Source organism: Colletotrichum siamense (genome assembly GCF_013390195.1).
Source record: "Colletotrichum siamense strain Cg363 chromosome Unknown KSG_Cg363_contig10, whole genome shotgun sequence".
In the NCBI taxonomy this organism is placed as follows: domain Eukaryota; kingdom Fungi; phylum Ascomycota; class Sordariomycetes; order Glomerellales; family Glomerellaceae; genus Colletotrichum; species Colletotrichum siamense.
In genome coordinates this window covers 1,495,360-1,550,616 of record NW_023501023.1, presented here as the reverse complement: position 1 = coordinate 1,550,616, position 55,257 = coordinate 1,495,360, and the positions used below count along the sequence as shown (strand labels likewise).

General features: G+C 55.5%; 14 protein-coding genes across 14 annotated transcripts; 7 read left to right on the top strand and 7 right to left on the bottom strand.

Moving 5' to 3' along the window:
• Positions 1 to 2,511: 2,511 nt before the first annotated feature.
• CGCS363_v014317 (uncharacterized protein) lies at positions 2,512 to 2,947 on the bottom strand (the record flags this gene model as incomplete). The annotated part of the gene is made up of 3 exons (XM_036646166.1): positions 2,512 to 2,687; positions 2,771 to 2,830; positions 2,893 to 2,947. The coding sequence occupies 3 exons, from the start codon at positions 2,945 to 2,947 to the stop codon at positions 2,512 to 2,514; spliced, it is 291 nt and encodes a 96-aa protein (XP_036488529.1).
• Positions 2,948 to 5,321: 2,374 nt separating this feature from the next.
• On the bottom strand, positions 5,322 to 5,878 carry CGCS363_v014316 (uncharacterized protein; the record flags this gene model as incomplete). Its single annotated transcript, XM_036646165.1, has 2 exons — positions 5,322 to 5,450; positions 5,627 to 5,878. 2 exons carry the CDS (start codon positions 5,876 to 5,878, stop codon positions 5,322 to 5,324), a joined length of 381 nt encoding a protein of 126 aa, XP_036488530.1.
• Positions 5,879 to 11,527: 5,649 nt separating this feature from the next.
• On the top strand, positions 11,528 to 12,721 carry CGCS363_v014315 (Nitronate monooxygenase; the record flags this gene model as incomplete). The annotated part of the gene is made up of 3 exons (XM_036646164.1): positions 11,528 to 11,570; positions 11,714 to 12,525; positions 12,584 to 12,721. The coding sequence occupies 3 exons, from the start codon at positions 11,528 to 11,530 to the stop codon at positions 12,719 to 12,721; spliced, it is 993 nt and encodes a 330-aa protein (XP_036488454.1).
• Positions 12,722 to 13,835: 1,114 nt separating this feature from the next.
• Positions 13,836 to 15,266, top strand: CGCS363_v014314 (3-ketoacyl-CoA thiolase; the record flags this gene model as incomplete). The annotated part of the gene is made up of 4 exons (XM_036646163.1): positions 13,836 to 13,842; positions 13,905 to 13,987; positions 14,051 to 14,412; positions 14,468 to 15,266. 4 exons carry the CDS (start codon positions 13,836 to 13,838, stop codon positions 15,264 to 15,266), a joined length of 1,251 nt encoding a protein of 416 aa, XP_036488485.1.
• Positions 15,267 to 18,088: 2,822 nt separating this feature from the next.
• Positions 18,089 to 19,124, bottom strand: camA (Calmodulin; the record flags this gene model as incomplete). The annotated part of the gene is made up of 6 exons (XM_036646162.1): positions 18,089 to 18,123; positions 18,234 to 18,446; positions 18,513 to 18,638; positions 18,856 to 18,871; positions 18,998 to 19,057; positions 19,122 to 19,124. The coding sequence occupies 6 exons, from the start codon at positions 19,122 to 19,124 to the stop codon at positions 18,089 to 18,091; spliced, it is 453 nt and encodes a 150-aa protein (XP_036488516.1).
• Positions 19,125 to 20,684: 1,560 nt separating this feature from the next.
• fap1-4 (L-pipecolate oxidase) lies at positions 20,685 to 22,091 on the top strand (the record flags this gene model as incomplete). The annotated part of the gene is made up of 1 exon (XM_036646161.1): positions 20,685 to 22,091. One exon carries the CDS (start codon positions 20,685 to 20,687, stop codon positions 22,089 to 22,091), a length of 1,407 nt encoding a protein of 468 aa, XP_036488484.1.
• Positions 22,092 to 22,892: 801 nt separating this feature from the next.
• Positions 22,893 to 23,821, bottom strand: tbpA-0 (TATA-box-binding protein; the record flags this gene model as incomplete). Its single annotated transcript, XM_036646160.1, has 4 exons — positions 22,893 to 22,909; positions 22,959 to 23,373; positions 23,425 to 23,512; positions 23,571 to 23,821. 4 exons carry the CDS (start codon positions 23,819 to 23,821, stop codon positions 22,893 to 22,895), a joined length of 771 nt encoding a protein of 256 aa, XP_036488518.1.
• A 3,436-nt stretch (positions 23,822 to 27,257) lies between these two features.
• CGCS363_v014310 (uncharacterized protein) lies at positions 27,258 to 27,617 on the top strand (the record flags this gene model as incomplete). The annotated part of the gene is made up of 1 exon (XM_036646159.1): positions 27,258 to 27,617. The coding sequence occupies one exon, from the start codon at positions 27,258 to 27,260 to the stop codon at positions 27,615 to 27,617; it is 360 nt and encodes a 119-aa protein (XP_036488524.1).
• A 1,097-nt stretch (positions 27,618 to 28,714) lies between these two features.
• CGCS363_v014309 (putative electron transfer flavoprotein-ubiquinone oxidoreductase) lies at positions 28,715 to 30,836 on the bottom strand (the record flags this gene model as incomplete). The annotated part of the gene is made up of 3 exons (XM_036646158.1): positions 28,715 to 28,814; positions 28,925 to 30,458; positions 30,527 to 30,836. The coding sequence occupies 3 exons, from the start codon at positions 30,834 to 30,836 to the stop codon at positions 28,715 to 28,717; spliced, it is 1,944 nt and encodes a 647-aa protein (XP_036487973.1).
• Positions 30,837 to 31,894: 1,058 nt separating this feature from the next.
• On the bottom strand, positions 31,895 to 34,651 carry CGCS363_v014308 (putative secreted glycosidase; the record flags this gene model as incomplete). Its single annotated transcript, XM_036646157.1, has 5 exons — positions 31,895 to 32,967; positions 33,019 to 34,135; positions 34,195 to 34,205; positions 34,257 to 34,361; positions 34,417 to 34,651. The coding sequence occupies 5 exons, from the start codon at positions 34,649 to 34,651 to the stop codon at positions 31,895 to 31,897; spliced, it is 2,541 nt and encodes an 846-aa protein (XP_036488419.1).
• A 2,410-nt stretch (positions 34,652 to 37,061) lies between these two features.
• Positions 37,062 to 38,662, top strand: CGCS363_v014307 (Meiotically up-regulated gene 157 protein; the record flags this gene model as incomplete). Its single annotated transcript, XM_036646156.1, has 2 exons — positions 37,062 to 38,509; positions 38,575 to 38,662. The coding sequence occupies 2 exons, from the start codon at positions 37,062 to 37,064 to the stop codon at positions 38,660 to 38,662; spliced, it is 1,536 nt and encodes a 511-aa protein (XP_036488970.1).
• Positions 38,663 to 38,993: 331 nt separating this feature from the next.
• CGCS363_v014306 (putative E3 ubiquitin protein ligase) lies at positions 38,994 to 42,669 on the bottom strand (the record flags this gene model as incomplete). Its single annotated transcript, XM_036646155.1, has 4 exons — positions 38,994 to 41,346; positions 41,395 to 41,854; positions 41,909 to 42,111; positions 42,170 to 42,669. The coding sequence occupies 4 exons, from the start codon at positions 42,667 to 42,669 to the stop codon at positions 38,994 to 38,996; spliced, it is 3,516 nt and encodes a 1,171-aa protein (XP_036487960.1).
• Positions 42,670 to 45,279: 2,610 nt separating this feature from the next.
• On the top strand, positions 45,280 to 47,606 carry PAB1 (Polyadenylate-binding protein, cytoplasmic and nuclear; the record flags this gene model as incomplete). Its single annotated transcript, XM_036646154.1, has 2 exons — positions 45,280 to 47,435; positions 47,486 to 47,606. 2 exons carry the CDS (start codon positions 45,280 to 45,282, stop codon positions 47,604 to 47,606), a joined length of 2,277 nt encoding a protein of 758 aa, XP_036488888.1.
• A 2,357-nt stretch (positions 47,607 to 49,963) lies between these two features.
• Positions 49,964 to 52,465, top strand: U2surp (U2 snRNP-associated SURP motif-containing protein; the record flags this gene model as incomplete). The annotated part of the gene is made up of 1 exon (XM_036646153.1): positions 49,964 to 52,465. One exon carries the CDS (start codon positions 49,964 to 49,966, stop codon positions 52,463 to 52,465), a length of 2,502 nt encoding a protein of 833 aa, XP_036488944.1.
• Positions 52,466 to 55,257: the final 2,792 nt, after the last annotated feature.

Here is a 55,257-nt window from a genome sequence, read left to right as displayed (position 1 = left end):
AGAATAAAAGCGACAGCAGCCCATTCAAAACACCCTGCGCCAACCAACATCAATCCCACACCACATGTCTTGAACAACCCTTTCCCCGCTTCTCTTGTCTGATGCTCCCTTGGGTGGTGTAGTGTAGTGTTCTGACAGGCTGGCTCGTCACTTGCATGTGCTGTCTCGTCGACATCCCACATGTTGCATGTGTAAGGAGGCAGGCAAAGCACACAAGGCAGCAAGCCGTCAAAAAGCCAATCCGATCCAAGCAAATCAGTCCTCAAGCCGCAGACCCAAAAAGTGAACCCACGCCCGCGCCGCCGCCGCAAGCCCACCTCGAAGTCCTTGGCCCTCGCCTGCCTCACCGGTGGCCCCCAACTGTCAACCAAAAAGGCAGACCATCCAGATTCCCCCCTCTCCCCGATCTCGCCAATATGACGCCCATCATTAATTCGACCTATCTCAATCGCGAATCCCGCCCGCAATGTCGCACCACGCAAAGACAAGCCGAAGGAACACACAACGCCCCCCCTCATGCACAACAACCTCTTCCCCGTCGTTCCGCGTTCCCCCTCTCCCCTCCTATCAACCAACCCCTCGCAGCATCTTGACCGAATAGGTAGGGGGCTTGCTGCCCATCCGTCGATGAGAGAGCGTGATCAACGACTGCTGCTGCCACGGCTGCAGCAGGATGTGTGCAGACCTTCATGCAGGTGATGGGCAGCAGTAATTCAGCCGTCATCACTTTTTTTTCTTACCTGCCTATCAACTTTGCTTTTTGGCCATGGGGTTTTTGTGATTTTCTGCTCATGTTGTAACGTTTCCCTTGTCTCCAAAGGGGGAAAAAAGAGCTAACAATACTACTGCTTCTGACCAACAAGATTTGTTCCCTTTTTCTTCTTAAACCCGACGAAGATCCCCGGATTGACATTCCCATGCCGGCCCTACGCTAGCCAAGCTAAAAAGCAGCTGATTCAGCTCAACACACTATGCTCTCTCAAACCCACACGGCTCGCTGGGCTGGCTGGACTGGATTTTTGGACTTTGGCACTTTGGGTACTTGCTGACAGCACTGCAACCTGGACGGACGGGCTGGGCTGGGCGGAGGGGCGTGGGATCTACCGCCGTCCCGTTGCTAGCAGACTCCCTAGCTCCGTCCCTCCGTCCTGCCAAGGGGGGGTGGGTGTTCATTCACTCACTCACTCAATCTCTCTCTCTCTCTCTCGCTCAATGCGCCGAACGCCGCTTCCACCTCCTGCATTGGTGATAGTAGCACCAGAAGATGTCATCGTGGGGGGGGGGTCAGCGTTGGTCTGCGCTCAAGCAGAGATGCCTCTCGCCCTGGCTATGCCAATCGACACGCCCCCTTCAGTTGCCCTTTTTAATCCCCTAAAGTTCTCCAGCCGCGTCGGGTAAGCATACCGTCATCCCACAAGCCACCTCACCAGTTCGATTTTGCAGGAGGCGCCCTTACGAGAAAATAAAACGAAAGCTTCCATGGTTTGTTCCGTGATAACGGCGGGAAATCCGAGGTTCTATGCAGATGCAGGTTGCAGTGGGAAGAAGTGGATACCGAGCACTCTCAAGCAGAAGCAGTGCGAGGATGATAAAAAGAAACAAACCAAGAAAAAAGGACTGAATTCCCCCTTGTTGGTTCTCACGAGACATTGCAATTGAGAAAAAAAGGCATGGCTGCCAACTCGATCGACATGAATCTTTTTTAGCTTTCAATTCCCACTATCATCCCCCTTGTTCCCCATGGCATAGTTGCTTTTCTCCAATAACGCCGCTCCCAAGGTAAGGAAAAAATAAAATTTTCCAAATTGCAACACACAAATTACTAGCAAGGGCATCAAGCGCCTCATAGCACCCGAACCCTCGCTCCTGCTCTCCTGTCCCAAAAAAGTCGCCCTAGTGACCGTCGACTGTCTGCCGGTCCTGTTTCGCCAAGGTTCTGTCTCGTGTCGGAGTTTCTTCTCCAAAGTCCCTGTTCCAAAGAAATAAGATAAAGAGGTGGGGGGCGGGCGAGAAAAGAAAAGAAAACGGAAGGAAGATTGAGACTCGATGACGATGCAGAGAGGAGAAACAGGCCCTGCATGCCCGCTAAATCTCCCCCTTCCCTCTTTCTCGTGTTGGCCTTCTCAAGACTGTGATTTTGCGCCGGTCCTCTCTTTCCCGATCAGCGCAACACCTGGTGATGTTTCCGTGTCGGGGGCCCCAATTGAGTGTTGGTAGAAATGTAAGTTGTACGCCGATATCCATGGTGTTCCCTTTCTGCCGTGTGGCAATGGCCGGTGTCTCCCAATCCTAACTCCGGGTGTATTCGTACAAGTGAACAGCAGAATAATGGATCGGGGGAAGCAAGAAAACAATTGTGTCGGAGAAAAAAGACAAGACGTGAGTGTGTCGTGTGTTGTGCGCCGCTCGACGGTGGGATGCTCGCTCGTTATGGTGTCGTTTCGCTGCCCAGAAGGTTTTCGGTATTACTCCCGCACGCCTTTTTCTTCCCCATCCCATGCTGCCGAAAGCTCACCAGCTTCCTCTGCTGTTGGCTGGCGAGCTGGGGTTCGATCCAGTGAGGTAGTTGAGTGCCATTTCGGCGGCGTCTTCTTTCGCATTGTTGAGGTTCTTGCCGTCGTACCAAAATCGTGCGGAGAGGGTGCGTCCGTGGACGGTGACTCGGCTGGACCAGGCGGTACGGCCGCCTGTGACGAGGGGGACGAACCGTTAGTTACACCGACGGACGACAAGTGCGTGTGCGCTTTTTCTCTCGGGGGACAGAGCTTACCACGTCGATCAGAAACGATCTGGAATACCGGTGGGAGAATGTTTGCCTCGCGGCAGGCGTCTACGAGTCCCTGGCTTTAGCTTCATGATGCTTTTCTTTGGTGGGATGTGGTGGTGCCCTACCTTCCAGACGCTCCTGCCATGTTCCCGCTTGACTGTTGTACGAGGAGGCAGACATGGTGGCGGTGGACGAGTAAGAAGCGTTGGAGTACATGTAGTGTAACGTTGAAGGAACAATGGGAAAGCTCTCAGGTCCCTAAGGGTTGTTTGTCGAAGTGGTAGTGGTGGGTGCTTTGATGTGATGTGTGTGTTTGAGTCGGTTGGAATCGTAGTTATCTCGAGGAAATCTAAAGCGGAACTCGGTCGATCTTATACTCGGTTCCAGCTAGGCCGTGATACAGATGGGGATATTCCCATTGGGGTGGAAAGATTATGATGTGGCAGAACAAGATTAGCTAGATGCCGTCTGGAGAGGCAAGGAATTGTTTGCACAACAAATAGTAGACGACGGGGAGGACGGGTAAGGGATCAGTTGGGCTGGTACCCTACGGCATGCTGCATCTTGGGATGGGTAGAGGTGGGAGAAGAAAAGGAAAAAGAAGAGGAAACGGGCATGATCCAAAGAAGTAACGACACAACATCACGTCCCAATGCCGTTTGGGTTTGGTACGGCAGGACCGCGTCGTTTCCTGTGTCGTTTCTTTTTCTCCATGCCCTGGTACTTGTCTCTGATGAGCAGCAGCAGCAGCAGCTACGGCGGCGGCGGCGAGGAAGAGGAGGGGTGTGCCACTTGGGTGTGAGTGCTTCTGCTTCGTCTGATGCCAGACCACAGACCAGACGCGGACGTGGGGAGTGTGGTACCGTACTGGGCCGGCAGAACGTCGTGATAAACTTGGATCCTTAGCGTCATTTTTTTTTTCTCGTTATTTTTTTGTCCCTTTTTTTTTTTTTTGGTCTCGTTTCCTTCGATTTTCCCTCCCCCTTCCTTTCTCACTTTTCTTTTTTCACACCCCTCGGAGACATACCCTGGCTCCTTAACCCCCCCGCGTGGTTTAGCGGTACATGGGTGCCGACATCCATGAGTTGATGAACACGCAGCTGGGAAACATGGGCTTGGGGGGACTTGAGACAAGATGGAATAGCTCCATGTCGTAGGTAAGGTAAATGCCTCTGGAGGGAGATGGGCAATGGCCGCAGCTCTGAGCCAGCAGCTGATTGGGAATTGGCTTTGCCAGGCTCCCTTACCCGGCGCCCGGGGGGGTCCAAGGCCAAACCGAGCTGGCGTGGAGTGCCGACCCGTCGGGGTGGGAGAGGGAAATGATTGGGGAGCTTCAAGCCGCAAAGACAAGGGCCCGTACATGGAAAGACTGGGGAGGGGCGTGGGCGTGGGCGTGGGCGGACCGGACAGGCGAATGGAGGGCGACGAAGACAACGAGAGAAGGCAAAGGGCAAACGGTGGGCAAAGGCAGGGTGCGAGCTGACCAGGGGCAAGACTGGAATCTCGAGCCGAGAAAGGGAGAGAGACAGACAGAGTGAAGGTTACGGATGGCGGATGCATACAGCCTGAGCCTGGATGTACGGGCATGGAGCATCTGTATGTACGAATGGGTATTCGTACCATGTATCCGTAAGGATGTGAAGTGAGTTAGCAGTTATCTGTGTACCGAGATACAGATACCGTGCCCAGGCGTGCTACATGGTACCCCGACTTCGTGGAGATGAATGCTAGCCAGCAATGGAAGAGGCAGAGGCAGAGGCAGATGCAGGCAGGGCGAGCATGGGAGCAGCCGGCGAATGAAAAAGCGAGTGGGCGCACAAGGAAAGGGAGTATGGATAAGAAAAGCAACGAGGCTGGCACTCTGGAAGGGCTGGCTGGGTGCGATGGGCTGCGATGGCACCACGGCCACGCATCCAACGCTTCGACCAAACCCATGCTATTCGAAGCCAGGGCTGGCATGTCATGGCACTTGGCCCGGTACATACGTAAGGTAAGGAAGATCAGGTACGGGGAATCGGGATGCAAGTGGTAAGTTAGGTGAGATGAGGTAGGGCAAGGCAGGGTCTCGACAACCATAACAAGAATAGCATTGACATCAGACAACGCACCAGTTACAATTGGGCAATCGAGCTAGCAGGAGGAGGGCGGCGGACAATTCTGGGCATGAGAGTTTGAGAGAGAGAGGAACAAGGAGCACTGGGCACTCACGCACGCGCCGGGCAGCAGAATCCATCCACAGCACAGCATAGCTTTGAGCTTTAGCTAAGGTATGTAGCAACTGTGTGTACTTGACGAGGTGCGCAGTAAGTAAGTGGTACGCACTACGCAGGAATGGGTTTCTGTCTGGGGGTTTGGGCTAATAACGCCGGGACCCCTCAGCGGCGGCATCAACTCCGCCAGCCGGTGAAGCGAAACGGGCCGGGGTGGTAGTGCTAAGCAGGCGGTGGTTGGGTAGGGTAATGGTGTCGCCTCCATAATCTGGCAGTTGAAGGAAACTCGGTCAAGAAGATTTGGGCCTCATCGAGACCATCCTCACGAAGATGGACTGACGTTGTTAAAGTATGTCACTCTTGGGCAGGGGAGAAGGCGAGAAAAGGCCGTCGAGCCACGTCGATTCGATGCGATGCGGCAGGAAAGGGCGGGGGGCAGAAGGCCACAGGCAAGTGATGCATGTACCACGATACTGAAGTGGTTTAGAGCGTGAGGGGAGAGGGGGCAGCGAAAGGGGGTGGGATCGGGCAGCACTCGCTCCTCATCGTCATTTGGGGTGGGGTGAGGCAGAAGATCAGGGCAGGGCAAGGCCAGGCCGGGCAAGGCATGGTACTGTACCTGATGGTATCAAGGTATGGAAGGGCATACATGCCATACGCGGTGCGGTGCAGATATGGCCAGACCACAGATGATGCCGATGCTGACGCTGACGCTGCTGCTGCTACTGCGGGCTTTGATGATGATGATGATGCTGCTGCTGCTACTGCTGCGAGTGATTGTAATGTTCGCGGATGCTGATTGATGCAGGTGGATAAGGCGGCGAATTGTGAAAATTATTGCAACATCTATCTCGATAGTTCGGTAGTTGTCAAGGCCAACAGGCGAAGTAGTGTAAGGCATGTAGTTGCCAGCGGTAGTTGTGCTTGAATTGTGCTACTACTATTATTGCTTGTTGACTGCTCAGCTTCAAGTCGACCCATCATCCATGTTCCGGATGAACGACAGCTGCTTTGTCGACAGCAAGGACAGGCAAAGTACCTCTCGTGAGGGATCCCGCAAGGCAAGGTACGTGCGGCTGTTTGGCCGGGTCTCATATGAACAGCTAAGCTCACTGGTTCGGGCTTGGAGCAGATCAGGGACTTGGGGGACTTGACTTGGGCTGAGGGCTGCTGTCGTGAGTTGCCGGTTCGTTGTCGCCGCAGTGCATCCGTAGGACGGACGGGATGGCCAGACTGACAGGCGGCGGGCGGGCTTGAGCGAATGCAGCTCTGGTGCAGCTAACGTGCGGAAATGCAGAGCTATGGACAGCCTACAACTGCTGCTCACATAGGTACATACCTAGCTCTGGCTGCACAATTCCCCCACTACCTACGAATCCTGCGTAAGGTCTCCATATCCGTACCTGTGTACGAATACAGTCTCGGCCGCATGTTGGTGGATGTATGGCCCGTCCAGCCTGCAGCAGTGGCCGTCAAAGTTGGCCCGTAGTGTACTGCATGCCTAGGCATGTAGCAAAGTGGCATTGGCGGCCTTGGTGGCCTCTGGTGGTCCGTTTGTGGCATCGGGGATGAAAAGAGCTCCAGCCGGAGGGTCCCTCTGCTCTTAGCTTCCTGTGCTAAGGAACCGTCATGCTTCCCCGAAACGAAGGAAACAGGAAAAGGGGGGTGATGGAACCGGGAAGCCGGGGCTGGTCGGCGTTGGGTTTGTGTCGTTTGGCTGGTGTTGAGCTGCCGCAGGCGCTGCGGGTTCAAGGTTGGGTGGGAAAAGAGCAGTACCATGTACGGATACGCAGGACTGGCAGCTGGAAAGTGGACCTGCAAAAGCTGCCCTTGTCCTGGCACCAGGCGGCGGGACTGCGACTTGTGGTGTTTTCGCGCGGCTTTGCCATCACCGTCGTTCGTCTCCCCCCCACTATCGGCAGGCTAACGTCGTGAAGGTTCAACCTGCAATACGGGAAGTCCGTCCACAACGAAGCGAAGCTTTGGCGGCGGTTGAATTCTTCAGTGTTAGTGTGTTGATCGTTCCCTCTGGGCTGGCTGTGCTCTGCTCCTCTGCTCCTCTGCTCCTCCTTCGTGGAGTCCCGTCATCCTCACCGTCTTTTCGAGTGCGTCTGTTAGAGTTTCCTGTCGGCGGGAAACGTGGGGAGAGGATGTTACTCCGCGGCGAGGGCGGAAGCAAGTGTTCGGGGCCGGGGAGGGAGACTTTTCGTTATCGGTATCAGCGTCGACGCCATATGCAATGCGCAATGCGCAGCGCGCAAAGTACAGTGTCAACGTGACCAACGATGCGGTGAGAGACAGAGACGACGTGTTGGAGCAGAGTTCCAAGCCCTGGGCACCAGAGTCATTGACGTGATGAGGTTATCATCAGCCAGGGGGCTTGGAGCACCTGCTGCTCTGGGCGGCCGTCAACGGTGAACGATGGAGAGAATATGGAGGCATCAAGCATGAAGCATGGGGGGGGGGGAGAAGCCGGGCAATGACAGGCGACTGACTGACTGTACGGATGCTGCAACAGCCCAAGACTGTGTCAACCAATGTGTGCAGCGCGGTGCACCGTGTTCGGGTTGCAACGATAGTGCCTTCCCGTCGTCTCCTGTGCATGTCGGGAGGGTTTGCAGTGCCTGGGAAGGGAAGGGAAGGGAAGGAAAAAGAAAGAAAAGACGGAGCCGGTAGCCATGATCGCCGCCTTGTTCCTTCCCACGCTTCAGGAGGTGTTCAGGTGGCAGCCATGCCATGCCAGGGCGTTGGACAGGGGCCAAGGGTGTTGGGTTCCATCTTGTCTTGAGCTGGCTGTCCTGTCCTGTCCTGTCCTGTCTTTGCCTTGCCTCAGGGCGACGTGACCATCATTCCCTTGCCCCAGAGCTCAAGGCTCAAGGCTCAAGCTCAAGCAACGCAACCTAAGCTTACGCCCAGGTGACAAGGCGAAGTTTCTGACCCTGCCCCGGTCGCTGAACTCAAAATCTCTTGCTCGTTCCTGATCTTCGTCACCGCTCTGTACTCAAATGCGACCTCACGTCCTCTTCTCCTGCGCCTGTCGCAAGGTCTCTGCCGCCCTCGCGCTACACCAACAAAGCCGCTGCCGTCACGCAATCCAACGGCTGCCGACACTGGGACTTTGGGATAGACCGGAGTGGTCAACATGAACATGAACACCTCTCTGGCCGGCGACACCTGGACCAAAGGCCATCTCGCAACTCGGCTGTACCGATCCGCCCCAATGTTTGCTCGCGGATCGGCGTTTAGCCCTGGCCGGGCCCTGACTAGGAGCAGGAACGGGGCGCTGGACCTTGACTTTGCAGAAGAGTGCAGGACCGCCTAAGCAACAGAACAAGGGTCCATCTGGTCGACTGGACTGCCCGGCCTGCTTGACCAACCCGTCGGGACCGTTTCCAACATCCCCCGGACCTACCATATCCTCTGTCTCCTTTCTCTGGTCCCCTCTTCACCTCACGAAACATGCTACCAAAGAGGTAGTGAAAAGATACGTTTCTCCGAAGAGAGACGCTCCGACGTGTCTCTATCGGCCCTATCACACTGGTTATCGCTCCAATGTCGACGCTTGGACGTGCCGTCGGAAGTTTTGCAGACGTGCCATCCGTGTAAGTCCATTGGAGACTGGCGACAGCAATGAGCACCGCTATCTATCCCCTGGCAGTTCAACATCTGCCGCAGCTACGGCAACATACTGAATCTTTGCGCCATCTTTGCCGTTCTTAACTTTCGGCTAAGTCCTTTAGGGCGGTCCTATTTTTGAAATGAAGATATCAGAAGCGAAGTTGACGCGCACACAGAGGACGAGAGCGTTCAGCACATGGACGGGAGGTGGAGAAAAGCGGTCAGCAGCAATCCGGCAACTCCAGATTACACATTGCATCTGCCCACGTTCCATCCCGTCGCCGCACATGTTTGCCTTTTTTTGCAGAAAGAGACAAAGGCCGTTATCCCCGCCTGAGTTACACACAGGTGGCAGAGCCAATGGCAAACGGGATATCGAACCGACCATAATAATCTCAAAATCCGAGCGACCCTTGACTACTTCAAGCCTCTCTGCTGTCCTCGTGACGAACAACGGTTGCAACATTTCTTTTTTCATGATATTTCTTCCGTCCGCCACGGACGGGTTCCCACCAGAGGTACATACAGTCAAATAATGCCTGCTTTTGCATGACAAGAGCCTGACTTTCAACAGCTAAAGACGGGGAACTCGCTACTGCAGGAGGCTGCGTGTCTCGGCGGAGCCTGCATACCCGACCATCCCCGACTTGCCCGCCAGCATCATCGACAATCGCGCAACAGCGCATAATCGAGACTGACGAGTTGGTCTGACAGGTGCCGCAAGTTGTGCGGGAGCAAGTCAAGCAACGCCAGCAACTCGACCGGCCTCGCGCGGCTGCTTGTCAATACTTGGGCGCCATGCCCTACCCTGCGAGGCGGCCAACGCAGCAACGGCAGCTAGGCCGTTTCTGATGTAAGAAGCCGGCGTCAAATGTACATCTCCCGCTCGTGTCTCGCCAGACCCTGCCAGAATTGCAGACGGGCAGCCGTATGAAGACTTCCGGAGCAAGGATGCCACAGATTTGCACAGCACCTCATCCGCACCTTATTTTTTTCTAGTAACCTACGCGTCGCTAGTAGAAGAAAAACACGCCTTGGCTGTGTTTGCCACATCATCTGTCTTGTATCGGCTGGCCGCTTCCACAAGCCCTGCTTTGGATCCATGTGGAGTTGTTCTCTGCCTTCTCTGCATGCCATCGCCCGCAAGATTGCCAACGAGCTGGTGGTCGTATCGATCGCTTCGAAAGGGTCAAGTCCTCCAGGGGCAATGCCCAGGCACGAGTAGAAATGTGAGGCGGTTCAGGCCAACGTTCCAAAGAGAGAATTCAATGGCTCTCGATGTTCAAGGACATGTGTTGTCGCCAGTTTCGTGTATTGATGCGGGCCATCACGTCAACCGCGCCATACAGTTATAGCGCAATGACCTCACGGAATGGAGTTACAACTTTCTGGCTGTCACATGAGCACCCAGTGACACGCCTATGTCTAGGGTCCTCGCAGATCGCCCAAAAGATGTGTGTGTTTTGCGATCCGATTTCGCACGTCGGTCGATGCTGCAAGTCGATCAGGGCTACGCAATGGAAAGACCAAAGATCGACATCAAGGACGACTTCTGCGACGTAGGTGCCAAGGCCACATTAAGATGAGGAGTAATACAACGTCCAGCGGGAAAAAGCAAGAAAGACCCAGCCAGCCCCATGTTGGTTGTATCGATGGCGAACGTCTTCCGGGCGTTGGCATGACCTGCAGCAAGACCCAGCTCCAGAGGCCCAACGGGCATCGCCAGGGTGGAGATTAGACGGTCCCAGAAGGCACTTCTCAATGAGGAAGGATGCATAAGTGTGGAATTATTGCAGCCGGCCGGACTCACTACACTCGAACCCGGTGCAGGGCACGCAGGTCACTTTCAAGCGGATCGCAGCCCGAGAGTCCAGTCCAGTGCTGTTCCATGAGAAATCTCCGCTCCCGCTGCGGTGGGCCTGCCGTGTATGACGAACATGTCGGGCCCCATTCGCCCGCTCCAGGGTTGCACTTGGGCTTCTATTCAGAGGGCCTCCGGCTCGGCCGTGTGGCCCACCGTGGCCCGCCGACGGCCGGATCCGTATCACGGCGCTGGCGTCGGGCAGTGGTCCTGTGCAGAGTAGAATACGAGTCGCAAAAGCCCATGACCGAAAGCCAGTGCCATATGACGTTCCTTGACGTCGGATCCGCGTCGCGCAACCTGAACGCTGTGCCACTCAAGCACCAAAGAGCCGCCAGATCGGGGCCAGATGGGGCGATGGCAGAGAGCGCCTGTCGTCCAACCGACAAGGCCTCGGCCAACTGGCAATCGGGTACCAAGAAGGCCGGGCTGTGGTGTCAAGGATGGGAATCAGAGGTCGGCTGGTGATGGAGGGGAGCACAGCGTCAGCACTGACACGGTTGAGGGTGTCCTGAGTGAGAGAAAACAGGAATAAGCTGCAGTGCATATACTTTGTAGCAGTTATGAAGACTCTCGTGCGACCCTCCCATGGCCATTCTCTGTCAGAACGGTTGCCGCATATCAGACTGTCAAAACGGCGCCCAAGGGTCAAGCCAGCTGTCCACGGAAACAGTCCCGTGGACGGAATTTTGTGGTGGCCATGTGAGACGACCTTTCCCCCCTAATTACCCCAGCTCATTCAGGTGTTGTCTAATCGATAAATGGCCTGGAGACGCGGGGGAAATGGTGGAGGCCGAGTTACCTCGGTACCCCACAAGCGACCGACCGGGGCTGGGCGTCTTCTGGTCCTCGTCCACGGCCGGACCGAGTCAGCTAGACTGCCGTCAGAATCGCTGCGCCTCTACTTTTATTGCGCTGGTTCAACCTGTTTCCTACACCACGTAAACTAGAAAGCGTGTAGCTCTTGTTTCCTCCTTTCCCGCATCCCCCTTAGATCCGTTGTTTGTGTGCGTTTTGTGTTACACAGAAAATAGAGATCAGAGAACGTGTCCGCAAAGTAGTCGCCCAACCATGCCTTTCAACACTGAGCTGACCCGACGGTTGGGTATCAAAGGTACGTCAAGACTCGAGATAGATGATGGTGGAGGACTGGGTGTGGGAATGCACAACACATCAGAGCGAGCGTCACAATGCATTTCAGGCCACCACTTGGATGAGAACCCGACCGCGCTGACACGCTCTCTTTCTCCTCGACAGTACCCATCGTCCAGGGCGGCATGCAGCACGTCGGCACAGCCGACCTCGCCTCGGCCGTCTCCAACGCCGGCGCCCTGGGAATCATCACCGCCCTCATCTTCCCGACCCCCGAAGAGCTGCGCAAGGAGATCCGCCGCTGCAAGACCCTCACGAAGTACCCCTTCGCCGTCAACATCACCCTCCTGCCGGCCCTCGTGCCCCCGGACTACGGCGCCTACGCCCAGGTCGTCATCGACGAGGGCATCCGCATCGTCGAAACGGCCGGCAACTCGCCCGGGCCCGTCATCAAGCAGCTCAAGGCGGCGGGCGTCACGATCCTGCACAAGTGCACGACGATCCGGCACGCGCAGAGCGCCGTGAAGCTGGGCGTCGACTTCCTCAGCATCGACGGCTTCGAGTGCGCGGGCCACGTGGGCGAGTCGGACATCACCAACTTCATCCTGCTGTCGCGCGCGCGGCAGTCGCTCAAGGTGCCGTTCATCGCGAGCGGCGGCTTCGCGGACGGCGAGGGGCTCGCGGCGGCGCTGTGCCTGGGCGCGTGCGGCATCAACATGGGCACGCGCTTCATGTGCACGCTGGAGGCGCCGATCCACCACAAGATCAAGGAGGAGATCGTCAAGGCGCAGGAGACGGACACGGCGCTGCTGCTGAGGCGGTGGAGGAACACGACGCGCCTGTACCGCAACAAGGTCACGGAGGAGGCGATCAAGGTCGAGCAGGAGAGCACCTCGGGCGAGTTCTCCGAGATCGCACCGTTGGTTAGCGGGAAGCGCGGGAAGGAGGTGTTTATCACTGGTGATCCAGACTATGGCGTAAGTGTTTTCACGCGCGGCTTGCATACAGAATAATTGCTAACATGGGAAAACATAGGTCTGGACAGCCGGTCAGGTTATTGGACTGATTCACGATATTCCCTCGGTCAAGGACCTGGTGCCCAGGATAGAGAAAGAGGCCGAGGCGGCGCTCAAGGAGAGGTTGTCGCTCATCCAGCCAGTAGCGAAGTTGTAGAGGTCCTCCACGACGGGCCACGATGATAGATCTGTAGAATGATGTCTGTACTATTGCTCACGATGATTTCTTAATCCCCAACGACGTTATGTCTCGACCTGTACCCGTACACATAACCTGGTCATCCATTTGCGGCAGTGTGCTGACCTTGTGGGCAACATTCTTGCAGCGGCCACTTCCTATTGGCGTAGGCTGTTGACTCGCGGTGCATCTTCACATGGGAAAATGACGGAAAACATGGGGTAACCCCATACACGGGTCTAACAATCTTCAAAGCCAAGCAAACACGTGTCCCACTCGGTCGGAATTGCAGCAGACAAAGCACCGGCCGCAGTTTTGCAAGGTGAAGGCGGGGAGATCGGTCTGATCCAGCCACATAGTCCGCTCACCGTGATTATTATTCCAGCTCGGGGAGTTTATGTCAGTACTCTAATCATGTGTCCCGTGACGAGAAAAAAAAAAAAAGGCAGAATTGGAGATCAGGCGCAGATGCTTGTGACGCAGACCATTGACCTTTGCGACGGTCTCGGCAGCGTTCCTTCAGCGACGTCCAATAGCGTCGTCTTCCCCCGCAACGAAGGTCGCAGTATGGGGGATGCGGAGGCAAAGGCAAGCCCAGTGGAGCTGTTGCAGCAGTAGCAGCAGCAGCAGCACACTGCACTGAGTGAGGTACTCCGTAAGGTACAGCACGAATCGCAGCAGAAAACATGCGAGAAAAGTAGCATGTGAAAGCTTCCAGCGTCCCGTCGGTGCTAGCGCGTGCGGGTTAAGCGGGTCCCCCCCAACCTTGGTCGTTTCGCACCAATGCGGTGTGGCCTTTGGGAATGCCTCGGTCGGAATTGCAGATACCCCAGCTGACATCAGCGCCCACGGCCCCCAGCACCGCTGTTTTCTCGAACTGCCACCACGTCGCGGCTCCTTTGTCACGCCTGCTTTGAACATCCGAGGCTCGTCTGCCAATCTGAGATCCGATCCATACCTAGTCCACGTCGTAGACCTTTTTCTTATCCTTTACATACTTATCCTCTCCCATCTACCGCTGCATACCATCACATCCCCAGCATCTCTTTGTTTACTATATCCACCAATCTTTAAAGCTTCACATCTACACAAAATGGGTGGTGAGTAGCTTGCGTTGGCGTCCCGATGATTTTCTGCGATGCTAACAGTGATGTTTGAATAGCCCTCGAGAGATTGACTCAGCTGGGAGGCCAGTTCTCCAGCGGCAGCAACAAGGAGAAGCTCCTCCAGAAGAACGCTGACGATGTAAGCCCCCAAACCTCGGCACACGCGGAGAATCACCCTCTCTAACACTGCTCTCCTCCCCAGGTCGTCGTTACCGCAGCCCTCCGAACGGCCTTCACAAAGGGTGGCAAGGGTGGCTTCAAGGACACCCAGGCTGCCGACCTCGTCGCCGGCGCCTTCAAGGCCCTCCTTGAGCGCTCCAAGATCGACCCTGCCCTCGTCGAGGATATCGCCGTCGGCACTGTCCTTGCCCCCGGTGGTGGTGCTACCGAGATGCGCGCCGCTGCCCTCGTCGCTGGCTTCCCCGAGACCACTGCCGTCCGCACCCTCAACCGCCAGTGCTCTTCTGGTCTGCAGGCTTGCGTCGACGTCATCAACCAGATCAAGACCGGCATGATCGAGATCGGCATTGGCGCCGGTGTTGAGAGCATGTCCACGCAATACGGGTAGGTTCACATCTCGATTACCACTATTTCCAGAAGCTAACTGATAGTTCTCCAGCCCTGGCGCCGTCTCCGAATTCTCCGAGCAGCTTGAGAACACTCCCCAGGCCGCTAACTGCAAGGTCCCCATGGGTGTTCTCTCCGAGGACATGGCCCGCGACCTTGGCATTGCCCGCACCAAGCAGGATGCCTTCGCCGCCTCCTCCTACGCCAAGGCCGCAAAGGCCCAGGCGGAGGGTCTCTTTGATCAGGAGATTGCCCCTCTCACCGTCAAGTGGGAGGACCCCAAGACCGGCGAGACCAAGGAGATCACCGTCGCAAAGGATGACGGTGTTCGCGCTGGCGTCACCGCTGAGTCCCTGGGCAAGATTAAGCCTGCCTTCGCCAAGGACGGCAGCATCCACGCCGGTAACGCTTCTCAGGTTTCCGACGGTGCCGCTGCTGTTCTCTTCATGAAGCGTTCCACCGCCGAGCGTCTTGGCCAGCCCATCCTCGGCAAGTTCGTGTCGGCTGCCATTGTTGGTCTGCCGCCCTTGTTGATGGGACAGGGTCCTGCCAAGGCCATCCCCAAGGCCAACGCCCTCGCTGGCATCGCCACTGAGGACGTCGATATCTACGAGATCAACGAGGCGTTTGCCTCCCAGTGCTTGTGGAGTGCCGAGCAGCTCGGCATTCCGTTCGAGAAGGTCAACCCCAAGGGCGGTGCCATCGCTTTTGGCCACCCTCTGGGCTGCACTGGCGCGCGACAGGTCTCCACCCTGCTGTACGAGCTTAAGCGCACGGGCAAGAAGATTGGTAACACTTCCATGTGTATCGGTACCGGTATGGGCATGAGCGCCGTCTGGGTTGCCGAGTAAATGGGCACACCACGATGAACTTGTATTTTATAGCATTTGGCCTGGTTGTATATCAACAGAGTGGTTCTTGGGATTAGGCGCATGAATACGATTGGATATGACCTTCACTTTAATACGTCTCACTGTTACTCTGCGTGCGTTTCAATGCCTCGGAATGCTCCCACTTGGAAGCAATAAAGGTGATGGGAGAGGTAAAGCTTCATAATAGTGCTGTGCCGTGGCACGGTTCATACATGTATTGTGCTCTACTTTCATCCATAAAAAATCTTCACTTCGGCATGGGTATCCAACCCAGGCCTTGGTATCCAGGCCATCAGAAAATTTCAAGCCTAGAGCCACAAGAAAAGTTTCTTCTTCACGACCAGAGTCAAGCTCCAGCCCGCAATGAAAAAAAGGAAAAGACACGCCTGTCAGACGTCCATCGACACCCACCCTGCCCGCGCGCCCAAGGGCAAGACCGCAGACAGGGACGAGATCATCACCGCTCTCTATACAGCCCCAGAAACAAGTCCGAGACCGCCATCCTTTCGGATGGGTCGAGAGCAACCAGGAGTTCTTCACTCTAGGGCGTCGAGGATACAACTCATCAACCAGGGTGGGATCTGTGGCTCCTGTAGGGAACCAAGAATAGGTCGAATACTATAGAAATGATTCTCCTGTTGGGCGGTGGTTAGCAAACCGTCTTTTTCCGTGTATGGGCGCTGGGAGGAGAAAAGTTAGGGGGTGGGACATACTGAAGTATTGTCGACATGAAGAAAAGAAGAAGAGAAAAGGTGAAAGGAAGGCGCGGTCGACGAGATTTTATAGACGTTCTGGAGGGGGAGCACGTCCCGCGCCGGCTCGGTGGGGCTGCGGCTCTGAGGTCGATGGTGGGGTCCGACTGAAAAAAATCGAGATGGGAAAGTGCAGTTGCGATTTTTTTACGATGGGCGGGAACGAAGGTGGGGCTGGGCGTTGAGGGAGGAACGGCTGCCGCACCAGCTGGAGGGAAGAAATAATTCTGGGAGGGCTTTGATGCCGGCAAGTTCTTGATCAAGCAGCTTGCTCGTGTGCTGGAGGAGCTCGAGGGACGAACCAGATGTACTGGCGCGGGTTGGCACAAAATGCTCACGCTACTTGTCGACGCATACGACTAGGCCTAGTATCAATCAATGGTTTCGTGGTGTAGTTGGTTATCACGTCAGTCTAACACACTGAAGGTCTCCGGTTCAAGTCCGGGCGAAATCATACCATTTTGCTTTTTTGCATGGGTTAACCACAATTTCTGTTTTTTTTTTACTGCTCCTAAAGATGGAATAAGATTGTTGGGCCGTTCTTTCTTCGACTTGATTGATTTATTCAAGCGAAGTACTTAAATAGGTCTGTTGTTCATCCGTTCTATCTAGGTCACTAAGAGTTACTAGCAAGTGCTGTGCGTACGACGTCCAGTTGAGACGTCTCCGGAGAGAAACAACAATTTCCATCATGCTCAAAGGATCGTTCCCCCCATTGTCCGGTTGTATGCTTCTTTTTCGTGTTTGGACATGCACATGCCTACATGCCCACGGTCATCTTTGATTTCCGTTGCGAGCCTTCATCCGTTGCCAACTCTGTTCCCTGCCCATTCCCCTCGAACGATCGGCATGCTGAACAGATCTGGCTGAAGCCTGATAATCAACTCGTTGAAATCCCGATATGTTGGGAAGTCTGATAGACTGTGGCTCGTTCTGATTTTAAGTAACCCGGAGTAGACAAGTTCTAATGGCATCCCGGACACATGTTTTCCAGCTTGATGACGATAAACCTTGTGTTCAACCGAAACGGGGATAATCGCTGAGCTTGCGATATGCCCATTGGAGTTTTGCGTATGCGAACAAACCTGAGCATGCCTGGTCAGTTCATCCTCTCGGGGGGAGAATAAAATGCAGTGAAAGTCGCCGGTCGTGCCTGACCCGACATTAGACAAGCAAGCGATCCAACGACAGCCCCTATTTGAATATCAACTGGGAAGGAGCAGACGGAACCAAATGTCACAAGAAGATGCCAATCCATAGACGCCTTTCACTCCCGACGCCCCCCCTCCCCCCCCCCCCCCCTCGATCCCGCATCACCTAGCTCATCTCCATGACGGGACATATCCGCATGGCGTAGTTGGTCCGTCACATACGACTGCAGTGGTATCCTTGGGGTCGCTGGATAGTCACATCCAACGATGCTGATCAAAAAAGAGAGAATCGGCCAGAGTTATTCCCTGACCGCTCTGCCAAAAGATATTTCGAGCTGCCAGGACAACCTGTCCCAGCCTGGTCATCGGCGATCAATGGAAAGGGCGCTACCGATATGGTATGCATGGGTTATTCAGCTTGAACATGTCGTCGACATTCATCGTGACAAGAGGTGCTCTTGCCCCGGCCTCTTGTGCGTAAGGAAAATGAGGTTACCTCTGGAGACTGAACTTTTCTTCGGCACGTGTTCGTTAACCCCGTTCATATACCACATGGCCTGTTGATCCACCTATTCCGTTGGAACAAGAGCGATTTGGGACGTGGCGAGGCAGACACGGCTGCCCCGATGTCCGAGTAAGCGCAGAGCCGGGCTTCAACACGATGCAGCAGGAGCCGTCTACTTTCACACTGACGCAAAGAAACCGGGGGCTGGAAACGCCAGGAAACCATTGCTTAGAGATAGACCACCTGAAGGTCCAACGTGAAGCAGATTCATTCTACCTGCCTGTATACCGTATGAGGTGACCTGTAAAAGACACCCTTCATCAAGGAAATGAAACTCAAGATATCATCAACAAGAGCTGGTCCGCCTAGGACTCTTTCCCGTTCTTTTCGTTTTTAGTCCTTCATCATAATAGACGCAAACTCATCATCTGTTTTTGGAAGGTCAGCTTGCTTGCCAAATAACGAGGTATCGTGCGTGCCAACAGGCCCAAACACAACAAAGGGGGCAGGCAATGTCGATGCGGTGGGTGCTCCTTACAGTCAATCGTTCCATCGCCGTTCTTGTCGGCCATCTGGATCATCTCGTCAATCTCGGCGTTGGTCATGTTCTCGCCCAGCGATTTCAGGACATGTCGCAACTCCTCGGCCGAGATGGTGCCGCTGCCGTCGCGGTCGAACACCTTGAACGCGTTCTTGAGCTCCTCCTCAGCGTCGCCGACCTGCACCTTTACCGCCATCAAGTTGAGGAATTCTACACACGTCGAGTTAGTGCTCCGCTTTCGAGACGCTTCATATCCACGCAACCGCAACGACGTACCATTGAAGTCGATCGTGCCGTTGTTGTCTGCGTCGACCTCGTTCACCATGTCCGTCAACTCCGTGTCGCTGGGGTTCAGACCCAGGGACCTCATGACCTCTCCCAGCTCCTGGGCGGTGATGTCACCTGCAGAAACAATGTCAGTTTGGGGTTGGGATGAGAAAGCAAAAAGGGAACTGCAGCAAATCCGAGATGAGATGGAACGGTCTAAGCCACGCCGTTCCCGAGCGGATTTAAGAAAAAAAAAAAGGGTTCGATCGAGTTTAAAAAATAATTCCCGACTGTCGTCCAGAAAAAGGGGGCGCAGCAAGTTCGCGGCTCGAAAAAGGGTGTTGTTACTGACCGGTCCCATCCTTGTCCTGTTGTCGAGTTAGCAAAATGAGTAACTCCGGTGTCGTCGAAGGTTGACGTAGGCCAGCCCAAAAAAATCAGGCTCGGCATGGCGCCAGCCTGATGGAAAGGGGAAGCGGGAGGGAGAAACTCACAAACAGGTCAAAGACCTCCTTGTATTGCGCCCTTTGCTCTTCAGTCAACCCAGCAGCAGCCTGGACATTGTGGTCAGCTTCATAAATCGGAGCATCTCGGGCGGCCGGAGCATAAGTTTCTCACCATTTTTTTTATGTTGGATATGTGGTGGTGACGAGTTGTTTGTGAAGGAAGTTTTGGTGAGTGAGCGTCGGTGGTTTGAGACAGGGAAGACGGCGTGGGCGTGGGCACCGACAGCTGAAAGCGGGGATGTGACGATGACCCCGCACGGTGCTTAGTGCGAACAGCTTCATCAATTCGTACGGCTGGGGGGAAGGCATTTGGACGGAGGGCTGCGTTTTAATTTGTCCCAGGTTGCATCAGCATTTCCTTGTTTAGACGGTCCAACGGTCGGCGGTGATCAAGTCAGCCTCATCACATTTCCCGCGGGCACCGGGGGTGATTGACGAATGGCCGTTGTTCGCAAAGGCAGCGAGGCACACTCCAACTGCCGGCGCAGCTGACATAATCCAGGCCTAGACCTCACTCAAAAGAACGCGACGTGACGTGGGCAGTTATCGCCGAAGCGTTAGAATGAGTCTTTCGGCCAGTATCAAAAACACCAGGAATCACCACCAGATGTGCAAAAAGGGGCCCAACCGGGGTTTGAACCCGGGACCTCGCCCAATCAAGCTATGCTTGAGAGTATTACTACCCGAAGGGCGAATCCTACCACTAGACCATTGGGCCTTGTTGAGTTGAGGTGAAGCACAAGTGCCTGTTGTAGGGTCGGTTTGGCTCCAGGCAGGCGCGAGGTGAGGAAGTTGCCGCGAAGGGAAGGAAGGCACGCGGTGTTAGGAGAACAATAAGTATCAATTGGCCAGTTAGCATTCAATGCCTCCTCACCGCAAACACCTTGCACATGGACACCGCAGGGGTGGGATTTGAGGAACCAACAACAACACCATGCCGTTGGATTTGAGTAACCCGAGCCGAGCACCGCCGGATCCAGCTTCCGATTCCGAACATTCACATCGACCAGCACCCCGACACCAAGATGCTGCCGCCAAGCTTCAAAGGCGCGGAATCCCACGCGCACAGTTTACCACAGAGCGACACGATACACCTTACCCACCGCCCCGTCCTGCACATCGAACCCTACATCCGTACAACCTCTTAAGTGCGAATAGGCCAAGCGGCCGGGCCCTGAACCAAATGGAAAGCCAACGCATTCTACGGCCCCCACCACCGGCATTGGGATCTCCAAAAAGTTCAGTCCCGGCCCCACGCCCGAAAGCCAGGGGACGCCAAGTTCCAACCCGGCCCGCCCGCAGTCGTGCTGCAAAAACTTACGATAGAAGAACGGTGTTCCCCGCGATAACGAGTAAGGCAAGCCGATAAACCACGACACCGCAAATTTCGACTCCGATATTGCGCCGGTCCGGGGTGATCCCCTTCAACGTGCTCCTCCCCCAACCACCGCCTCCCCTTTCCCCGTCTCTCCTCCTCTCCCACCTTGCCCTTTTAAAGTTACGCAGCAAATCTCTCCCTTTTCCAATTCGTCTGGTGTTGCCAGTTTGACATTTTCGCAGAATCTTCCAATCGCGAACCGTGATCTACCTCCCACCTTGTGGTACCGTCCTGAGTCGCACAATCGCATCCTGTACTGAGGTACCTCGCGTCGCACGAACACACAGACACGCGACAATGGCAGACCCCGCCGAACCCCCCTCTTCGATTCTCATCATCGGCTCCGGCGTCTTCGGCCTGACGACAGCCCACGAACTCGCCCTCCGCCCCCGCTACGCCTCCACCAAGATTACCGTTCTCGACCGCTCCCCCGTCCCCGGTCCCAGTGAAGACGCCGCCAGCGTTGACTCTTCTCGCATCATTCGCTCAGACTACGCCGATCCAGCCTACGCTCGCCTCGCCGCCGAAGCCCAGACGGAATGGCGCAAGACCACAAACCCTTCAGACCTTGGAGGTGAAGGCCGGTATCGGCAGTCCGGCTTGTGTCTCGTCGCCGACCCCAAGTCTGCTTCCCCCGCAGCTTCAACGACATCATCACCACCAAAAAAGACGAGTCTGGAATATGTTCGTGAAAGCTATAACAACGTCGTCTCGCTCGCAGGGCCCGATGGCGATAAGATCATCAAGGAGCTTCCCACCCCGGAGGCAATCCGCGACCACCTTGGCACCCCGATCGCCCCTGGAACATGGGGCTACATCAACCCTTTGGCTGGTTGGGCTGACGCTGGCGAGTCCATGAAGTATCTCGCCCGCCGCGTCGAGGCCCTTCGCCGCGTAAACTTCGTCTCTGGCACCGCTGCCCGCTTAAACTACTCTTCCGCCTCGACCGTCACCGGCGCAACACTTACCGATGGCCGTGTCCTTTCCGCCGACCTCGTCATTGTCGCCGCCGGTGCTTGGACGGGCCAGCTTGTCGATCTCTCAGGCCAGGCCATCGCGACCGGCCAAGTGCTCGGATACATTGACATCACCCCCTCCGAGCTCGAGATCCTCTCCAAGATGCCTGTGACTCTCAACTTCAGCACAGGACTCTTCATGATTCCTCCGTCAGGACTGCAGGTCAAGGTTGCCCGCCACGCGTACGGCTACCTTAACCCGACACCGATCCCTCACCCGTCTCCCTCGTCCTCCGGGAAGAAGAGCACCGTCTCCCTGCCCGCGACGCACATCACCGACCCCAACCTTCAGGTCCCGAAAGAGGGAGAGGATGCGCTGCGCACCGCCGTCCGCACCATCGTCCCGATCCCCGCGATCCACGACCGCCCGTTCGTGAAGACGCGGCTGTGTTGGTACACCGATACCCAGACGGGCGACTTCTTGATCTGCCACCACCCCGAGGCGAAGAACCTGTTTGTCGCCACGGGCGGCAGCGGTCACGGCTTCAAGTTCCTGCCTGTGTTGGGCAGGGAGATTGTGAACGTGCTGGAGGGCAGAGGCGACAAGGTGTTCACTGAGAAGTGGAAGTGGAGGGCGATCAACAAGCCCGAAGACGTGACGAATCTGTATGACAATATTTCATGCGACGACGGCAGCCGTGGAGGCGTGCCTGGCATTTTGCTCAAGGGCGAACAGCCCAAGCTGTAGCGCTTTGTGCTATCCGGCCGTGGTCATCAGTAGTAATGAATGTCGATGTAGAACCGTAGACACGTAGAGCAGGTATTGTACATATACAAAAGTTTTTTTTGTTCTTCGACCGAATATGGGGCCAAGGCAAACTGGCACAATTTTTACAGATCACTGATTTGTCACAGCTACGGGGTTGGGTTCATGAAATCAGGTTTAGCATTGCACTCATACTAATGCCTGCTAAGCTCGCATCAAACCCTAAACTTGAGCCAGAGTAAGGATGAGTTAATCAACCTGGCCACCCTGACCAGGTGATGTCGCAAACCTGTTTTCACAGTTCATCACTCGCCAAAGCCCCTCCCGACCAACTGTCCAAGAGGCGACGGACACATCCTTCCCCCTTCCCACCGTCTCGGACCCTCATGCATCTAAGTTGCTTCCATTAAAGAACGGCGAAGTCGACCCGCGCGTTGCCGTCGACCGTGCCACGAGCAATCTATGTAGTGTCGCGGGATGAGAAAAATCTCATTCTTTTCGTCTGAATCAAACCACCCAGACTGAATGCCTCCAGTCCAGGATCCCTCCTGTGCCAACGCCAATGCAATGCAGCGGAAAATCAAGGGATAACACAAACGAGCATCGAGACGTCTTGGACATGGCCAAGATGCCAGCTGACGGACGCTCGCTTTTTTTTATGGTGTGCGTGAAAAAGCAGTCGTGGTATCGTGAAGAAAGGGTGGTGTCTAATCGTACAAGTCGGCAATATTTTTGGGCGATGATACATCAACAGCGTTGATGGTTCATCCTTTGCTTCGGTTTCTAGACTTTGCGGAAATCTGGGACGAGTTAGCAATTGTAAGAGACGAGGGAAGTAGGAATACTGACCCTGAAGCACAGGATAAATCATCTCGAACGCCTGGTAAATCTCCTCACGGACCTTGGCACCAGTGAGGACGATCTTGCCAGAGACGAAGATGAGGAGCACAATTTTCGGCTTAATCATGCGGTAGATGAGACCAGGGAACAACTCGGGTTCGTAAGAACTGAAGTTGTGATGGCGGGAGGCAAGACCTTCGAGACGGATGGGGAACTTGATGTCGCAAGATCCGACAATATTCTGGATCTTGAAGTCGGTGAACTTGGCGTTGAAGCCAAGCTTCTGGATGATACGAGCGTACTTGCGGGAGGCAAGCTTCGAGTCATCCTCAGACTTGGCACCAGTTACGACCATCTTACCAGAGGCGAAGATGAGTGCTGTGGTCTTCGGCTCGCGGATACGCATGATGACGGCGGCGAAACGCTATGTTGGAAGTCAGCATCAGGAAACAACCGGTAGTCAGTCGCAACGTACCTTGGGGTTGTACTCGGCGTTTCTCGCGTGCAGGGCAATCGTCTTCAGGTCCAAGCGGCAATCGAGGTTGACCGTGGCAACGATGTTCCTTTAAGCAGCGACATAAGCGTCATGGAGCAGAAAAATTTCACTCATGATATACATACTGCAGCGTGGGAGTCAAACCACTTCCACCCTGGGTGGCAGCAGGAGTCGCAGCGGGGGTCGCGGGAGTCACCCCGGTACCGTTTGCGCCTTGTTGACCGTTGACGGCGGGGACCTGACCGTTGACGGGAGCCTGAGCGCCGTTCGCCGGGGGAGGAAGCTCGTGTGCGCCGCCGGGGAAGGATAGCGAACCAGGCGCAGTGAAGGCCTTGGCTTGCGCGGCACTCGTGGGATGGGTTTGAATCGCCTCCATGATTGCGGTTGCTTGAGGGATAGGCCGAAGATGGGGCAAGGAGCAGATCTGCGAAAGTCAGTACGTTGATCTAACCATTGTAGCAAGCACGCGCCATTACAGTTGGATGCTGTAATTATTTGCCGCGGCCAAGAAAAGTAACAATGGGGAATGAGATGCGACTGCGATATGAATGGTGATGTTTTGGGTAGATCGCGTAGGTGGCTGGAATATTTATAGGTGTATGGAAGATGGTCTGTGCGCGAGACTTCTGCACCCCGATGACCTCCAAAGTCGGGAAGGTGCGAGCCAAGTAGAGGAAGGCAGTCGTGCAGACAGGTGCGATGGGAAAAACGACGACTGAAGGAGATGGAACACCATACCAGAAGTGGGAGAAAAACAAGTGAATGTCTCCCCTACAGCGACTGCTCAAGACAGATAGATGAGGTAGGTAGGTAGCGCTTGTCTCGACGACTTGGCGGTCAGGCAAATGGCGCGATATGGGATCTCAAGGTTGAGGTAGGTCGACGAGAAGGTCGTTGGTTTCGTAGGCGTCGCTTTGGATTTGTCGCGAAAGACCCAGATACCACCAATCAACTCGACGTCTCGGGATACCTCGTCACGGTTCAAAGCACTTGTGTCTCTATTCGTCGACGATGCAATGCGCACGGATTGTGTCTACAGGGCGCAGCGACTCGTTCTCGACCTGGCTGTCGTCGGAAGGGATCGCGCGAGGAACGTAACGAAGGGATGCCTCGAAAAGAACGTATTCCAGATCTTTTCTTTCTTTCGTGCAGGGTAGGATATGCGGGTACACTTTCAGCTAAGAGAGCGATACCACCTGGGCCCTGGCTGACGTTGACAGCTCCGTCGTTAGTTTTGGAGTGTTTGGTAGTGAGGTAGAGAGAGTATAGAGATCAGCCTCGTTGGGGGTCGAGGTGGTGATGTCTGTGTGTCTGTGTCGATCGACGTCGTCGTCGTCGTTGATGACGGTGGTGAACGTGCGATGAGGCTGTGATGACGATGACGACGATGCAGGATCGTGTGCGGTGTCTGTTGGTTGGATTTTGAGTTTGGGGGTGGTTTGAGTGGGGGTGGAGAAGGAAAATTAGAAAGGCCGAACGTGAGTGGGTGTGACTACGTAAGGCCGTCGGTCGGAGCTTCCGCGCAAGAATTTCGAAACAAGCGGGTTGGAGGGAGGCCTGCCTCTTTATAATTTTGGCCATCGCCCGCCTGAGCAGTCGCCCCAACGACACCCCCCTGCCACACAGCCAAGGGGCCCCAGGCAGCCAGTGCGCCGTGGCGGTTGGTCCTGCTTGACATTGCCTGTGCTTAGCGGCCGCGCTAAGGCGTTGCATCCAATCAAAACCGCGGATTCCTCACATTTTATCTCCTTCCCACCCCCATGTCCCCCCTGTTGTGACCACCCAGCCCCTGAAGTACCGCGGCACCGCGTCCAAGGTCGCAGTACTTTCACAGGTCTTTTCTTTCTTTTTGCGACAATGCATTCTGGCCAGTGCTTACCTCTGACGGCTGGCTGGCGAGGTGGTGACGATGCTCTGCCCTAATTGTGATGCCGCTGTCGGACGCTGCTCGCCGCCCTCTGCCCTCTGCCAGGCCTGCCAGCCCAGCCAGCTCAGGGCCACGGTGTCGTGTTCCAGTGAGGCCCTCCCTGATATGGGGCCATGTCATCATCCACAGTCGCTGTCCAGTCCAAGACCTAGCCTTTTTTCTGCCCTGGAGCCTGCTTTGCGCTCGCAGCATTTTTCTTGCTGCTTCTCTTTTTTTTTTCTTCCACTTTTTTCGCGACTCAACTCGGATCGGTTTGACTGGCCCATCCCTGGGAGGCCCATCGGTCATCCCTCTCGCTCGCCATTTCGTCAGGGTTGGCCGTCCACACACACTCCTTGATTCCCGCTGAGAAAAAAATGGCAACACGCTTTTTTTTCTTCCTCGCCTACACTCCGGACCAGACCGACTGGACCTTGACGGATGCTTTGCCTCTTTTTTCAGCCAGCGACAATGCAACATCTCGTATCACTATCACTACCGACACTCGCTCGCCACGACAATGGCCCAGCAAACGAAACGACGCGTCTGGTCAGCATCATTTCCGACACCGTCGCGACACCAACGCAAATCGCCCGAGAATGACGACGGCCTGGCATAGCCCAGAGGCAACAAGCAAATCAAAACCAGACGGCATGGCAACAGCGCCCGCGCACCAAGTACGAATGCTCTCGCTCACTCGCTCGCACCCACCCGCACCCGCACCGCGACAGCTCTCAGCCCAACCCAAACCAACCAGACGCCCTCTTCCTGGCCTGCCAATGCCGCCGACGACAGCCCGTGGGCCACTACTGCCTGGATGGACACCAGCCAAATGCAAATCCCACAGCAGCGCTACCTACCACGCTATCCGACTGGATGCTGCTACCTTACCGCTAACGCTACCTACCCACGACCTGCCGACCCCATTCCGCTCGGTTCTTCTTCCTTCTGCGGCCTACCGCGATGCCTGCCACCCACTGCCAAATTGCTTCCTGCGTCCTGCTCCAACAGCTCCAGCTGGAGCGCTCCCACGGCCAAATCCCACTGTCCGCATCAGTCAGTCCCTTTGGCAGCTGCACCACATCCACCACTCCAACCACTCGGTCGCAGGTCTGGACTGTCATTGACTGGGCCCCCCCTTCACCATCCCTCTCTCCCCCCCATCCCCCCTTTTTTATGATTTTTGCATCCTCCCAGCAACCAAAGGGGCTTTTTCCCTTTTCCAACCCTCCTCCTTCACTCTCCAACCACACGCTAGCGCTCTGAAACGCTGAGCCTGCCCCCTACTTTGATGCCTCACTGACGATCAGCACCGACATGTTCCGTCAGTGCTGAGCAGCGGCAGCACACGAGAAAGCAGCAGCATCGCCATCACCCATCCTCTGGCGAACGGCCTCGCCGTCAAACCTGTCAGAAGAGACAGTCACTAGACCAAGCCCGGACGCGACAACACGACGACGCGAAACAGCAAACAGTCATAGACCACCGCCACGGCCACGATGACAAACGAACATTGAAGCGAAGCGCGGTCAGGAATGCGCGAAAACGGCACCTTGGCGCTTGCGCTGCTTTCGGCCACCCGCGGTCCCTCTGCTAGGAATTCTATGGGCCACGGCAGCAAACAGACGGCTTCCGACGTGTGAGTCATTGACTCCAGACCGGCTCCAATCGGCCACCACCAGCCATGGCAGGGGTATGTGAAAAAGCATTGCAAAGGCTGGGTTTGTCGCTCGCCTCCCACTCATAGCAGTGCCAACCAAGGGCTCCATCCCCCCGTCGTAAGACTGCCCCGTACTGTGTACGCGAGCCTCGCCACGCCGCGGCCCATCACGGCCCATCTCTGGAACCCGAACTTTCACCCGAGAAAACTCTGTCGACACCCATCAGGACACTCAGACTTCCCTAAATGCGCGGTAAGTCCGATGTGGACGAGGAGGCCTTGGGCACTTTTCGACATCGTATCGACGTCTGTTTCTTTTGCACAACCGCTTCCAATTTCGTGACGCTCTGGCGCTGCTTCATCGTCGTGGCAGAGATGGGCACTTGCAGCAGTCTTGCAGATGCAAATTTCACCGTAATCTTACTGCCAGGTATCGTGTACCAGGGCTTGACGGAGACTGGGGGCCTCTGGTCTGTGCGTCCAAAGTACCTCTGGATCCGCTCCGAAGTCGAGGTACATTTCCAGGTCGTCGGCTTCGCCCTGCGCGACTCATGCATGTGCGAGCTTCTCCTAGACACACAGCAGCAAGGCAAGGCCAAGCCATAACTTTTTTCATCTCTGGGACGCGCCGCGAACGAGAGTTCCAGCATTTGGAGCATCTCGGCCTCGCGGGGCCTGGCGAAGCTCCATCTGCACTACTACGACTCATGCAACTTCAAACACCACCATCCGACAGCCTCGTTGAACAACTCTCACGACATAGCCTCCAGTGTCGCATCAAAACGACTGTTTAAATTGTCGAACTTTGACGGCCGCTGTCCTTGGGCTTTGGGCAGCGGTTGATGGACGACTGACGTGCCCAACGACGTCTCACGAGTCGCTCTCTATTCCCACCGTTAACTGGTAATGTGTCCACACGCTGGCACGCAATGAGGCTTATCGCGAGCGCGTCATTCCGTGTCAGCTACTCTGACTCTCCCACAACCCGCAAATCTAGCCATCTGTCCATTCCAGCCTTGCCCACCGCATGAAGTCCAAAAACTACTTGCGTCTCGCAAACCACCCCTCATGTCTCCGATTTCGTCCCCATCCCCCCAAGCCGGGATCTTCTCCGATCGGGGGCCGTTCAAGCCATAAGCCGACAAGGGGACCTTCTTACTCGCTTGGATTCACAGCATGTCCATCATCACAAGCCGGACGACGTCGTGTGGTGCCATTTCTTGGTCGGGTCTCCCTTGGCTTTAGCGCTCTTCCAGAAGCCTTCGTCATGCACCGGCAAAGTTCCTCGTCTGATATGCCCGACTCGAAGAAAGAACCGAAGAAAGAACCGAAGAAAAAAACCATGTTGTCATTTACCACCGTTCGATGTAAGGGTACCGCGACATTATCCGTACACCATCCAATTACAAAGGTAAGCCAAAGCAAACAGCAAGCCAACATATGAGCGCCCAATGAAAGAGAGAGAAAAGAGCTATTTTTTGCTTTCCGCGCCGCCTTCCCAACACGTGCTCTACTCCGAAGTACATGGATATGGTCATCGGGCTTCCGAATGTTCGAAGCATTTTCCCTTCCGTTTCTTTTTGTCTTCTCTACTTTGTCTGAACAAGTACAGCCACTCACCCCATTTAGGCAACACAAGAAGAGATGACAGTCGTAGGTTTCTATTTTCTCCGCCTCGTCGTCGTCTCGAATTCCTCCTCTTTCTATGACATGTAGTACTTGGGACCCTCTCCTCCCTGGGGAACCTGCCAGTTGATGTCCTGGTTGGGCGCCTTGATGTCGCACGTCTTGCAGTGGATGCAGCTACGAATCGAGACAGAGTCAGTCAACCATCCATCAGAGGCTCCCTGAATCATTCTTCAGGCGGACAAGGACCTATCGCGACAGCGGGGGAGGGGAAGGAAAAAACTCACTTTTGCGCGTTGATCTGGAATCGCACTCCAAGCTCCTTGGTATCGTCCTCGACATACTCGTACACACCCGCCGGGCAGAAGCGGTTCTCGACGCCCTTGAACTGGGGCCACGTCTCCCGCGTATGCTTCTCCCAGTCCTTGACCTGCAGGTGCACGGGCTGGTCCTCCTCGTGGTTGGTGCCGGTGCGGCTAACGCTGGTGAGGATATCGAAGCTGATCTTGCCGTCGGGCTTCTCGTACTCGATCTTCTGGAACCGGTCCGCAGGCTTCGTCGCCGCGTGGTCCGGCGTTTTGTGCTTCAACGTCCAGGGCACCCGTCCCTTGAGCACGTACGCCTCGAGGCCCGAGTACATGATGCCGCCGTAGAGGCCTAGCGGCGTGTGGAACGAGGGGCGGAAGTTGCGCACCTCCTTGAGCTCCTTCCAGATGGACGAGTTGCGCAACTTGTCCTCGTAGTCGTAAAGGAAGACAGTGCCTTCCTCCTCCCCGGCCTCGCTGCTGGAGAGGGCGTCAAAGGCCGCCTCGGCGGCCAGCATACCCGACTTCATCGCGTTGTGCGTACCCTTGATCTTGGGTAGGTTGACGAAGCCGGCCGAGTCGCCAATCAGCGCACCACCTGGGAAGGCGCACTTTGGTATGCTCTGGAACCCGCCCTCGATCAGGGCGCGCGCGCCGTACGTCAGGCACTTGCCGCCCTCGAGGACCTCCTTGTATATCGGGTGGTGCTTCATCTTCTGGAACTCCTGGTAGGGGGAGACCCAGGGGTTCTCGTAGTCGAGCGCGACAACCAGTCCGATGGAGACGAGGTTGTCGCCAAAGTGGTACATCCAGCCGCCGCCGTAGAGGTCCTTGGACAGCGGGTACCCCATGGAGTGCGTGATGCTGCCCTTGTTGAACTTCTCCGGCTGCACCTCCCAGACCTCCTTGACGCCCAGGGCGTACGTCTGGTGCTGGCTGTCGCGGCGGAGGTCGAACTTATTGATGACCTGCTTGCTCAGACTGCCGTGGCAGCCCTCGGCGAAAAGGGTGCAGCGCGCGTGGAACTCCATGCCGCGCTCGAAGGCCTCCTTGGGCTTGCCGTCGCGGCCCATGCCGAGGTCGTTTGTGGCGACGCCCTTGACGCTGCCGTCAACCTCGTTGTAAAGGACCTCGGAGGCGGCGAAGCCCGGGTAGACCTCGACGCCGAGCTCCTCTGCGCGGTCGCCAAGCCACTTTGTGAACTGGTTGAGGGAGACGATGTAGTTGCCGTCGTTATGCATCTGGGGCGGGGTGGGGAGGGGGATGGAGGCGGTCTTTGTGAGGAAGCGCATGCGATCGCCGCCGGCCGGGGTGGCGTACTCGAAGCGGTCGGGGTTGTCTTCGGCGAGCCAGTCGGGTATGAGCTCGTTGATGGCGGTGGGCTGGATGACGGCGCCCGAGAGGATGTGGGCGCCCATCTCGCCGGCCTTTTCGAGCAGGAGGACGCGGAAGTCTTCGTTGCCGGCCTCGTTGGCGAGCTGCTTCAGGCGGATCGCGGCGCTGAGTCCGGCGGGGCCTGTGATGTTGCGTTTCGTCAGCCATGTTGCCCTTGTTAGTTTGTAGATGTACGGGGTGAAGCATTACCGCCGCCCACGATACAGACGTCGACCTGGTCTGATTCGCGCTCAATGGACGCGGGGTCGAAGTCCTCCTCCTCATCGCTGCGTCGTGGCCTGCTTGTCGTGAATGTGCGGGCGCCCAGGGGGCGGAAGACGGTGACGGAGGAGGAGGCAGCCCGTGTTGAGGGTAACCTGCTGGTCGGCGTTCTCCTGGAGGTTGTGCTGGAGAGGCATGCTGCTTGCGCTTGTGCGGGGTGTGTAGGGCGGTAGCGGCATCTTGAGAGGTTGCGGGTGCTGCGCTGCAGGCTCCTCGCGAGGGGCGAGGCGCTGCTCATCTTGACTGTTGTGCGGTTTGTCGAGCTCCGAGAGGAGGGGCAGTGGTGAAGGGGTAGATTTGCCCAAGTGTAATGGAGGGGCAGCTCTCAAAGGCGGGAGGCGAAGAGTCACGAGCAGCAGCTCCGAAGGCCTCGTCGTTGCTGTCGTCGTGGGTCGTTTCCAAGGCCGGATTCGTCGTTAGACCGTCTTGGGGTTGGTCGAGCTGGCAACGGACCACAAGCCGTCGGCGCAATTGAGTTTCTCGCTGGACTACGAAAGGCAGCTGTACCTCGGCAGAGTGAGGGCACTAATTAGTCAATTGAGAGGCAGTTGTGAACACTGAAAAGCGGCGGGACCTGCAGTTTTGGTCGTCGAGGGCAGCGCGGCGGGACACTTAAAAAACGGACTCGACCGGGGCCCTGCAGGAGGATAGAGCTTCTCACGTTCCTCTAATACGTAATTGGGGCAGAGGCGTAAATGGGGGAGGGGACCAAGATTGAATGACACTGCGACTGCGATCCCACCCACCCTCCAAGGGCCAAAACCAAGCTCGGGCCCTGGTTTCCGGTTGCTGGTGATAGCCGAGAGAAACCGGTCCTGGGGATTCTGGACTCGGACGATACTTCCGCGACGCAGCCAGGCGAGAGCCAAAGACCAGGTAGACGGCGAGTAAATCCTGCAAGCTCGTTTGGCAGCTGAAAGGTACCTCCGTACCAAGAGCAACGAACCGTGGACCGGGAGAAGCCGAGTTACTTGGAGTATTAACCGTCTGCAGCGCAGCGCAAAGAGAGGGCTGGGCTTGAAGGGCTAAGGTCTTTAGCTTTCTGGGGTCCCGGGCGGCCAACGTCCAATCAGGGAGCTCAAATTTCAAATTCCAGAGTGGGTTCCTCCGATGTCGTCTCGGTCACAGGGACAAAGACGCCGTCGGCGTAATGCTCGTTTTTGCCGAGATTGACGTTTGCAGATTGAGACTTGGGTTCGGCATCATGATTTTTTTGGCCGATTTCTATTACTACGAATGAGCTGTTTCTATTGCTGCAGGGCTTTGCTCTGCTTTGTGCGTGCAATACTACTGCGTCTACTTGTCCCCCGTCTTCTTGCTCTGAGTGCGCGTCGGAGCGACCTTTTCTGGCGATGACGGGTAACTTGGTGGCTCGTCTGATTGCTTGGTGCCCCAGTTGCTTTCTGTCGAACCCACTGTGAACTCCAGGACCCCGCCGTGGTAGAAGAAGTCGTGAGTGATCCAGTTTTTCGTGTACGGCTCCCCGTCCAGCGTCGCGCTCTGGATGTATATGCCCTCGGCCAGCTCTTTGGCGTTCGCGGCCACCTTTCGGATAACGGCGGGCTTGGCACCCCGCGATTTGATCCGGACCTCGGGGAAGAAGGGCGGGATGAGCAGGTACACGTCCTGCCCCGCGACAGGGAAGAATCCCATCATGGCTAGACCGCTGAAGGCACCCATGGCGCAGTCGTCATTGCCGGGGATTCCATTGATGCTGGCGTTGAACTGGGACGGGATGTAGCTCCGGGCGGTGCGGGAGCTAAGCCCGGGCCGGCCGGCGTAGTGGAACTGGAAAACGGTCAGGAAGCCCTGTTCGTTGCCCATGTAGACGATGTTACCGCCGTGGTAGTACTCCAGCCGGTCGACGAACGCGCCCCGACCGCCCATGAGCTCCATCAGCGTGTCGTGGTCCTGTGGCGCGAAGAACGAATACAGCCACGGAGAGCCCTCGTACGTCGACTGCCAGGTGTCAAAGTAGCAAAGGTGCTGCTCCGTGTTCGGTGAGCAGATGCGGGTGTTTTGGTATTCAAACGAGCCGTTGATCAGTCGCGGCATCAGGAATCCCTTGTACTTCGTCCTGTCGATTGCCTTGCCGTCCTTGTTCTGGATAAGGTCCACCTGATCGGGATTCCATAGGTTCTGCCAGTTGGCGCTACGTTGCATGTACTTCTCATAGTCGTCGTCGAAGCCGAGCCCCTTTGCCATCTCTGCTATGCAAAAGTCGTCATACGCGTATTCAACAGTTCGCGATATCGAGCGGCTGTTGGGTCCGCTGGAGATCTTGTCCATGTGATCCTTGGCGATGTACCCTAAGCCGAACCAACTTTCAAGGTTTCCGCGGCCTTCGACGCCAAAGTTTTGCGGTGCAACTATATGAATGCATCAGAGGAGCTCATTTCAGCATCTTCCAGGCTACTTACTCTCAGCATCGGAGACCACTGCCTCGTACGCGGTCTTCCAGTCCACACCGTCACTGATATTCTTGAGATAGGCATCGGCAATGACAATATCGGCGTTGGAGCCGCCCTGACTGTATCCTTTGCAGAATGACATTCTACAGTCGGGCAGCTTGCCAACAAATCTGTAAATATCAACTAATGCTCTAACCATCTCAGTCTGCGCGACCGGGTCGATGATTGTGAGCAGAGGGTGTTGGGCACGAAATGAGTCCCATATGCAGTAGAAGGAGTCAAAGTAAGGTTCCTTCGACTCCCAGAGCGGGTTCTCGCCGGTGTAGTTCTGAGGAGAGAGCATGCTTCTGTAGAGCCCAGACCAGAACGTGATCTGCATGTCTTTACTGACGCCTGTGGGGTCGACCTCGACGGCGGAGAGCTTCTCTGCCCAGATGGATCTGGCGGCCTTTACGATTCCGTCAAAGTCGAACTTTGGGATCTCAGCTTCCGCGTTCTTGCAGGCTTTCTCCACGGAGATGAAGGACAGGCCGACGCGGGCGAGGATTTGCCTCTTCTTGGGACGCTCAAAGTGCAGCCACGCGCCGGCGGCACCCGTCGGGTTGTAAAAGCCCCTTGTGAACTCTGAAAGGTGCTTCTGGTCTTCGTGGGCGTTCTCGCCTTCAAAAACCCCCGACTTTCGTATGGTAGCCCCTCGGAAATCGGCACAGAAGAATGCCGAGTATGTGCCTTGCCCAAATGAAGGCCTGAAGGTGCCATCTCCTATGATGCGGCCGTCTTCATAGACCTGAATGCCGCCACTAGACCTGCTCTGGGCGATGTCGGTGAGATCAATCATAATCAGCGGATTGCTCACGGCGGTGATGGTGTCCTTATTGGCCACATCCTCATACGTGACAGTCTCATTTGGTGAGAAGGAGAACCGGAATAGGGTCGTGTGCTCGCTGGCCGTCATCTCGGCCCGAACACTATTGGAGAGGTCGACGGAGAAGTATCCGGGGCTGGCTCGGACAGAGTCGTTGACACGGTAGAGGCTTCTTTGCTCAGTGGTGAACTTGCACATAGTGTAGTTGTCGTTTGGACACCCGGGATGGACGAATAATGGGAAGTTTCCGAGAGACGGAGACTACGGATGGTATTAGCCTGGCTGTCTTGGGTGAGATTATTCATGGTTTGGTGTCTTACGCCTCCAGTTCCTGCTCAGAGAATTAGCTGACAGTCATGACGGCCACAACAAGCCTACTCACCCGAATCATGTAGGTGGGAGAAACCCGTGATCTTCGAATTATCGGAAACCCAACCCGCGGCGTTTTCAGCACGAGAGTCGGTGTCCGCGCCGGCTTTGGCCATGCCTGTATTTCCTCTCAGTGACCGTGAGCTTTATGTATCGATTACTATATCACCAACCATATGGGAGTGTCGCGCCGGGAAACACATGACCGCCGTTCACAGTCCCGACCAAGGGATCTATGTATCTCAGAACGGGATGTTGAGTGTGTAGATTTGACTTGGAAAAGATAAGTCCAGCCAGTCCGCCAGCGCCCGAGATAGGCCACCAAAACACGAGGCAGACGACGACGAAGGCGAACACCAGCAAACGGACAGGCCTCGAAAGACCGATGGCAGGGACGAGGACAGCCATGTTGAGTGGTGGGTCTCAGCGACAGCGGCAAGAGTCGCCGAGATTGAGACACGGAGGGTTCGGTAGAAGATGCTGCCCGTCAAGACGCCATGCGGTTGGAAGAACTTCTGCCACTTCCCTTGGTTGGCGTAAGCTGCTTACTGTTGCCTCATCCAGATGCTGGCCCCTGCAGGTGTCAGAGCAAGACCACGAGGTCTGGCCAAGAGAACAGAAACTGGTTAGCGAATTGCGCAGATGCCGAATCAGCGAAGGAGTTGTCCACGGCGGATAAAGAGAGGACGTAAGTGAACAGGGAAATTTTGCTGGCTCAAAGACGGTTTTGTTTTTTCTTAGTCTTGACGTTGACGTAGTAAGGTTAGGATCATGGAGTGTTTTCTTGGCCAGCAGGCGGGCGATCGCCGTGGAATGATCAACTTCAGCCGAAGGTTAGGTAGGTCTCGCGTCTCGTAGTGGACGGCGTCCGCCAGTCTTGGCTCCGGCACGAATGAACAGGTATGTTTTGCGGCCGGTAAGGTTCGAGCATCCAGAGTCAAGACATCGATGAAGCTATGATTCGGGGGGCAACTGGACACATGTGCTGCTATTTGAAGACAGGCAGACCCTGTCCAGAAACGAAGGACGCCCGAGTTTCCAGCACGATGGGATAGGAAGGAGAAGGGGAGGGGGGCAAGAGCAAGGGCAGCTGTAGCAAGGGGTGGTCTTGTCTCGCGTCTCGTCGATGGAGCCACGCACCATTTTTGGGTCACTTCATCATTGGAAAGCAGTAAGAACATGTTGCTAAGTGGTTAGTTAGCTTCATCTAGCTGACGGAGAAATCTGGCTCCTGCAACCATCCCGTCAGCTGGGCATGCACGCCAGACGCGCTGATTCAGATTGGGGATGCGGAGGACGCGGGCTTGTCCGTCTTTGGTGTATGAAGAAAGCTGAAAAGCAACGCCAGACACGCTCGCTGCAGAAGGTCTGACAGCCACCTGAAGCACGCTCTCAGGGCTGGGCGATGGCAGGCCGCAGGGCACCCGACATCGCCTAGGAGCAGCGGGACCACAATTAAGGTTAAATGTTAGTGCAACTTGTCCCGTTTTGCCCATCGTTCCTAACATGGAATGCCTCCGGTAAATTACCCGAGGCAGCACTACCCAGGGCAGGTCCTGCATCTTCTCCAATTTCCTCCCTCCTCGTCCTTCTTCTCTTGTCAACCCCACTCTAGCTCTCTCCTCAGAGGTTGATACTGCGATGACAACCGCCTTATTTCTCACACACACATCCTTACCATCGAGCACGGTCCGAGACTCTGTAACGGCAACGTCGAATGATAGGCAAAGTCTCTTTTTCTAAATCGTACTCGCAGGTTCGACTCTCCATGCCCTGGCAGAGCTCGTCCCGACTCTGGGTAGTCTTCCAGCAACACGTCCAAGCGGACCACCTTCATAAACATGAATTGAACACACAAAAAGCATCTGCGAACGCACCAACTCATGCACAGCGTTCCTTCCGGAGACTGCCGCGTCAAACCCTGGAAGACAGCTTAGCTTCTGGAACAATCCTTTGAAGGTTCCAACAGACTCCCGTCATACCAAGTGTTCAACCCGGCAGTGGAACACCTCCACTCATCCATCCCAACGACAGCATGCCTCATCGGGAGAACCACCAATCCAATGCGCCAAGCCGAGTGGCTGCCGTTGTCCGTCTCTTAGCATGGGGAGATCCAACTGCATGACGGCGGAGAACCCTGCTCGAATCCCCTCCAGCGAATCCCACTTTCATTACTCAAGCCAAACCAACTTCTGCCCTCCCGCCGGCAACTCTGGTGGGAATGTGCCTGGTCCGGAGGAGACACCTGTCAAGCGGCTCAGTGTCCCATCCCGTCTGAGAACGCAGTCTGTCTCTACTCTAGGCGATGAAGCCCGCGGGAAACATTCAAAACGAATCAACTGGCCTGAGCTTTGGACCTTATGCCTGCCGCATAAGCTCTTCTCCATGCTACTAAAACGTCGCGGAAGCCCACGACTTCTTCTCTCAGTGACCTGCGGTTGTTGGTTCTCCCGCCTGATCGTGTTGTCTCCTCATCACCTCCTCATCCCCCACTTTGGTGCTTACAGTTTGGTGGACACTAACACGCAGAGCGACATCATAATCCGCTGCAATACGACGACATACCATACAACGTTTCCTTCCCCCGCACACTGATCGTCCCCGCCCAACACCATTCCAAGGTCACGCGAACCGGTTCATCTCGACCAGGACAAGCATGACCGGCAGCTAGTCTGACTACCGTCCTCTCCGGCCTTCATAAATATGCGCTGCCCGCCGACGGCCAGGTATCGCGACGTTTGGCGGCCGTGACCGTGACCGCACCTTGCTCGAATACTCGTCCAGATTTGCCGGAGTCTCTCCACGGCCAACCATCGCCATGGCTCCCTTCTACAGACTCGTCTTCCTAGCCGGCCTGGCATCAGCAGGTCTTAGGCAAGACTGTCCACACTACACCGACTATGCCGCAACTCCCCATGAGCCCTTCTCAGACGGCGTTCACAAGCTCGCCTATCAGCGCCCTCCTCCAGAATGTCGCACGTCAAGCTTCCCAGAGGTTGAAAAGACCATCACCGAGATGAAGTCTCTCATCAAGGATCCGGATCTGTACCGTCTGTTTGAGAATACGTTCCCAAACACCCTCGATACAACAGTCGCCTGGCAAGGGACGGCCGCTGGCGACGCGAACGAGGAATTGTCGTTTGTCATCACCGGCGATATCAATGCCATGTGGCTTCGCGATTCCGCCAACCAGCTCCAGAGCTACCGCTCCCTGTTAACCCGCAACTCGTCCTCAAACTCGCTGGCGTCTCTCTACCGCGGCCTCATCAACCTACAAGCTCGCTACGTCTTCAACGCACCTCACTGCAACGCCTTCCAACCTCCAGAAGAGTCCCAAATCGCCCCAACAACCAATGAAGCCGGCGGATCAGACCATGTCGTCCCCGCGTACCCTGCCTACTCGTACTTTGAGTGTAAATATGAACTCGACAGCCTGGCCGCCTTCCTCCAGATCTCACACGACTACCACACTGCCACGGCAGACAAGGACTTCTTTGCAAAGTTCCAATGGCCCAAAGCCATGGCCGTCCTCCTCAACACCACCGACGCCCTGCTGACCGGAACCTACGCCGCGGACGGGACCCTGAACCCCTCCCCGGCCATCTTCGAACGCCGCACGACCTCCGCTTCGGAAACGCTCTCGAACAAGGGCAACGGCGCGCCCACGAACGGCGGCACCGGCCTCGTCCGCAGCTTCTTCCGCCCCAGCGACGACAGCTGCATCTACCAGCTCTTCGTGCCCGCCAACATGATGTTCTCGCGCTACCTCAACTCCTGCGCCGAGATCATGGACGGCATCGACAAGGGCATGGCCGAGCGCATGCGCGACGCCTCCGCCCGCGTCAAGGAGGGCATCGAGGCCCACGCAAAGACAACGCACCCCACCTTCGGCGAGATCTACTCGTACGAGATCGACGGCTTCGGCAGCCACAACCTCATGGACGACGCCAACATCCCCTCCCTCCTTTCCGCGCCGCACTACGGCTACCTCTCCTCCAAAGACCAGGTCTACCAGAACACGCGCAAGTTCATCCTCTCCCAGTCGAATCCGTACCAGATGCGCGGGCCGGTGCTCAACGCCACGGGCGGCCCGCACCTCGGGCCCGGCATGGCCTGGCCCATGGCGCTGATCGCCCAGCTCCTGACGTCCGACGACGACGACGAGATCTCCAACGGGTTGAAGCAGCTGGTCAGCTCGACGAACCAGCTGGGCCTGATCCACGAGTCCGTCAACAGCCACGATGCGTCGCAGTGGTCTCGGTCATGGTAAGATTTCGCCTGTGCCATGGTTATGCCAGTGACGAAGAGAATGCTAATCGTTGATGCTGTAGGTTCGCGTGGGCAAACGGCCTCTTTGGACAGATGATTTTGGACCTGCGTGAGAGGAAACCCCACCTGCTCGAGAAGAGCTACCAGTAAAAAGGCAATTTCGAATACAATGCCTTCTTTGTGTACGATTCGGAATGGGACGTCACTACCAGAGAGGATGCAGTCCCGTTTGAACATCGAAGCTACCTGCACATAGCGTCTTTGGACCTCTCTAATTATGTAGATCAGATATGTAGATAACTTCAATGAAGCTGACTCGACAGTCGCCGCAAGGGATGAAGTGACCGAGCCCAAGTAGCTACTCTCATGCAACATCGATAGCACATCGTCAGGCAACATTGTTAATAGTGCATCTACATTCCTATCTTCTCTAGCCTCGCTTCATAACATCATGCATTCGCTGTTCGAGCTTGTACTTCTTTTAGCTGAGGTCAAAGCCAGCCCCGGAAGAAACGGCGTAGAGCAGCTTCTTTCTCAGCGTCTCCTCGTCCTTGTATCGCGGCAACTTGAGAAGATTGACACACGTGCTCGTGCTCGGTAACCTCTCCTGATCCTCGCCACCGTCGCGAATGCTGAATCGAGGACTCAGTTGTGAAAAGCCCAGCAGCGGCGCTCGCGGCGTACTGGTGACGTACTTGAGCACATCCCGACGCTCCTTATCCGAGAACCCAGCCATGACCTTCCAGAAGAGTTGGACCGTTGGGTGCTCCAGACCATCGTCTCCAACTTCGTACAGGCCCGAGTAGATGGTGTTCTGACGCAAGTCATCAATGTCGATCTCAGAGCTGTCGCCGCCGACGAGGCGCTGTATCTCGTTCTGGTTAAACATGGAGAGCCAAGATGGGGCTATGATGGAGCGCAGTCCACGCAGGAAAGCAGCCGTCTGTTGCGCAGGCTGGGCAACTAGGCGGTGGCGCGCGACGTACGATATGTACAGCAGGCGATTGTCGTTCGTAACGGGGACGTTCTCGCCGTTGGGGATAAGATTTCTAGAAACAGTGCGCACAGGTTCCCCTGGTAATGAAACCTGGTCGGTGATGGTAAAGTCAAGCGCCAAGTCTGCGACGTTGCTAGTAAGGTTCTTCAGGTGCAGCATTCCCTGGTAAAGCTCCTCGTCGAGATCTCGTAAATCGTTGACGTTGCCGCGGTAACTGTTTTCCCCGGTCTGACCAGAAGTCCACTTCAGCAGGAAGAACCCGGCAAATGCAATGTCAATGAGGATGCCCTCATACATGCATTTGCCCACGATTCGGCCGAGGAACTCAAACTGCCGCAAAAGGTCCTGCACCTGGTCTTGCCAGTCTGCAGAATACTCTGGGTATCCAGCTGTTCTCATAACCTCTTTCAGCTCGTCCATTGCGGTTGGGTTAGGGTATAACAGGCCTTGACTGTTGGCTGTGAATAATGAGATGCCTTCCATTTTGCTGAACGCTTCTGTTGTAACGCTGGTGAGAAATTCTTTTGTGACTCCACCTCCATCGATACCTGCTTCAATTGTGTCGAACTGGTCTACGAACTGGATTTGAATGGGTTCTTTGAGGCCCTCTCCCAGCTCATAGAATTGCTCAAAGGCATCGCGGAACACTTGACCTCTTCTGATCTTGCCGTGATGGCGACCAGCTGGGCTTCTACCAGGGGATCTTAAGGGGTTGTGCATCATCATCATCCTCCACTGCTCAGCGTCCATGCCATCCCGACGCTTATGCTTGTCAAGGTAGACGAACTGACGGAAAATTTGAACACGGGTATCGAAGGGGATGACAAAAGGCATGTGACGCAAGATTTCCAGCTTTGGTCCAATGACTGCTAGGAGGCGATCTCTTTGCGCCCTTCGCTGCTGAGATCGTAGCTTTTCGATCTGAGCATGACGCGAAACGCGCTGACCGGCTACGGTATGTATGAAGCTGCCCCCTATGTTGGCGTCTTCGTCAATCTCTCCATCTTCGTCGTCGCTAGAGTCAGACATTTCGTTCTGGCGTTCCTGTTCGGCGACCACGGCGCTAACAAAGCCCTCCATGTCAAATTTCGATGTCATCAGCCAATGATTCGGTGGTAAGAACGGCCGCCTCGAGTCTCGCTCGTATAAAAGTCGCAACGCTGAAGTGACAATACTGCGGAGGCTGCCCAGATCAAGCCTTGTATCTGACGAAGTGGGTTTCGCGTTCTGTGCTTTGGCATCCTTCAATGTTTTTGAGGCACTGTTTCCAAAATAGGACTCAAGTTGGCTCATGGAAACCGGCTCTGAGTTTTGGATGCCCTGCTGAATATCTTGTGCGTTGTAGTGGAGGGCAAAGGCGAGGTGCTTCAGAACGATGCTGAGGTCTTCCACTTCTTGCCGTGAGAGGCCGCATGATCGCAGACGAGAGGGCTGCTTGCTACCCTGGAGTAATGATGGGGAAATGCTGCTGAAGAAGTCTTCATCGTCACTCAGACGAAGAATGAAAGTGTAAAGTTCGAGAAACAGGAGCATCAGCCGCCATTCCTGCTCGCGTGATACGTCGGCAGACTTGGATTTTGAGAGGTAGTTTCGTACCAAGCCGACTACAGACGTTGAGTCCCGCAGGACCTGTCTGTAAATGCTGGTCTGGCTCATAGCTTGCCAGAGAAATTTGATGGTCGGCAAGGTGCCCACGTTTGAAGGAATGTCACCCAAGAACAGTCGCATGCGAATCTCATCGCCATTCTCGGGAAAGCATCGGAGAAGTGTGAGAATGTAGCCGGATAGTAGGCTTGCGCTCTCGAATTCCTGGGACGTGGATCTAGATCCAAAGTTGCTGCAGTGTATTAGCAGTGTTTGAGAAGACGGGTAAGGATTAACTGACTTGGTGAGTTCAGCCAGAAGAATTGATATGCCGTTCCTGTCCACCAATGACGTGAGTCTTTGAGTAACGTATAAGGGTAGGGGCAGGATGAGTTGGTCATCAGCGCTGTTTGAATCAATGGTTGACGAGTTGGGTTCAGCGGGCTTCACAGATAGTCTAAGGCTGATATCTGCAGACAGACTTGAGAGTTGCAGATGCAGTGCATTCAAATGCTGCAGTCCTTGCGACTTGGCACCACTCCCTTGGTGAAGCCCAATAAAATGTGCAAGGAGCCACAATTGCTGGTCACGGCTAACACCATTAATGCGTCCGTCTAAGTATACCGCGGTGATAGCTGTCGCGAGGCGGTCAAGGTCAATATTGCGAGAGAATACCTCCGCATGCTGCTCGACAAGTCGCAAGTCATGCCGTGCGAGGAAAGACAGCGACAAAGCTTCGTAGGTGGCCGAGGAATTGATGTCTGCCGGACTGTCAGCAAGCTGGCACATGTCAGAGGCCGGCTGGACTACCGTACCGTTCCCGGGATTAGCTCCCAGTGGCATTAATACAGCCCGAGAGATCACCTCCAAACCAGACTCATCAAGGTCTGATGCGCTACTTATGTCTGCAAGAACCGTATAGTATTGCCGAAGAGATTTAGAGATCGATTCGGGAGTAGCACCGACGATTTGCGTCAGGAGGTTTAAGAGCAGTTGGGCGTCGTCGTGTTGGTTACTCCTGAAATTGTCAGTCAAGCCTTGGAAAGGACAGGACATAAGCTGCCGAGGTCACTTACTCATTCTTTGTCTGGCCTTCCAAAGCCTCTACCAGTATGCGGACGTATCGTGCCAATCTTGAGGGAGGTAGTCGGTCGGATGCGAGGCATTCGAGGTTGGTCGAACTCAGTTCTCGTGAGAATCGAAAGAGACGCTGCAAATCGTCGGCTCGGGTAGGCTGGAAGGTTGTCAACAGCAGTGGCAAAGCCATCGAAAGTCTCTGCTGTGTACCCAAGTCTGAAGTTGTCGAATAGAGAGTGTCAAATGATTCCCTTCTGGAGTCTCGAAGCCGCCTCCTGGCCCTGTGGCCCCTCCATGTCTTTTGTATCTTTCCTGCTGCCTTGAGCTTGTCACGATCCTGTTGTCTTTGTGCTCTTTCGGCCTGGGCATTAGAGACCGTTTTCGAAGCTCCTGACCCTGCGGATGGCGTCCATGATGTGGCAGCGAAGGGGTTGAGGTTCTGCCCGCTGAGGTTCACGTTCCGAGGACGCCTGGAGTTTCCTGTGAAGGTGGGGAACATGTTGCCTCGTGGAACGAGCGTCGTTCGAATAATATGGTGGTGGTTAGTATTATTTCATGTCGCAGCAAAGATGAGCGAGGGAGCGTTGGGGGGAAGCAAGCTGAGGGCAATGTCGAGGGATGTCGCGGACGCAGTTGCCTTCCAGAAGCTTCAGGTTCGGATGGGTGTATGTAATCGATGTCGACCTTGACAATCGGCGATAACGCGGGACCTGAACGGGCAGTGACGGCGCTGGAGGGGAAATGCCGTAATTCGCAGGCTTCAGACTAAGCCCCGGTACCTAAGGTAGGTACCTAGCCCGGCACCGTACCTAACCTAGGTACCTAAGGAACCTCAGAGGGCTAGTGGGGTCTGAGGTAAGCTGGACTGTGACTTTGGACGCTGGAGCTGGTCCGGGCTTGTGGAAGGTTCCGGCGCACGGGACAGGTGCTACGTTGGCCCCATTGCTGTACCGGGGAAGGCACCACCGGTATCGATAAGAAAACGGGAGGCTCCGATAAGACACCTGGGGAAAGGGCAGTAAACACGATGGGGAGACACACAAGCAAGATAGCGACTGATTGACTTCAGGCGGAGGAAAATGAAATGATATCGCCAGAATTGAGAGAGAATGTTGAATCCCAGAAGCTTGGTCAGGGCGTTGCATGCTAGCTGACCGTTGCTCTTGACCAGCCCAAACGAAACAAAACTCAACCTTTGCCAACGGCGTTTCGCCGTCAAGGCTTGGCTGACTCGATATTGCAGCTCTGCACTGCGCCTTTACTCGTGTAAGTGTCGGTGTAGAAACACAGCGAACCATGAGGCCGGTCAAGGAAGGTGAGGGGAGGGTCAAATGCTTTGCAGATGCTCGCGACAAATCAGACTTCAGGCACCAGGACTGGTTCATGCTCAATGCTTGCTTTTGAACAAGTTCGTCGCGGCTTGTTGTTTGGCGCTGAGCCGTCCATATTCCAGCAAGGGACCAAGCATCGTTCGGCTAAGCGGACAGGCCGGTCGTTGGCGGACAGCATGGCACATCGAACGGATCAGAAGACGCACATGGGTTCATCCCCAAGAATGTTACTCGTGCCTGGAGTAACCTAACCGTCTCGCATGTCTTGCAGGTCCACGTCCTACCGTCCTACCGAGCCCTCAGACTTGAACGTCTGAGTCTAAGGCGGCAGCTAACGAAGTGATGGAAATGTAAATGCCGGATCTGCACCTTGGGCGGTTCGGCACAGACAGGCGCCCATTTGTTTGGTATCGAAATTGCAACAACACAGCTGCGCAGATTTGGAAATGAGCAATGCCCCCTGACGTTGTTGTGTAGGCTGAGCCAGTCGTGCCTGCGTCAGTACCTGAAGACTTCAAGCGAGGCAGGCTGTATGGAAACATCGCCATGGCAGACAAAACCACCATCTACTCGTCCCCTTCCTCCTCCTCCTCTACCTTACCCAGAGGCCTTACTCTGTGGAACGGCCCATCGCCTGTCTGCTCTTGCTTCCTCTCTTCATAGGCAGGTCCACCAGCCGTTTGGACCAGTCCACAAGGGTCGAAACCCACCGCATAAAATTTTCATAAAATGATGGGAACCCCACATGGGATAGGCCGGTACCTGAGGGCTCTCAACCGTTTGTACCACGGCCACGGGGACGCCTGTGCCCGCTAATCCTTATCGAAAGGCGGCCGTGTGACGCTGCAGATAAAGATAGTGCTCGCTGAATTACTTGCGCCTGGCGCGTGACAGTGACTTTCTGCGCGCCGTGGCCAAGTACCCACGTCACTAGCACATGCCCTGGTCGCCCCTCCACACCCCTCTGCAGAGAAAAACTGGAAGGCACACTCGGTTTTGCACTTTCCTGTCACTGGTGGGCAAAGGTGGGAGAGAGCAGGAAGGCACCACCCACGGCTCTCACCCTCCAGCCAGGCCGGAGATCCAGTAAAAAAAAAAAAAAATCCATCTCCAAAAGCCACACCATAGAAATTTATTTCTCTCCGCTCCTCCTCTTCTTCTCTCTTCCAACAACTACACAAAACCCTATCAACAACCCCCTTCACATCCAAAGAGGGTCTGACAAGGAGTACGTCTTTCGTACTTGTTCTCTGTCTCGCTCACTTTCTTCATCAAGAAAAAAAACTTCAAAAAAAACTTGAAAAACCCCCCTCAAAATTTCCCACCTCCATCTACGGATATCTCCTCCCCCTCCATTCGCAAGAAAATCCCAAGAGGCCCTTCTCCGCCCTTCGTCCTTTTCTTGCCTCACCACCGCCCTTCGCGCACCTGCCTGTCAATCTTGCACCAAGTGCGTCTCTTGTGTGTCGGTCAAACGTCACGCATCCGAATAACCTCATTCGACAAGAAAGGCTTTTCGCTGCCTCTTCGACTACCCTTATCCGCACCGTCCAGGTCCCGTCACACGACCCATCGTCAGATTCTTGACTTGGTAGGTGCTTTTTTTTCTTCATCCTTTCCCCTCATCATATCCACATTCACATATTTGGAGGGGTTGCGCCTTGGCCCTCTTCCTCTTTTTCATTGCGATTTTCATCCATTTCAACGTCAAGATCGTCGCCTAACCCGGCCTTGCTGTCGCAGTATCTTTCCCCCGTGTCAATCTCAACACCGATACAATGGCTACTGCTACGAACAACGGCGCTGTCGACCAGCTCGCCAACGACTTGAGCAACGCCTCGCTCAACGGCGCTGACAAGAACGCCCCCGCCATCAACACCAACGTTGAGGCTCAGGGCGACAATGCCGACGCCGCTGGCCCTACCCCCACCACTGCCCCTCACCCTCAGGCCTCCGCCTCCCTCTACGTTGGCGAGCTCGACCCCTCCGTCACCGAGGCCATGCTCTTCGAGCTCTTCTCCCAGATCGGCTCCGTCGCTTCCATTCGTGTCTGCCGTGATGCGGTTACCCGCCGTTCTCTTGGCTACGCCTATGTGAACTACAACACCACCATTGACGGTGAGAAGGCTCTCGAGGAGCTCAACTACACCCTCATCAAGGGCCGTCCCTGCCGCATCATGTGGTCTCAGCGCGATCCCGCCCTTCGCAAGACTGGCCAGGGCAACGTCTTCATCAAGAATCTCGACGTCGCCATCGACAACAAGGCTCTTCACGACACCTTTGCTGCCTTCGGCAACATTTTGAGCTGCAAGGTTGCCCAGGACGAGAACGGCAACTCCAAGGGTTACGGATTCGTTCACTACGAGACCGACGAGGCTGCTGCTCAGGCCATCAAGCACGTTAACGGCATGCTCCTCAACGAGAAGAAGGTCTACGTCGGCCACCACATTCCCAAGAAGGACCGTCAGAGCAAGTTCGAGGAGATGAAGGCTAACTTCACCAACGTCTACGTCAAGAACATTGCCAACGAGGTCACTGACGACGAGTTCCGCGATCTCTTTGCTGCGTTCGGTGACGTCACCTCTTCCTCTTTGGCCCGCGACCAGGAGGGCAAGAGCCGTGGTTTCGGTTTCGTCAACTTCACCACTCACGAGGCCGCCGCCAAGGCTGTTGAGGACCTTAACAACAAGGACTTCCGCGGACAGGACCTGTACGTTGGCCGAGCTCAGAAGAAGCACGAGCGCGAGGAGGAATTGCGCAAGTCTTACGAAGCTGCTCGCCTGGAGAAGGCCAACAAGTACCAGGGTGTCAACCTGTACATCAAGAACCTTGACGACGAGGTCGATGATGAGAAGCTCCGCACTCTCTTCGCTGACTTCGGTCCCATCACCTCTGCCAAGGTCATGCGCGACACTCCTACCGACTCCAAGGAGGATGAGGAGGGTTCTTCTGAGGAGAAGGAGAAGGAGAACAAGCCTGAGGCCGAGGAGAAGACCGAAGAGAAGGAGGGCTCTGAGAAGAAGGAGAAGAAGTCGGACAAGAAGCTCCATGGTAAGAGCAAGGGCTTCGGTTTCGTCTGCTTCAGCAACCCCGACGATGCCACCAAGGCTGTCGCCGAGATGAACCAGCGCATGGTCCACGGCAAGCCCCTCTACGTCGCTCTCGCCCAGCGCAAGGATGTTCGCAAGAGCCAGCTTGAGGCTAGTATCCAGGCTCGCAACCAGCTCCGCATGCAGCAGGCTGCCGCCGCCGCTGGCCTTCCCCAGCAGTACATGCAGCCTCCTGTGTTCTACGCCGGTGGCCAGCAGCCCGTCTTCCCCCAGGGCGGCCGTGGCATGCCTTTCCCCCAGCCCGGCATGCCCATGCCCGCTGTTCAGGGTGGCCGTCCTGGCCAGTTCCCCGGTGGCTACCCTCAGCAGGGCGGACGCGGCGTTCCCCAACAGATGCCCCCCGTCTACGGCATGCCTGGCCAGTTCCCTCCTGGCGCTCCTTACCCCAACTCCGGCAACCCTCAGTTCCTTGCTGCCATCCAGCAGGTTCAGCAGGCTACCATGAACGCCGGCGGTCGCGGAGGTCCTCAGGGCGGCCGTGGCCCCGCCCCCATGGCTGGCATGCCCGGCCCCGGCATGCCCGGCTTCCCCCCCAACGCCCGCCAGGGTGGCAACCAGCCCGGCGCCGGCCGCGGTGCTAACCCCAACGGTCCCCGCAACAACGCTCCCTTTCCCCAGGGTGGCCGCGGTGCCGCTCCTGCCCAGGACCTCAACAGCTCCAGCCTCATCCAGCAGCAGCTGTCGTCCGCTGCTGGCAACCCTGGCCAGCAGAAGCAGATCCTTGGTGAGGTTATCTTCCCCAAGATCCAGGCCATGCAGCCTGAGCTTGCCGGAAAGATCACCGGTATGCTCCTCGAGATGGAGAACGCCGAGCTTGTCAACCTGTGAGTACCACTTCAGCCCCACGCAATGATTTACCACTGACATGATCCAGCATCGAGGACGAGTCTGCCCTCAAGGCCAAGGTCGACGAGGCTCTCGGTGTCTACGAGGAGTACATCAAGAACCAGGGCGGTGAGGAAGGCGAGAAGAAGGCTGAGGAGACCAAGGCTTAAATTTGGTCCTTCGGATATCACGCAACGTCATGAGCATGATTTTTTATGTCAACATACCCTTGTTACCCGGCATCCTTTCTACCTCGACTACTGAGCAATCAACGACGCTCAGGAAGTCACTGCTCAACACGGATTGGGAAAAGTTATTTGGAATGAGGCGGCATTATCGACTGCATTTTTAACGGCAAAGGGATTTCGACGACAGCTAGTCACCTCGGCAGATGGTTGCTGAATTTGTGGGTTGGCATCGTCCCCTACGGCCGGCATGTATGCTTAGGCTTTGGTGGGCAGGAAGACTGGCGGTAACCCAGATGGGTGTCCGGCTCTCTTATCCCCAGGAAGGTCTCGTTGGGATGCGTCGTTTGCTACCCCGCACTATGGTTCCAGGAAGGCGTTTTACGGTTTATGTTTAGTTGCCTGGCTTCGCTCGCTGGCGATAGCACCAATACCCCCCACAGAACGGTACTCGTTTCTTCAGGCAATCAGGCAGACACGGAGGTTATGAGGAGAAGTGAGTAGGAAGGGATCTCCTTGATAGAAAGTTCACAAACACTTGAGGTGTCCTTGCTGTGATGTCCACGCGGTGTGATGTGCAGCTCCTTTCTGGTGGGAACCTTGGCTATGGTATCCCTTTCAAGGGTGGAAGATGACTGCTGTTTCTTATCACATACTGACAAAGGTTGTCCATTATGTTCATATCCTTTGGCGGATATTCTCTTGCTCAAGCAGGCAGACCAAAAGGGCAGGCTTCTTATCGTGCCTGGCACAAGAGGGCGATCATTTGACCATCATGGCTATTCCTACACCAGCGGTTGCATTAGATCTGGGGAACATTCAGCTCTGTAAGTGATCACTTTCATGGTTCCTCTGTCCAATGGTTGGACTTGATAGGAATCCAAATGCTCCCAGAGAACTTCCAATACAGTACATCCCAATGCACCGTCTATTTCTTGTTGGAGCAGTTGAGGTGGCCCATACAATGGTGTTGATGGGTAAATTGCAATCAGGGCAGCTCCACTGGTTTGATACGTTTCTCCCACTAATCGTCAAGAAGCCTGGCAGCTTCTCGGCGCCTCATTTTGGATTATCCGTTTATGAAAAGGAGATGATCACTTGATGGTCATTTACCAGGCTATGTTAGTATGGCGTACCTTGAAAACTGGCATCCATATCGTCCATGTCGTGCATGTGAGCCAATACCGCCCGTTTCAATATTTGCGGCTTTGCCAAGGGAGGACCAGTAAACATTGTTACCTTGAGTCGATGTTCCTTTCGTCAGCAGAACCGCAAGGTCAAGAATGTGCTGTAGAGGTCTTTCTGAAGTCCAGGAAGACGAGTTCTTCCGACACCTTGCGGGTCGAAGAAGAGTCAGAGACGCTCTTATAGAATCTCTCATCTTGGAGGGGCATTAAGTCTACACACGCTGTCTTACGTTGTCCCAATCAACTAGCCCAGAAGTTATAAGGACCTAGTGCTACGCAATACTTCACTTTACGCTGAGAAGTTTGCCACGGCTTTTCACGTGATCCTTGAGTCCACGCCCAGAGGTTGTAGTCATAGTAGAACTGTACATTACACCTGGCCAGACCAGTACAATAACATGGTTCTTATTACCAGTGAGAGGGTTGTTATAAATTATCCACACAGTTCGAGGAGGAGACGAAGCAGACCGAGTCTCTTGATTTGTTATGACAGCTGTCCTTCGCATGACAGTGATGACCAGAATCTGAGGCTGCCCGCTTGAGATGCCAATATCTATCCCCTTGACTCTCTCCTTCTGCCACATACGACCATACCCATTGGAAAACTCGGGATCCCGTCCGCTCTCCCATAGATAAGCCAATGAGGGCTGGAGTAGTAGTCGGGTCGGTGACGACCGGCGAATGCCCGGTGTTGTATGTTTTTTTGGTGTTTTGTTTGAGCATTGAACCTCTGGTTTACTGAAGATGATCTGTGACTGTTTTGAGCAAGAAGCTTCGTGTGCCTAGATTCCTGTCTTTTTCTTCGAGAGAACAGGTAGAATATGAGATATATCAGTCATAAATACTTGATCACTAACATGTCTTGAGGTGGAAACGCTTCTGGCTTCGGTTGAGCTAGCATCGTGAGGTGGACCGATGTTGTGGGTTTGTGGACGCCACATGTGTACAGTGCGAAAGGGATGGCTTGGTTCCTAGCTCACTGTACAAGCCACAACCGCTGCCAAGGCACCTTTCTGCACCAGGCGCATCACTTACAGCGTTACAGCTCTCCAACTGCAAATCATTTCACCATTGTCGATCGCGATCGCGCATTCTGTCTCCCACAGCGTTTCTCCCGACTATGCGACGCGACTTCCAACGGTCGCTTCGGTAGATATGTCTTCGGCAAAGAACCTGGTCGAGTTTCCAGACGTGGAGGCGAAGCTCCAGAAGGCACCTAAGCAATCCGCGTTCGAGAAACAACGAGCCGAAGCCGAAGCAAAGAAGGCCCGCGAGGCCGCCGAAACGGCCGCAGTATATCAAGACTTCGTCAAGAGCTTCGACCACGATGACGACGACGACACAGGAAGCAGCCGCTTTGGCTCTTTCCCTCCACAACGGCCACCGAAGGGCCCTGGTTTCGGCGGCGCGCCGCTGGGAGGAGTCGCTGCATCGAAACGACATTTTGGCGCATCTGCACTTAAGAGCGGCCCAGGCAGCTTGGGTCCTGTTTCTAACATGAAGAGTGGCCCAGGAAGCTTGGGTCCTCCCGCAGGATCATTCGGGAGAAAGAGAGGTTTCGACGCATACAGGCAAGAGAGGGATAGTGGCAGGCTGGGCTTTGACGATCGCGAAGAGCCAATGTCAGTCTCCAAAGTATTCCACAACAGCGATGATGAGGAGGAAGGCAAGTCGGACTCAAGAGAGGAGATGGCCGTGGCCAGGCCAACGTTGCGCCTGTCCCAGCTGCCTCCAGGCACGTCTATGGCATTCATCAAGTCACTGATACCGTCCAACCTGACCGTCGAGAACGTCAAGATTCTTCCACCCGGGGGTCCGTCTGGTACAGAGAGGAAGTGCGCGGTAGCCATTGTCACCTTGTCACAAGAAACACCCGCAACAGACATGGACGCCGCAGTGAGCTCATTGCAGAATCGCTACCTTGGATATGGATTCAATCTGTCGCTGCACCGACATCTCTCCTCAGCCGTTGCGATTTCCACAGCATCAACACTCAGCAGCACAACTGCTGGATCGCAGCCTTTCGGGGCCAAGCCCGTGGCACAACAGACTGCACCAGGCAACGCCGCAACGCAGCAGTCTTTCCATCGGGGCTTCGCGCCGCCCACCTCTTATGGGCCGAACGCCGCAGGCTCAGTCAATAGGAGCAGTCTGCTTCATGTTCCCGTCAAGCCACCAAACGACATCAAGATGCTCCAGCTCATCAACAAGACGATCGAGTCGGTTCTAGAGCATGGCGTAGAGTTTGAGGCTCTTCTCATGACCCGTCCCGAGGTCCAGAGGGAGGAGAAGTGGGCGTGGATCTGGGATGCTCGGAGCGAAGGAGGCATATGGTATCGTTGGCGGCTTTGGGAGATTATCACTGGCTCGGAATCACGCCGGAACAAAGGGAGGTATTTGCCGCTCTTCGATGGGAGCCACGCCTGGAAAGCACCAGAAAAGAACCCACCGTACGAGTTTGTCACTGCGATTGATGAATTCGTGTCCGATTCCGAGTACAACTCGTCAGATGACGAAGACTTTGACGGAGAAAACCGCGAAGGCCAAGGGGCCGAGGCCGAGGTCACCTTCCTAAACCCGCTCGACAAAGCCAAGCTCACCCATCTACTGTCTCGCCTGCCAACGACATTATCAAAGATACGAAAGGGAGACGTTGCGCGAGTCACGACTTTTGCCCTCACGCACGCAAGCAGAGGTGCCGAAGAGGTTGTCGACATGATCGTCTCGAATATCGAAAAGCCTTTCGCTCGAACGGGGGCGAACCGGGAGTTTCAGTCGAACAGCAAGGAGAGAGGCAGACAAAGGGACGACTCCGAGCAGTCTGATCCCGAGCCGGAAGAGAAGGCGGACAAGGAGGGTCCCGATACCAGCGCCGCAAGCCTCGTTGGGCTGTATGTGGTTAGCGATATCCTATCCGCCTCCTCAAACAGCGGCATCCAGCGAGCCTGGCGATATCGACAACTATTCGAAGCAGCACTCAAAGAGCGCAAGATTTTCGAGGGTCTCGGTCTGATGGCTGAGAAGCTAAAATGGGGCCGGTTGCGGGCTGAGAAGTGGAAGCGCAGCGTCGGACTGGTACTTGGCCTCTGGGAAGGCTGGTGCGTCTTTCCAGCGGAGAGCCAGGAGATGTTTGCGAGCAGCTTTGACAACCCACCATCTCTCAAGGTCCAGGAACAAACAGAAGACGACGAGGCCGCTAACAAGCGCAAATGGAAGCTGGTGGAGGCTTCGAACGCTGATGTCGACACCGCCGCTGCGGCCCCTAGGCTCAGGATATCGGAGAAGATCACACCCGAGAGGGAGGACGACGTCGAAGGAGAGCCTATGGACGAGGAGGATGTTGCTGGTGAGCCGATGGAGGACGATGTCATGGGCGAGCCAATGAGCGAGGAGGACGTGGAGGGTGAGCCAATGGCAGAAGATGACGTCGAGGGAGAGCCGATGGAGGAAGATGATGGGGGCGAACAAGCGGAGGATCAGCCAGCACCGGTCGAACCTAGCAAGGTAGAGGAGGCAGCAGTGAGCGCAGATGTCAACAACGGCACACCACAGACGGTCGGACGGTTGCAGTTGTCGTCCAAGCCGGCGGGGCCTAGGAAACGAATGAGGGCGGTGGATATGTTTGCCGACTCCGGGGACTCGGATGAGGGAAACTAAGGGTTGCGCGTGTTGCGGAAGCAGGGCGTGTCTCCGAAGGTAGGCCCCAGGGGGCAAAGGCCAGGGGCGGCGTTGGCGGCTTCACAATCTTGCTCACCTAATGAAGAACCCAAGAGTATTGAAAGAGTAGCCCGGTGTCTAGCATTGCAAACGCGGGTGTCTTGACTGGATCATGGCGGGCGCGGACAGGGTGCATGTGGAGGGGGGTTGTGACTATCTCGTACAAGTACATGTTGCCGACATTGGGCCGCCAAGTTCTTCTCTTCGGTTAGGCCAGACGTTGGCAGCATGGCATTGCAGATTTGAGGCAAAGGACGAGTCTACAGAAGGAGGAGGGTTTGATGGCATTAGTAATGAGTCTGGGTCTGTCGGCGAAAGTTTGTTGGTGTGGTTCTTTGGCGTTGCGGCACTGGTGATGGCTACCCATCCTTGCAGCAAGAGGCTCATCTCATGTGCCCCAAGCCTCCAACAGAGATGTCGCGGACAACAGACTTGCGGCGACATATGAGCAGTACCGAAGGCAAAAGAACGGGCGCAATTATAAAAGATACCCAGGCAGGGAGGGGGAAAGAGAGAGAGTTAAGGAAGAGCGGCGCGGCGCGGTGCGAGTGTCTTCCTAATTCACATTACAAGTGCCCACCTTTTTTCCCCGTCTGTGAATATTTCACCAGCGCTATTCCTGCACAGCCATGGATACGCATTCTTCGTCCAAGTAAAACCCTTTTGTGAGGGGTGGTGGGAAAAGGAGCAGGGAAAGGGGGAGAGGCAAGAAGGGAAAAAAAAAAAAGACCAGCGTCTGCTCGTTCGACAACCGTCTCGTTGAATTTTTGGTGTACCGGATCCGGCCAATCAAAACTTGCTCACTTCCCTTGCCTCTCGAGCCTCTGACGGTGGAGTATCGACAGCTCGCATCCCACCCTCCTCCACGTCTAGTCCACGTCCATCTTTTTCTGCGTGTCTCTCTTCTTTTTTCGTTTGGTCTTTGAGTCCCCTGTGGTCTTCTCTCCTCTTTTCCCGACCCTTTGTCCACGCTTGAGTTGCCCGATGTAGAGGGCTCGGCCGTGGGAGCTGCGGCGCGGGAATGCGCGTACTTGTAAGCCGTAGAAAGAAGTGCTATATCCGTGTGGGGGTAAGGGCGATAATTGCTGTGATCTTGTTAAAACGGGAAAGCATTGACAGACGGGTTCGGATCATGCAAGGATGAAGACGGCTCAGCAGGAATCACTAGACGAGTGAGAGCCGGTTCTGATCACTGCTGGGCCAGGCTGACCATGGACTCGGGGGCCCGCGAACCCTCCAGCTTGTTTTCTTGGAAACAACTGCGGGAATCGACAGCCTCTTTATGTTGCACCACGGCTCGGAGCTAGACCCTTGGATGGGTTACCCTTCATGATGGGGACCAGTTGGGAAGGGGAGGGAGGGGGTGCCGGCGAAGATGGAGCTTTCGGGACATGTCAAAGATGCGAGAGGGACGCGAAGAAGAAATATGGCCGAAGGTACTTTTGAGGTATCGACTGCAGGATGCTGTTATTAGTCCTCGTGTATCTTTGTCGGCGTATCCCTGGCAGGGTGAAGTTGGATTCGTCTCGGGGCGGGAGATGGTTGTCTAAGAGTGTCTAGGTAGACACTTACTCTTCTGTACATCAGACTGGGCTGGAGAGATGCGGTGATGGAGGTTGGGATCCAAACGGGATCTAGACTTGGTCGTCGCCTCGTGGCGGCAGCACCACCACCATCAACCTACGAGACGACCATGACGAGGCATGGCATGGCAGCGGCAGGGCCGCGGCAGAGTCCATGCGCCGAGCACGCAGCCCTCACTTATCGACCCGATTGATTACCCCTCCCTCCCCTCTCCTCCCGCGGGAGACGTCGGGTACGGTAGCGGCAGGGACCTTTCAGATACCTTATGTATATAAAGTGTGAGGTCACTTCGGTAGGTGGTGGAAGAGTGAGGATGGCCGCACTGAAGGACGTCCAGGGACCCTGAGATGGGACGGCATTAGATGGGATTGGGACGGATGGATGGTATTGATGTAGCTGTCAGCGTTGGTCAGAGAGTTGCCCGTCTGAGCAGGGCAAGGTGAGGCGAGGCGAGGTGAGGTGAGGCCGAGCGAGCAATCTCATGTTGGGGTGATGAGTCCTTGAGGCGCTTGCGTGAGGAGCGGACGAGCGAGATTGATAGATGGGTTTACATACTAAGGTATGTAGGTATGTGCCATGCCATGTAGGTGGGTGGGTGAGGTCGGGTGGTGGTGCAGGGCATGGTGCAGGTGGTAGGTGGTGCGGTGCGGGCTGGAGTGCGGTGCGGTGCCTGTGAAGACGCTAAGAACCCCCCGCACGTGGGGCTGTTTCGATGCGCTACCAGGATCCTTGGCGGCTTCCCATCGCCGCTTCGCTCTTGTCCCGCCGACAAGCTGGGCGGGCAGGGCACCTGGGCAGCGGGCGGGCAGCCAACAACAGCAACAGCAGCCAGCCCGCCCGTGCGAGCGCCGCCTACCTTAGGTAGGTAGGTATCTAAGGTAGATACCTGCTCTAGCGGGCTCTGCCTTAGCCGCTGGTAGTGTTGTTGTGAGGTGGTTTTTTGGTGTTGGCTGGTGTTGGTCATGTCTCTGTTCTGTCCACTCTCTACCTACTTCTCTCCCTGGCTCTCCTTGATTACTGTATCTGTCAACCTTGCCTTAGTAACATACCTACCTCAAGGATCGAGAAACCATCAGTCTCCTGTCGTCATGTTGCAAACACAAAGAGATACCAAGCAACAGCCCCAATGTTGGCCCAGGGTGCCAGAA